A 60,948-nucleotide genomic window follows, 5' to 3' on the forward strand; every position below is an offset into this window, starting at 1 on the left:
GAGTGTGACACACTTACGAAGATTTCTGCTGCACTGCTCAACATTTCAAAGTCTGGAAATGAATGAGAGAACAGAAAAGCCTCCTTTGTTTCCAATCTGTTGCCCCCTCCTCCTCCTCCTCCTCTATCTGCCCTTCTCTCTTTCACACACACACACACACACTCCCTCTCTCCTATAGTGTAAATGTATCCCATCCCGCATGCAGGCTGCTGCAAGACAAACAGCCTGGTCCTTGGAGACCCGGACAGGCAGCAGCTGCTCCTGCTGCACCCCGGTCTCACAAATGCAGAAACCCGCCGCACAGCCCGCTCCAAAGTTTAAACACATTCACTTATTCCGCGCATTCATTCATTCATTCATTCATTCATTCTTCTCCCCGCTACTTCCACAGACCGCATCTTCCGCGAGAGGAAACCAGCTGCAGGGCAGGAATAATGAGAATGATAATTAAAGAGAAAAAAAAAATAAAACAATGGGCTGCGCGCACATACACATGTACGCACACTCTTGAATGCAAACACACACACACACATATAGAATGAATTTCGGTGACTTACGCAGTTTCTTCCTCCACTTCTGCAATATCGTCGATGATGAGCAGGACGGCCAGCAGCGTTACGAAGCCGAACAGCAGCGCGCGGAGCTCGAGCGGCATGGCTGCAGCCTGGACCGCGGCTCTTCCCGCTCCAGCCTCCCGCTTCCCGTTCACCGGAAAACAGGAACGGGCTCAGTCATCTCTGCCTTTGTTCTCCTCTCCTCTCCTCTCCTCGCCGGAGCCGGAGCCTCTCCTCTCCTCTCCCGGTGCTTCCCGACGGGCCGCCGCCGCCGCTGCTCCTCTATTCCCCAGTCAAACTTTGAGAGCGCGTGCCCCTCCGGAGCCCGTGGACCACATGCAGCCTTAAAGGCGCAGGGAGGGAGGGGGGGGCACCTCTCCTCCTCCTCCTCCTCCTCCTTCACCTCCTCCTCTTCCTCCTCTCCAGGTGTTTCTGGCTCTGCGGCGCAGGGAAGCTGTACAGGTGGACGGCGGGTCTGCGGGCACGCGCACAGGAAGCAGCTTTTAAACTCAGCCACTTACTGAAACACCCACTTATTATGAAACGTGCTCGCTGCTGCTGGGTGAAAGAGGAACACCTGGCCTGTTCCAGGACAACAACCGTGTTTATAACACAGCAGGAGTGTTTTAGTCCCGGACCGTGCTTCGCCAGGCCTTGACCCTTTGACCTCTCCGGCATGGATGACCCTACCAGGGGATAAACCACCTGCCAGCTTAGCTCTCAGGGTCTAAGACACACATAAGCCCACCAATCACCGAGAGGCTGTCCTTCGGTGAGACACATCCACAGGTCGGCTGGTTAGTCTCACTGTGTGGAGTTTGCATGTTCTCTCAGAGCATGTGAGGGTTTCCAAATATCAATAACTTTATTCTACTCAGTTAGTTTTGGCTGCTTTGACATGAAGAGTTCAGTGTTTCCATGCAGTGTGTGTCAGTCATGTCGGCCTTTATTTCCACTGCTGCTGCTTAAATCAGCTCTAAACTGTGGTTCTTCTCCTCCTAACAAAGTCACTGTTGCTCCTTCTATTTAAATGGAGGTGAAAACATGGCGGTGCTACATGAATACTGATTCAAAGGAGCCACTGAAGGTTTAAGGAGAGATTTGATGTCATTTAAGTTTTGTGGATCTATTTCAGTAAGAGAGCAGGTCTGTTATCTCCCATCTCTGGGAGAGAAAGTCTTTGATGCAAGTAATACAATTCTTTTACTTTACTTTTCTTTTTTTTTTTTTTTGATGAAAGCACTTCTCCAAACCGATAAATGCTGGACTGTGGTATCATTTTCAAAATGACTTTGAATGTTTCATTTCTCACTTCTTCTGCTTCGCTCTGAGAGTCTCACTCTCTCTCTTTTTTTTTCCTTTAAAGTGTAAAATTGTGATGGTGCTGCACTCAGGGAAAGAAATGCAGCCTATATATCTTTGTATCTCAGTAACTACCAGCTATGCTGTGTCTACAGTTTCTTTTGAATCCATTTATTTTTTTTCCCTTTCAAAGCTTCTGATTATCCCTCGGAAAAGATAGCAGAGCATTTCTGATCTTCGCTGCCATTTCTTCGGCTTATTACTTGGCGTTACAGCAAATACACATTTCACTTCCTCTGCCAGTTCCCTCTAATTAACCAGTCATTAGGCCTCTAATAAACACGTGTGAGCGTTTTAATTATTTATAAGTTGCAAATGTTTGTATATGCCCATTTAATCTTAACAGCGAGGCGCTGGAAGGCAGTAATCGCGGGGTGTGAATGTAGTTTAGCCACATTTGATGGTTGTCGGCGCCGTCGTCGTAATTAAAAATACATCTCATAAATGTGTTTTCACATCATGTCATAGTTAAATTAGGCAGATCACAACCCGTCATCATTGAAAAAAAAAAAAAAAAACCCCAAAAGATGTTGTTGCACGGCGCAGACAGGGGTTCTTAGCGAGTGTTTGCTAAAAGCAAATTAAAGATGGAACAGTCAAAGCAAATCCCTCCGTCACTTTTCAGACTTGTTGCATTGATTAACACCTGATTTGTGTCTCATCCATGTTAGCTAAATGTCTGATTTGCATAAATGAAGAAGTGCAGCTGGAGCCTTTGAGAGTTCGCCTAATGACAAGGCCTCATCGTGACGTTTCTGAAGCTACACGCGTACAGTGGAAAAGCGTCGTCCGAGCTTTGAAATCGAAATGTCAGGAGCGGGAGACCCGGTCGCGGATGTATAGAATATATCAGCAGTATGGGAAAGGCGTAAGTCAAAGAGGATTTACGGCTCTGTTTATTTCTCCTCCTGGAGCTGTGGTGCAACCGTTGGCGAAGCAGCCATTAGACTAATTGACACATGCTGATTGAAAAGAGAAAACCCGCGGCTGCTGGATTTCTTTTCCTGACTTTGTGCACGAAAACAAGCGGAAGCACCGAGGCAGACTCAGCTGATGCTTCGCCTGTTTTCATGCACGCTGAAGAGTGCCATTGAGCTATTATTAGACTTTACAACCACCTGACAACCTGCGCCGTGACACAAACAAACGGGGCGCGTTCGCACCGGCGTTCGCTCATAGAAATGACAGTAATTACGATTCGCTGTTTGCAGAAGCAGCTGCTGCCGTCGGCGCTTCGGCGCCAGACCCAAACAATCCGGCTCGAAACAAAGTTGAGATGTATTATTCACATAAAACCCCGTATTTATTTCAGTCGGGTTAGATAATGTGATTGAAAATAGCTGTTCAGTGGGTTCTAAAAAATGGCTTCAGGCCTGTGTTTCCCATCATGCCTTTGGGTAGGGTTCTCCTGGAGAGGAGACCACATCTCAAACTCACTTTCTGCGTCATTCTGTCCATGAACCGACTTCAAAATTCAGCAGAAAGCTGCAGACATGTTTTCCACGGCGCATATCGGACACACATTTAAAGAAAGAACGAAATCTAAACGCAGTTGTAACTCAAAGTCTTTGAATGTATCTGATGTCCACGGCGTTTCTCATCTATATTCATGGCTGTGCTTCATGTGTTTCATTCAAATTCAGCTTTGAATCAAAAAGTTCTTTTTGTTTAATTTTTTTTCATGCTGGCATCTTTTTTTCATATCTCTTCGCTTCTGCGTTGCTGAAGCAGATCACTTTGGCTTTCATTAACTGTTAAAAGCTTCAACATCAAAATAAAGATTTAGATTTTTATCCTTTCTTCCGCAGCGTTTACACTGACGCGGCGATGTCCATCCAGAGCTGATGAAAGCTCAGCAGCTTCTGAAAATACAATTTCATTAATCAAGCTACTTATTCAACATCTACCATCATGTTTTCATAGTCTCGAGCTCTCAGAGGTTTCTGATGCGTAACGGAAGAGAGAGAGGAAAAAAAAGAACACGTAGAAAGGAAAAAGACGTTCTTTAGAAATCGAAGCGATGGAAATCCTTCAGCATGTATTTGGCCTGTTTGCTTCTCAGGTCGACACAAAGCAGCTCAGTGAGCAGCCGAGCGGCGACTATATTGAGCCTGGAATGTGAGCGGAGCCTCCAGAAGACAGCTGAGCCCTGACCTGCCGTCTCTCTGCTGCTCTGGCTGTCGCCCAAATGAAACGCTGCTCCTGATAACTGGTAGTTTTGCGAGTATTTAGATAAAATGTGTCAGTTAAAATGTACACAGACATTTTTTTTTTCCCCATAAACATGTTACTATGTTGTTATATTTGAAGTGATAGAAGTTTATTCTGTCATTTCTGTTGTTTTGGTCATGTGACTAGTTTTGAGAGGAATATGCTGTAATTATACTGCATAAATACATCCTGAAGCGTTAAAATGGAACTATTATACTCAAAACAGATTTGATCCCACCTGACACTGGCACATTTTTTTTTTTTAATTATGTTTTAGTATGCAGCGTTGGTCATTTTTCACACAGCAGGGGAAGCTTCATGTCAGGGATGGGCAACTCTGATTATGATGAGGGGCTGAGAAATGTCCTCCTCACCACCAGAGGGGCGAACCGGTTCAAATGTGTTTGAAATAAGATTAAAAATGAAGCGTGGCGTCAGTCATGTGCGGCTTTTTGTGAATAAATTGGGCAAACTTCACACAACAAAAACACTGATTATAACAGATCTCCTACAAAAACTCAGCAAATAACCAGAGGAAAGTTGTTTTTTTTTTTCCTGAAAAATAATTTATTTCCAGAGTAAAATAAATGATATGTTGCCATACAAAAAGTGTAAGAAAAGGGACAATGTCAAAACTGGAACTGCAGAGAGAGAGAGAGAGAGATCACTAACAGGTCACATGTGCCAAGTTAAAGAGTCCAAACACACATCCAGGAATAAACCCTGCACACACACACACACACACACACACACACACACACACACATACACATACACATACATACACACACAGCTTCCTGAAGCTTTCCTCTAACCTGTTAGTCAGATATTGCAGGTCTGAAGACACGGATTCTTTTTGTATTTTCCTGCTCAGTAACTACTTTTAATTGTCCCAAATCTTTAGTGACCTCAGACACGCCAACGTCCCCAATAATTAGATTATAAAGACTTTAAATTTTCCTCTTCGAAAACAAACTAATAAAACAATCTCGGCCTAAAACAAATATATTACTCCTATTCTCCTGAATGTTGCAACACATACAGATATTACTTTTTAATTTTCCTCCTCGCTTCTCCACTAAGTGCAAAAGCCAAAAGAAAACAGAATTAACATTCCTACTGAATTAATCCCTTATTAAGACATATTAGGCTGAATAAAACTCTGCAGACGTCGACGAGACGAACGTGGGAATAAGAACACACACACACTACCAGTAACCGGAGACGGATCAGGTCTGAATTGCACGGTTGCGCCTTGAAGAGACGGGACTCGGCCGTCTCGTGTGCGGAGCATCGATAACAGTGTCTACGATCCAGCGAGAGAACAAGAAACTGCACAGTTAGAACGTCTAATAGGCCACTAAAACAACCCAGTCGGGCCGTTTCTGTTCTCTGAAATAAAAAAAAACCAAAAATAAACCGCATTGACCCTTGAACTACTAGTCTGTAAACACTTGGCAACTCTCAAAAACAAAGAACTGGAGAATTAATCAAACTTTTTTTTGTATTTTTTTTAGTTGTAACCATACAAACCTTTGTGTTTTTTTTTCTTGAGAGTGACAGACAGATCACACAGTGCTGACTGAGAAAAAAAACCAAACTAAACTGTCATTTTTTTTTCTTCACTGGAAACCGTGACAGATTCTAAAACAATATGGCAACTCTAGTACGTAGTAGCGCGGCGTCCGCTCGCTAATGAAGAACTAGGACTGAGCCGGCCCGGCCCGGACCGGAACCGCAGCCGTCCTCTACCACCAAGTCAACACGGGAATTCACTGGCAACACTTGACAACACCTCGCTGATAACGTAAACGACTACAGTGGACCCTTTTCGAAAGTTTACCGAGGATGTGGAGCGCGGCGGAGAGCTCCCGAGACCTGGGGGGTCCGTTAAATAGATCGCCTTGACCAAAAAAAACAAAAAAAAAACAAACTTCTTTCAAACAAAAGAAGATTAAAACCATAAAATATTCCTCTGAGAGAATATAAACCTCTTCGATGTCCTTTATTTCTATAAAACGGACTCCATGTTTTCACAGAACTCGTGGTCCTCCAGGTTGTATATAAACTTTGTCCTGTCCGCCAGTTTGGGCCCGTCGGTCAGCGACGGGTAGAACTCGGTGGGCGTCATGTTGCCCTCGTGGCTCTTGATGTACTTCTTGTAGTTCCTGCGCAGGCAATACCAGGTGGTGGTGTAGAGGAGGAAGGCCACGCCCTTGAGGATGATGGCCAGGCTCACGTAGAGGTGCCTGTACGCCACGTTGTCGTACAGCAGGCAGGCGCCCTTGTCGCCGCAGTCCGAGCTCCAGAAGAGGCAGGTGGAGTCGATCCCGGCGCCGAAGATCAGAGGAGGGGGAATGAATCCTGGGAAATGAGACACGGGTTTTTTGTTCAGTTCGTAGAATGTTTCACTCAACAAAAATAAACAGTGAATTACTGCTTGCTGGTGATGGAGCTGAATTAGGACGGAGGTGGGTGACGGCTGCGCCGCTGAGTGCTTTCAAACAATAATCCTCCATATTAACGACTTTCAATCCACTCTGGGCCTCCGTCTGGTTTTCTACACGCTGAACTGAGATAAATTAAGTTAATCTAAGTGAATTGTAAAAGGCTGGACAAACGTCCCCTGACACGGAAGAACTGATATTTGTAGATTAAGTAAACTGCTCAGAAATAACTAAGTGAGTTCAGACACTGAAACTCGATGAGCTTATTGGAATATACAATTGGAGTATAATATGAGAGGACGTCCAAGGGTAAATGTTGGATGGACGAGTCCACTTTTCACATCCTTTGAGTTTAGAAATTAACACAATATCCCACAAAGCACGAGAGCTGCGATTCCCATTGTTGTATTTGAGTTGATTGACATCATTTCAGTTATTTCTGTCCCACTGATTGTTGAATGGAACATTTGTTTTTAGAGAAAAATAATTTTGTAATGGAACTGAATTTTCAATCCATACAGAGGGAGCGTTTAAGTAACCGGAGGCCAGTTTGCTCAGTCTATCTTCCTGTTTTCATTTCTTGATTGATTCCATCTCAGCTGAGCATTTGATTCAGCACTGGATATAGAAATAGGACAATATCTTCTTTGCGTATTTTCATGTTTGTGGGAGGCACACAAGTGAATTTAAAAAAGGCAAATCCTCTTAAATGCAAACAGCAGTTAAAGCAACAAGCTTTTTATGAATTGAAAAGGGGCCAAACGTACAAACATTTGTATTAAAGTGCAGATGGTAGAAATAAATATGCTAAATACTTAATTTTGTCTGTGAAATAAATCAATAAAAAGCCGCAACAAAGTGTTTATTTACTATGCAAAACAACAGAATACACTCAACTGACCTAAAAGGAAAGAATCTGAATGAAAACAAAACTCGACTCCTCTCTCGGAGGCACACAAGAGAACAGATGCTGATTAATGTAACATCAATCTTCAGTTTCCTTCATTTATGTCCCGGTCTGCCAGATAACTGGATTTCGGCTTCCATAACGTCATTAGCTCAGCCACCTCCTGAATGTGTGCCGTGGTGTGTGAGAGCAGCTGATCTCCTTCATTTGTTCTCCATGTTAAAAATGAACAAACCGTCCGAGGTGGACGGAGCCGTGTGAGAGACGGAGAAAGACCGTTGGTTTTCTAAAGTGAGCCGTGACAGATGTGAGTGAGGCGTCTAAAAGGAGCATGTCGTCTGGTTACGGCTCTTACCGATGAGTCGGAGCAAAAGGAACAAAACTCCCAGTGCGTACGATTTCAGCTCGGGGCTCACGGTCCTTCAACCACACAGGGAGAGAAAAGCTTTTGTTAGACTTTTTTGAAAAAGAGTTTCGACTCGTCGCAAAACAGCGCGCAGACGAAGACGAGCAGAAACACCTGATGAGGATGATGACGGACGGCGTCTGGGCCATGGCTCCCACCAGGCTGCAGGCACAGATCACACACAGGAAGATGAGGAAGGCCTCCTGGCAGCCCGGCATGGGACACTTCCCGGGGACGGCAGCGGCCACCTCGCTCTCAGAGGGGATGCAGGAGCAGCCCGTCAGGTTCTGCCAGCACAAACAAGCACGCGTTGAAAACGTGACGAGTCCCAGACCGACTGAGTGAGTGATCCGGACCTGAAACTGGACCTCAAAGTGACGGTGAGTGCGGCAGTGAGACAGCACGGCGGCGATATTTCAGCTGACAGCCATCCTCTCTACATGTGATTTGAATATAAAAGACATTAATCTGCAGCCAGCATCTGATCTGGAAACGAGCGCAGAGCCGTTGGACTGCCTGCTGATGACAGAGCGGTGAAATACAGCCACTTCTTTTTGAATCTTTCAGCCACACGCGCTGTAAAATACCGACTTCACGTTGTCAAACCGCTTCGATAGTCGCCCATCTAATACAGATGAGGTTTTCAAAGAGGAGGAGGATGAACCCTCCGCTGAGGACATGAAACACTCTGCTGCCCCCTGATGAAACGCCACGCTCCATCTGCCACCCCCCCGCTCCCCAAAGTCAGATGATTCTCCTCAATTAAGTCAATCTAAGCCTCGAGGAGATCTTATTATACTGTACACAGGGACCTGCTCTGAGAGATGAAAACAGCTTTTTGGTTATTTTTAACCTTAGCCTTGCATTATCTGTCCTGAATAATCATCAAACATATTTATTTTTAGAGATATATTTGGATGAAATTCCCTTCCTGTGGAAAAAATAATACTTTTTTTGCAAGAAATAGTCAAATTTTCTTCATTTTTATGCACCATGTCCTGCAGAAGGTGCACTGAAGTGAAGACTCGGTAATGAGTCCGGATCGCTGGTCTGTAAGCATTCAGCTGTGCAATATCTTTATACTGTACACTACGGCCCGGTTAAGCAGGAAACGCTTGCAGTTTACCCACTTTGAAGGAGGCTGCCTATGTCTGGACCAATAGTGCGCAGACTGCTCATTAGCAACCCGGCAATTCTCTGCAGGATTAAGAAGATAACGCTCACTCTCAGAGAAGGCTGGATCTCTGGTGGATCTCATCCTGCAGAACTTTTCGCTGATTAATTCACTCGTTTAACGCCAGTTGCTGCAGCTGAACGAGTCGAGGTCGAGTCAGGGCAGCAGACCAGGCTCTTCTTCTAACCCCCCCCATAGAAACATATTTTGTCAAGGACTTTTTGTAAATGTGTATGTCCTCGATTGACTGAATGTCAAAATAAACAAGATCATATAATTTGGTTCAAAACTAAAGTTAATACTATGGTAGAAATCATCATGTGTGACATTTATGGTTCATGATCAATGGCTGAGAGTGCTCTAATCAGGAGAGCTGATGAAGGCTGCCTCTCAAGCTCTGCCTTGTGCAGTTGCTGGTAGAAAATAATAAATAAAAACAGCAGGGGTAAAGTCTCACCAATATCCTGGATTGCAAAGCCTGAGGCCAATAATGCAGCTGAAATTTCATTTTGGATGTTATTTTGGAGTTTGCTTTTCTTCATGACCCGTCGTGGATTTAACTTCCACAATAAATAAAAATCCCACTTCCCATTTCTTCGACTTATTCCAGATTTTCTCTCTTCTCTGTGCAGACACAAAGAAATATTGCACTCTGTCTTGAGTGAACCCGAAGGGACCTCAGTATCTGATCACAGCGGCTCAACAGACCGATCAGGAAGTCCTGAGCTGCTGGCGGTCCTGGTTAAGACAAGGCTGAAGCCTGAAGGGTCAATGACTCTCACCCGGAAAGCAGAACCCCGAGAGAGCTGGAGAGCTCTTCTAGCGATAAACTAAGTGTGTGAGGGAACGATTTCACACATCCTTCCTTCCTGCAGACCATCGGAGCTCACAGTTCGCCTCAGGACGCCTCATTTTAACTCTCACCTCTGTCACAATACACACTAAACAGCATCCTGTCTCGACATTCACTGATTTATTCTATTTCTCTGTCGCTGCATGCCCCACGTGTTGAAAACCCACTGCAGTGGACAGACATCCAGTGTCCATTACACTGACTGGAACAGTAATACGGTCAGCGATCACTATCTGAGAGTGTAACTTGAGGACCTGGGTGACGGTCGACGTGGTCTGAGCGACTCCTGTGCGGGAGCAGCCGGCGAAGCACGCAGACAGGTAGGTGACGCCGTCGGAGCCGCACACGGGGCTGATGGAGGAGGTGAAGCAGTTGCAGTGACTGATGCACTGAGCCTCCGGTTTCATGCCTGGCCGCAGAGTCCTGCACACACACACACACACACACACACACACACACACACACACACACACACACACACACACACACACACACACACACACACACACACACACACACACACACACACACACACACACACACACACACACACACACACACACACACACACACACACACACACACACACAAACACACAGAGAAATCTCAGCATCTTTTCCACTCTGAGCACCTACTACATCTGTCAGGAGGCACAGGCAGAGATCGAAGAAGACCTCTCAGCCCTTCATCACAGATCGCACGGCTCTCTGGTTCACTTTTAGCATCTCCATGGAAACTGCTAACCTGCTCTGGAGAAACTTGAGTCCAGGGTACCAAACTGAAAGGAAGTCCAAAGTATTTCTACAGGCACTCTGGACACACACAATACTGTGTCCACGCTGGAGTAAGGAGGGATGAAAGAGACAATCCTGGGTAATGAACCCGAGTCTTCTTATTTTGTGCGGAGCAAAGTGCAGAATCTGAACTTCACAATGTTTTTTTTCTTTTTTTACTTCTTTTCTTCTCCTCGCTGAAGTGGCCACATAAAGAAACAACCTTGGTTAAATGTGGCTGGAAAGTGCATTATGAGTGGTGGAAGTGAAAGCTATTGAACTGGATCTTTCAAAACCTTTTCACTGACACAACAGAACATGGGCTGAAGTGCAGAAGCGGCGTGACGGGGGACGAGCATGTCTTTTTAATTCATACTCGGCCTCTAACTATTCACTTGCCTTTAATCAAATAGAAAAGGTACACATACTGTTTGGAGGACCTTTAAAAGATTTTTAAGAATTTCAATCGATGCAGTATGTGTGTGCAACATTTCAGTCTCACTCTCTAGATTTAAGCAAACACTGTTAAGGCTCAGCTGTAATGTAATGCTGGCTACTGCTGTGGGCGTGAAACTGCTGGGGAAAAAGTGTTTGTTAAACTGTGATTTATTTGGTCTGATAACATTTAGAAGATAGAAAATGATCCATTAAGTTAACATAAGAGCAGTGTGTTCACTCTGCCCTTACAGTATAACCTGAACCTGAACACATTCATCAGGGCAGCACAGGTACATCCAGCCCATTTATCACCTCCACGCCGAAAAACAAAGACATAAATTGAGCGTTGACAGCCTTATTTAGCATAGTGCAAAGTTGTTCAGCCAGAACAGAAGTGTAATAGAATTCATGAACTGGTGAGAGTCCATCCATCCACTTTATCTCCATCAGGGCCGCGCAGAGCGAAACTAATATCCACCCAAACAAGCATGTTTTTATTTACTGTGGGATGAAGCTTGAGTATAATGATTAAAAAACAAAAACACAAACTATTCAAGCACAAAGAGAACAAGGACTCCCGAACCTGTGGCTTCTCCTCAACTGGCTTATTATAAAACTAGTTTATTGAAGCAAAATCTATGAATTAAAACTGTTCATTAATCAAATTCATCTTTTTTCATTAACTAAAATATAAATATCATCTGTATTTTGCCCTTCAAGCAGTAAGTTACACTGTAACCTCTAAACATTTCATGCTATTTTATTTTCTGTGCTAATGCTTTTATAAATACAAAACAGAAAGTTGCCTCGACAACAACCTCCAGCAGGTGATTGTGATTCAGTTTAAATCATGAAAGCATTTTTTTTTTATCTCCACTTAGTTCCAGCTGATCAGCGACAAACTTGTTTTTCCTCCTCTGATCCTCGTCCGCAGGACTGTGTTGAGATCCGGCGGAGTCATTCGCATTCAATCTCCGCAGCCTTCAGGAGCACGAGGCCACATTCTGAATATAAAAATCTTTTTATAGACTCGATGAGATGACACAAAGTTGTTTGAATAAAATGCGAGCCCACTGTGGCCCATTGAACAGCAGTGATAAGAATTTTTATTTACACATCCAGACTCCCTGCAGATCACCTCTCATAAAGTCCTCTAACCTTGGCAGCAGTGTTTTATCTCGCTGCTATAACGTTAACTGCTTGTAATCATTCATTAGATTAACCGAGCATCTCATTCACCACCCAGAGCATAAAAACGCACGGAGACGACCACAATGTGAACACAAATGATCTTTACTCCATTGTTCATCTGGAGTTGAAGCGCAGCTCGTTTAATGTAACATTAAACCCTGATGTGTGATTGTTTGTTTGGATGCAACACAATAAAGAGACGCAATGAAAAAGGATTCTCTGTCACAGTGGAAAAACATAAACAGTGAGTCGTTAAGCAGACTCGGGATGACTGACAGAGCAAGAAAAGACGGGTTTCATATAAATTCACAGGCGTAAAGCTGGATGATCACACTGATGATAACTTGAATCAGCAGAGTTAAAATCTCATGACTGGAAACGTCATGAAATGGAAAACATGTCTGTGTGGCCCATGTGTCCATTCCTACTCAGAGAGTTAACAAGTCCTAATTTGTTTTGGGATATTCTTGTATTTATTTTTATTCCATTGTAGTAATGCCTATTTGGCTGATATCTTTTTCTTCTTCTTCTTTTTTTTTTTTTTTGCATTTGCATTTGCAGTGTTGACAGACTCCTCTCCTGCTCCAACCAGGAATCGGATTAAAGACTTGGCCTAATATTTAATTTAAACAAATCGCACTTGACTTACCGTCCTCTGGAAGTTCTCCAGGCTATTAAACACTGCAGCTACAAAACATTTCAGTCTTGTATTTCTTTCTGCTGTGCAGCAGACAATCTTTTAAAAGGACTCTTGTCTTCCATTTCAAGGGGCTCATGTGTCACTTTCATTAAAGAGCGATTTGTCACCTGAAACACGTATCACACGTGAACATGTCACCTGATTGCTGCCTGTTACTGCGATCGATGAAGAGATGTGAGATTTCTTCTTACTCGTTTGCGTATTTGACGGTGACTCCTGCGACGGGACCCGTGTCGCAGCCGAGGAACAGGAAGGAGACGTAGCAGGCGGTGGAGATCAGGTTGACCAGCATGGCCATGCGGATGGCGCCCAGGGCCGAGAGGTTGAGCTTCTTCACCAGCAGGCCGCCCATGAAGATCCCCAGACAGGCGCACGGAATGGCTGTCATACCTGAAACACACACGGGAACAGAGCAGGTCAGCAACGCCGAGACTGGGCGGAAACGTGCGACTTGTGCGCGTGCACGTGGCTGAGCACGGACCGAGCAGCTGGTTCGCTGAGGTGGTGGTGAGATTGAACTGCTGCTCCAGGTATTTCCCCAGGAAGGCTGCGAATCCAGCCACCACGGCGATCTCCATGCAGGCGGCCAGGATGATGCAGGTGAAGACCGGGTTCGACAGGAGGTGCTTGGTCACCTTCGGAATCACTGAGGAAACAGAAGAGAACAGAGCATTCACACCGATTCTCCACGGAACCGGAGCAGAACGGTAGCTTGATTGTTCTTGATTACATGTATTTCACAACCAAATAACGAGGCGTTTACTTCCTCCTTCTTCCAGGGGTCACTGCAGAAGGTCATGACTTTCTACATGGACTTGAATAGTTTCCACACTGATGCCCTTCCTGCCACAACCCGGGGTGCAAAACCAGGGTCGACAACACTTTCTGTCAGGATTTTCCCCAGATCCGCCACCGGGGGGTTCTGTTTAGCGTTCAAGTAATAACTAAATGATTAGAAATAACTTGTGACCTTCAAAAGACTGAGTGGGGCATATTGAAGCAAATTCCACCAACTAAAAACTTTTAAAAAAATGCACTGCGTGCTGCATTTGCTGCAAATGTTTCAAATGCTGAACTTAAAAAACACTTCAGGTAAAAATAAAATATTGACCTTTCAAATCTCTGCATCACATAAAAGAAAATAAAAAAAAAGCCATCAAACACAGAACTGAGGGTGTTGATGCTGGGGTAAAGGTTGGTTGTGGTTGGAAAAGTGAAGGCCGAGAGGTTAAAGAAGCAGACTCGGGATCTAAGGTTCATAAGTTCAAAATCCCACAGCTGACAATGAGCGTGACCCTTGACCCCCAGTGGCTCCCTGGGCGCCGCTCTGTGGCAGCCCACCGCTCCTAGAAGTGAGATTGATTGCTTCAGTAAATTTCAGAAACGTCCTTTTTTTTTTAAACTGCTAATTAAGTGAAGAAGTTGAACTGGCAGTTATCTGTGCCTGTGTTTAGCAAAAAATACGACTTTCTTTTCCACCTCTAGTTTTGGTTTTAATGAGTTGAATTTTTAATTTCACATAAAGGCTTTGGGACATAACGTTCTGAGAAAATTATTTTGTAGAATGTTTAGTAAAATGGGCATTAAAATTTAGTAAATCTCAAGGGATTGTAGAGAAAAGTCTGAGGCTGAGGTTGTGTCTTGTATTAGTTACCGTTTGGGAATTTTACTGCTTATTGTAACAACACATCATCGGTTGGGTGAAACTATCCTGTCTTGTGACGGTCTGAACCCAGTTCACGTTCCTTCATCAGTGGAAGAGTCGAGACTGAAAGATCAAAAAGTGACGCCATGAAATGTGTTATCTTTTCTGACACCTCCTGATTTGATACTAACTCTTAATGCTTTATGAAATCAATTTAAAATTTTTTTAAAACTGTTCCTTTAATTATTTTCTCCAATGAATGCAATCCATCAAACACAGAACATAAATCACCATGATCTGAAATGGTTTCTGCTGAGAGTGAACACAGTGCTCCTCGGCTCACCTCTCAGCTGCTGACAGCAGGTGGCGCTGTTGGCAGGCTCGTGGCTGGGAACGGCTCCGTTGCAGGCCTTCGGTGTCTCATACTCTGGGCTCAGAGGGGAAGGGAGCATAACCTGCTCGCTCTCCGCTCCTTCCTCCCTCTCCCTCGGCAGCGACTGAGGGAAGCCGAACATCAGGAGAGCCGAGGAGAAGAGCAAGGCACCGCAGAGCAGGAAGCCTGCCCACCAGGCGCCGATCCACCGCGGGTCGTCCGGAGTGATGCCCAGCTTGTCTGAGAGGAGGCACGGGCGGCAGGGGTCATTAAAGCACATCTACTGTGAGAAACACAGAAATAACATCACAGCAGGGACTCTGGACTCACTGGTGTCAATGAACATCGCATCCACATAGAACTTGGTGCAGAGGGAGCCGAGGATGAAGCCGCAGGCCGGTCCGAACACCAGGGTGGAGAAGAGGATGCCTGCACAGACACGAAAATCAACCAGAACGTTAAATTATATTCATCTGATACAATCTGAAGTTTGTAGAAAAAAAAAAAAAGTCTTTGAAAAAAAGACTTTTCAAACTGTAATAGTTTATATTACCACAAAACATCAAAATGTGTTTCGTCTGTTGGGGTCTGAGTTTGGAACTCGCCCTCAACTCTCGAGTGTCAAAGAACTGAAAGAAGCTTGTCACAACTTCCTGAAGTTCAAAGCGACATCTTCAAGTGCCGCAAATCTTCCCATTTTCGAGCCCATTTGGAATTCGAAGGCGTGCTCTCTGCCTCCACTCCAGCTCCACTTCTGAGTGGCCTTTTCCAGGAGGTGCAGTGTGAAGCATGACAGCAAATGGGAAAACATTTCTGCTGTCACCAAAGATCAAATCAGCCACTTAAAACCACGAGGCGAGTGCTACTCTCTCACACACACACACACACACACACGTGTGCACACACTACGCTATGTCCTCGTGGCCGGGTCCTCTGAAACTTGCTTGGTGAAATGCTTATACCACAAAACAAACAGCCGCATTGTGAGGAAGACACCTGACCGACAGTGAGCGGTTGTTTTTGTCCCGGCCGGCAGCCGGAGATAAAACGTGGAGCCTGATCCAAATATCCTCATTAGAGCGCCGTCAGCAGGGTGAGAGTCTGCCGCTGCGACTCAAGACCGCGGGGAGATAATGAAGACTCAAAGCCCAATTTGGGAGACAAATTTCCCCCTGACTCTGTGTCCCGTGATCTGTGGTATTATTAGACTTCTTGGACTGCATCCAGCGCAGAGACAAACCAGATCTAAGTTTACCGACGAGGGCCCGCGCCGCCGGTTTCAAATTACCCTCCCCGAAATTAAATGAAATCATCTCTGCTAACTGGGCTTCCCAACTCTGGTGCATTAGAAAATGCCCCCCCCCCCTTTCCTGGCTGCGGGCCGCGCTCAGCATCCCCGCTTATCAGCATGGCATCTCCAGTAAGATGCTGTTCGGATGCCAGGAGCAGCCACTTAACCGACGAGCATGGAAACTGTGACTAAAGCTCTGTGTGTCTGCCTCTGCCAGCGCTCGGAGCGAACGCGCGCCCCGCTTCCTGCCTTGACCACCCACATAGGGAGGGAGTCGACGCGTTTAACGTGGATGCAGAGTTTACTCTCCCGACATGAAGAAAATGGCTCACAGATTTGATGGGCGGAGTTCGGGACGTTCACTGTAATGCGACCGGGCACATTTTCAGCCGAGGAAAGGAACGAAGCAAAAAGGATTAAATGGGCTTTTCTTGTCAGTGCGGCGACGGTTTCGTTTTTTGAAGAGTACAAATGAAACGCTTTTGCGGTTGACAGTGAGACCGGCACGGAAATGCAGCCGTGTCCACGAGGCGCCAGAGTGTGACGAGTTTTCACCTCTTCCTTCTGCTTTCATCAAAGGGTTTGTAGCGAGAAAACAAGGCAGACCACAGGCTGAGCAGCCTCATTTCCTCTACCGGAGGTGGCAAAAACACTCACATTCAGAGACTTGTGAGAAAAGGGACTCTGGTAGAAGTGGAAAGCAACTCCTTTACTTCAGAAAAACTAAAAAAGAGCCTGAATCTGAAATGTAAGGCAAAACTAAGTGAACTGAAAACACATTTATTTAAGGCTTCCTTCAAAGTTTCTGAAGTTTCAGTATTGTTATTTTAAAACATAAGAAACAGCAACTGAGGTCCTTTTCAATCGGGTTTCAATCAAAACGACTCCAATCAGTGTATTACTTGCATATTTCAAGGTATGAATGATCAAATCAAGGCATAGTTATTAACAAAAAGGCCTACAGTACACCCTTTTCATTTGATAAATACTGAAAAAGTCACAATTTGGAAACGAAGGAAATTTTGAGAATGTTGACAAAAAGCCCAGTCCAGTTTTACTAATAGTAAACATTCATCAGAAAAAAATGCTTCAGTCAAAAAAAACTTGAAAAATCTACTCAAGTACACGACAGCACTTTTTGTACTCCTTTACTTTCCACATCTGTTCTTCACTCAATGCAAATTCGCTGCTTCAAAAACGTGAGGACAGAGTTTCGTCTCCTCCAGCAGGCTGAGGATTCACACAGCCACAAATATATACAGACACAGGAAGGAGATGCTGCAGCACATCAGGGAGTGTTTACTGGAAACCAAAGACAGTGTGCAGTTTAACAGTGCTTTAAAAAAAAAAAGAAGGGCCACAGTCTCCACTAAATTTACCCTGCGGTGTTACAAACGAGGCCTGTGCACCGTTCCTGGTGTTTCCTTAGAAACTGAGTGTTGTCTTCTCATGGCAACGACACCACGACTGCTTTCACCACAGGAAGGCTCAAAGAGGAAATTCAGTTAGTGAAATCACCTTCCAGGGGACGACGCTGCTGCTCGCCCGCGACAGCCGAGAGGATAAATGTTTCCACCGAGAGCTGCGCCTACCCCGGAGGTAGCCCGGAGAAACACTGCCTGCTCGATGATAACGCCGAGCCGAGCCACAGCACGGGCATTGCGTGGGGAGAAGATCGGCAATCTACGAGGGAGCACGCCTCCTTATCAATCTGCTGCTTCTGAACACGACACGGGGCAACACATGTTTGAAGTTGGCGATAATCTTCACATGAAAGATTAATCCAAACATATCCGATATCTGTTTTTCCCCCCATTATTATCAGCAGGACCAGCGTTTAGTGCGTGGAGTCTCTCACAGTGGGATTAAGCTAGTGTGAAGATTCACCGGATTTAATGGTGAAGAAAGTTTCAGTGTAATTTTTGTGCCTTTGCTGCTCCACCAGCTGGAGCCCACTCAATGTGACATGTTCCAATTAAAACCTCAACATCTTCTGAATCACCTACATACAGGGGAAAAGTTTAAATGACGAGATGCAAGTCGCAGGAAGCAGTTTGTTTTTCCTTTGGAAACATGGTTACCCCCTCTCCTGTCAGTACGTGTGTGTGGCTATCCTGTAATGAGGAGAGCTTAGCTGCATCTGAAAGCCCAGAAAATACACAAAGTATAACATCAACATACTAACATACTGTAAAAGCTTTACAAACTAAGAGAAGGGCAAAAAGTTTTACGCTGCACTGATGACGATGACTTCATATTCAAACAATTCCACAAGTAACTTTTTCAGAGGTTAGATTTGAATGCAACTGAATCAGATATTTCCACATGCACGTGCACATAAACACACAATACATGGAAGTGAGAACACACAAAAATAGAGAAGTTATTATAAGTTGGAGAAACATTTTGGCACTTGAACTTTAAAATGTGTTATTTGAAGTGTATATAAAACAAATAGCCATGATGTTATTTAAAGAAACTATATTGCTTGTCTGATAAATCCACTTAGAGGTAAATTGAAGCAAATGTTTGCTGTTGAAGATGCAAAAACTATAATTTCTATTCCAACAATTACATGAGCATTTTTTTAAACAGCAGTACTTGTGGTTAAGTACGGCATCACGAATATGTCCAACGAATATTAAAATTGTTTTATTAATTTTCAGCACTCCTCTGGACACACAACACTATCTGGTATCTGCTATCCATCTTTACATAGGAAATACAAGACGCCATTTATTTGTGTTTTTAAGTTTAAAATCAATACATTTGGCTCAAATATCTTCACACACAGCTGCCTTTTCACTGTGCAGTAAACTTCATGATATACGAGATCCTGTGAAAAAACATAATGGTCCGAATCTGTGAGACGTCAGTCAATGGATCATGAAGCTCATGCCATGTTTCAGTAAAAACACGAGCATCCAAAACACTTTTTGAAAACCGCTTCCCCTGGCAGCCAGAACCACATTACTGTCATCTTCATTGTTTTGGTTTGTGACTGTAAGTGTGAGTTTTATTGGAAAAGGAGCTTGGTATCATTGGCTCGATTCCAGATGCTCGGTGCAGCTGTCACCCTTCCTGCAACTGCGATCTTTCTCCACAGAGTACAATCTCAGACGATTAAAGACGTCACTTCTCATCATTGCCCACTAACTTCTCAAACCGCTACAAATTACACGGCGTGATCGGGACCGAAGCGAAGACGTGAAACACCTTCTTCAGAGTCGATACTGTCTGGATGAGATGACAGACTCCTTCACACATGAACACAGATTATTAACCTGCTCCAAACTTCCCTTCCTCATTATCCTCTGTGTTGCAGCTATTCTCTTCCGACTGTGACTGCAGAGGGGTAAGAGATAAAAAGACAACAGCGTCTGTACAAGCTGTAATGGGACACATTTCATGTTTTTTGCAACAGGGTTAGGCAGAAAAAACAAAACAAAACAAAGCAAAGCACATTAAATCTCCATGAAGGACAATACACGGCCACAGCCGTGCGTAATCTTTGTAATACACTACTTTTCCAAATTGCCTCTAAATCCCTTTTCCCTTTGAGCAGTCCCGTTACAAGATAAGTACAAAACAAACTAATTTGTTCACGCTGTACTTCACTAAAGCCTTTTAGTACCCTGTGAATTATACTCTCAGGGGAGTATGTCAGATGTAATTCAATAACAAAGCTCAAGTCTGGTGGTGTGTCTTTTTTTTTTTTGTCTCGCTCTAATTTATTTAGCGACAAACAGAAAAGGCTGGGAAAGCCACTGCCTGTGAGGTTTATTCTTTCCCAGATATTAATGAACCCACAGATGATATGTGGGATTGTTATTTAGAACAAACATTGGATACAAAAGCATCCATGCACAGACCGTTGGGTAATTCACCGGTATCTCCTTGACGTCACGCGCTTCCGGGTGATGCAGACGTTTATACAACTGGCTCCGTGCGACAGACTTGCATAAAGAGCCGAAACTCTGCAAGATTAAGCCATGGCGGAAATGTTGCTACCTGCGACAGGGTGGGTGCTTCATAAAAAAGCACTCCTGAGATTAACGTCGCTCCAGGTGAAATCGAGAAAGAGACCGATTTAATGCTGTTTGTCATCCATGGTCTAAAGAGACTCTGCCATCTTTTTTCTTTAATGCTTTTTAGGTTTTCGTGTCAAACGTGGCCTGTGGGCTACAAACAATCCACGAGAAGGTTCAATCCAGCCTGCAGGATGACCTTGAAAAGTTAAAAAATGAAGACATTACCTGCAACTTTTCATTGAAAATAACTGCTGTGTGTAATTTGTCCACTGGGAGTCGCAGTGTTTGAGAACGGCCTGCACTGACCAGGGAAGACAGAGTCAGGGCTGAACAGCAGATAGAAACAATGCGTGTAAACTAGACAGTGAAAGGTAGCAATGTTATTGTGACTGAAATCTTGTTGGCATCCAAGTAATAAAAGCAGAATTTGTGAAAACATCCGCATTGCAGAGATTTTACGTCTGGGACGCGACATGCTTTTTATCATATTGGCCTGAAGATCAGCACTGTGGTTGAGAAGCTTTTCGAAAATTTCAGTTTGCTTGTATGAGATTTCGCTGAAACTTTGCAGTTTACTACACAATAATCTCACCACTGCGGCACAACTGAGATGGAATTAGGCTGCATGGGGCACGTGAAGACAGCGTAGTCCGAGGTTAAGCAGAAACGCTCGCGGTAATGGAAATGTCAGATGTATTACAGCTGTGCCGTCCGGAGTTCATTTCCTGCCCTCACTGTACAAAAGGAATTCCTCCTCCTCCATTTAATCCCGCTCAAGTTGGCTCTGTAATCCCCTGAGCTAAATAAGAGCAGAGGGACGCTGCCGTGTGGGAGGCCAAACAACAGCTTGTGCCACTTTCACGAGGAGGGGCCGGTCTGAAACCGAGAGTGAGCTAAATGATCGCTGAACACGAAGCGGGGGAGCAGCTCGTCTTCTCTGGAGCTCGAACGTCGCACCATGTCAGAGGATCAATGAAGAGCTGGGAGGAAAAAAACAAAACAACAACAACAAAAGGAACGGCCGCATTATGTGGACATGCAATTTCAAGGTTACATTTGAAGTGGCTATAAAGTTGAAAGGCTGGAAGATTTACAGATCTTTCAAACAAAGCCCTCCTCTTCCTCCGCTGTCGTACATCAGCTCGTGAAATGCTCTATATGGACGTGTGAAGACGTCCACTGAGACTGAGGAGCCTCAGGAGCTCTACCTACAGGCCTGCGGTGCCGGCCCGTCTCCTGAACGTCCACTGATGCAAACTGGCACCGCTCACACCCGCAGACTCAGACAGTTACCTCAACCCCAGAGAAGTCCCGCACCACACCCAGCAACCAGCTTCATCTGCCGCACAACAGCGTAATAACAGTACGCGCGTGTTTACAGCAGCAGAAAACCGTCTGGAACCTGCCACGAAGCAGAGCTCAGGAAGAAAAGACACTTTCACACTTCATCCAGTGTCAAAGGTCATTTATTTTTCTTTATAACAACGTTGAAAATAGTCTATGCCTTTTTGAAACACCAACTCATGAGAAGCAATAATGATGTTTTGTGCTACAACTTGGTGGTAACTGAGGAGCTGGTAGATGAGTCATGTGAGGCATTTACACTTATTTGAAGTAGGTTTTAGGAAAGCTTAATATTGTGTCGCCATTTAAAGAGTAATCCTGTAGCCCTGGGAACTGGGAATTCCCAGTTGTTGTCAGACCTGCAGCAGTGAGAGTTGGAAAAGAGTGACCTCGAGGTGGGAATTCCAACAAGAGCTGGAAAAATGTCTGTAAACAACGAGACACAATCCCAGAAGCAATGTTTGAAAATTGTTCTTTCAGCCCTCAAGTTTCATCTTTTTTATTCATGTGATTTTTTTTTAATAACTTGAATTACTTGAATTGACATTAGTCGTCCATCACTATTTCCTTGTGGTCAACTGTGGGACTGCAACTTTTACATTTTTAAAATGCAGCCTTTAGAATTATACACAAGATGACCAGTTTGATTGATTGTGTGTCTTTCTGAAGTTTAAGATGTCACCCTTGGAACATGGCATCAGCTGAAGGCGTGTTGGTGAAGCTTGCATTTTTATCCTACTAAAATAAAACAGCGGCGCAATTCTAGTGCTGTTTTTGAATGAAGATGACTGACTGTAAGCTAGACAGTGGAAGCAAGCGACGTCCTGGAAAAAGTCGGAAACATTACACAATCACACTGATTTCCTAGTTTGTGCTGAAGTGCAAAACTGGTAGACTTGTGTAAGAGCCGCTTCAAAGAAACCTTCATTTTATATCTTCCATGCAGGTTTATGGTAAAGGGAAATCTTTCAAACCAATAAAGATCCAGGATTTACAAGTTTCAGGTGCAATCAGAGTGATTGGTCTTTGGTGATGATTAATTGTCGTTGAGGGAGAGGTGACAGGTGAGGTCAGTACCAGTGAGCTAGTAGTGCTGAATCCATGACAAACATCTCATTTCAGGCAAAAGTGGCCAGCGTAGCAGAAATGTAATGTTTTGGTCTGTGGCGCACATTGTCTTCTAAACTTTACAAACCACCGCACCAACTGTCAGAAAGACCTGCACAAAGATTCGCTCAAGCAGTTTCATAAAGAAGATAATAATTTTGCAGGCTTAACATGTAAAAAGGCCACTCAGGCACCTCATTGTCATAATCTTTCTGGCTCGCTTTTCACAGCCTCTTAAATCTGCTTCCCGCTCAGACCGCCTCCGACAGTCACATTGCACCAGCGGGATCCTGATCCTGACTGAATTCGCATGAATTCAGGTAAAGTCGAAAGACCTAAAGACTCAGCAAAACACAGAAAATCGTATCTGCTTGTCCTTTAAAGTTTTGTCTACTCCAGTACTTCTCTTTTGCCGTCACATCAGATCTCAATCTCACAGTTATTTGTCTTGAAGCGCTCCGAGGAGAACAGATTAAATCCTTATCTTACGTTTCTCAAACAATATGTCCGGAGCGGCACTTCCACGTCTGTCTCTGAACGATACCGAGAACACTCTCCTCCTGCACGCCGTTGCTCAGCAGCTGTGGCATTTGGTCAACACCTCACAAGTAAACCTTTGTGAATAAATGGCTCTAAGTGAGAGGGAAAACGGCTGAGGCGCCATAAACATTTACTGCCGCACGACAGCCAAAAGCCAGCGATGATCGCAGAGCGACACCACTTTATGTTGTCGTGTAAATTTTCTTTTTTTTCTTCTTCTTCCTGCAGACAGGATCAGTGCAAACAGGTAAAAGTCCAGCCAAAGTTGCTTTTAAGGTGAAGTCTATTTTGATGAGGCACAAAGAAGATTAATGGCCACCAAATCTTCAGTGAACCATAAGTAAGTACTAACAGCATTAGGCAGCAGCTTTCTCCACAGGAAGTGAGGCCTCAACCCACCTAAGTGGCTTTTAGTATCAACGTCAACATCAGTTGTCAAGGAAAACATTATTCACACTGAAGACAGGAAGCCTCAAACTGAGTGCTTTGAAAATACCTTCAGAAGATATGACTGCTGTTCTCAGAAAGGTAAATAAAAAGGGTTGCTTGTTAAAGCTCAATTGCAAGGTCAGAATTTGCTATATTGTTGGTAAAGCACCCCATAAATACATTAATTTAAAAAAATGCTTCATTTTATTGACAAATAAATTAAAAAAAAGGCTTTTCTCAATAATTTCAAACAAGTTTCAGCTTAGATTTTGACTGAAGTTGCCATAAAAAGAGCAACATTTCTATTAATTAACTTTTCCATATGAGCGTATATGTTATGATTGTAGAAGTAACTGGTACAGCAATGAGCTTTTCAATGATACTCTCATTTTCTGAGGCATTTCTGTAGGCTCATCATAATAAATTTACCAAAAGTGAAAGGTGGCGTTTCCTCAGCTCCTCGGTAAATCAACTAAAATCAAAGCAGTGTATCATGCAAGTGATTATTTCTATGTTTATGGAGAATTTCTCTGAGAAGTTCAAATCAAGAACTCAAAATATTAAAGACTGCAGAAGTTGGCCGATCTCAGCCATTCTGAATGAATTCTCTACTGACTTCACAACTTCCTAATTTTTTTCTGACAGTCTTGAACCACAAAGTTGGTTGGTGTGTTGGTGTGCCGTCGCCTATAGTAATCCTGTTGACTCTACATAGTGATGACCCAGATAACAGGCCAAAGCTTAAAGTAGGCTCTCAACTCACATTCAAATACCATTACGTCAGGATGATCCTACTTTGACTTCCGCTTACGTCAAACCCCGTGCGCGACCTGAAGCCCGCCCAGCGCACACGTCCAGCCGCAACCTGATATCAGAACAGCCACATCCTCCTCCTGACATCTCTCCAGAACTGGAGCAGACGATCGCTTAGCCGGTTTCACTGAAGCCATATGGTTGCTATAGGCAGGCCGCAGCCCGAGGATACGTTTAATACTATTAGCATTTTGACCCAGAGGATGAGCGGAGGGGTTACTGCAGAGCGCCGTCCAGGCCCTGCGCCCGGCTGACACGTCGGCTTTCCAGCAGGTCTTCTTCCCTCGACGCCTTGTCCCGTTAAGCCGAACTCTGGCTCAACCTAAGCACAAAGAGGTCGCTGGCTGAAACAGGAGGTCACTGTCGGGCCTCGCTGAAGCCTGCAGTACCTTCTATCAGCATCCTGCTCCTCCCAGTACAAGTGCAGCACACAGCTGAGCGCGAGAACTTTCAGTGCAGCTGGCAGCTACAATTACCATTAAGTAGGGTCCTCATTCCAAAATACACATTTTTTTCCCACTACAGCACGCAGCCTCCTCATCCCGTCAGGTTTAGTTAAATCCAATAATGACAACATTAAAAATGGGCTTCATGGTTATGTTCAAAATTATGACCTCAACTATTTTGACCTATGTTGCAATCACAGTTAATCATGGATATTTGTATATTTATTGTATATTATATGTAGTACAAATTGAAATAAACATGTGAAATAAAGGCTAAACATATAACCCGTCTCCTCACCTGAAGGTTGGATGTTGTGTTAAGAAAGTGTTTTTGATTGATTGATTGATTGATTTTATTTGTTTCATTCTTTTTTAAAAGAAAGAAATGAAAAGGAACAGAAAGAAGTGAGACTTATGATGTCTGCCCCTATTAACATAAAATAAATGACAATTTGTCAAGATTTAACATATCACAAAAAAAAAAAAAAAAAAAATGCAAGATTCAAGACAACAATTTCACTAAATCAAAATACAAATATGACCATTTCACAAATAATTGCAGATCAAATACAACCATTTCCCAAGTGTAAATACAAAAAAAAAACAAAAAAAAAACCTTAATGAGATATGTTCAAAAGAAACAATCATTCTAAGTTTGACCATTCTTTAAAACAGAGTCGTACCCTCCCAATAACTGTGCTTTTAAACATTTCTTGAAGATGTGAATGGACTGAGACCTCTTAATTTCACTGTCAAGTTTATTCCATAAATTGATTCCTTTTGTTGTGATGCATCTTTCTTTCAATTTGGTTCTTGATTCTGGTCGTTTGAAAACTTCAGTGCCTCTTAATCTATATTGACTGTCTCGCTTTGCAAATCTATTCTGTAAATTAAATGGTAATTTTTTCCGGTGAGCTTTATACATTGTTTTAAGAAGGTTGAGTTCTACCAATTCTTTCATTTTTAAGGATTTCAATTTTATAAATATTGGGTTAGTGTGGTCTCTGTAACCACTTCCATTCACCACACGAATCGCTCGTTTCTGTAAGAGGAAGAGTGGTTCAATGTAGGTCTTACAAGCATTTCCCCAGACTTCAACGCAGTAGGTCAGATATGGTATAATCAATGAATTGTACAACAGAAACAAAGAATTATTGTGAAGTGACTCTTTCAATTTGTACAGAACAGCAATGGTTTGAGAAATCTTAGTTTTAACGTACTCTATATGGGATTTCCATGTTAGTTGTTCATCCAGCAATACACCTAAAAACTTAATTTCATTTGTTCTCTCAATCTCTATACCTTCCACTGTCAGTGTTGTGTCAACGTCTGTCCTTCTGTAACTGAAAATCATATATTTGGTCTTACTGATGTTCAAAGATAGTTTGTTAGCGTTGAACCATTTTATAACATTCTGAAACTCTTTTTCTACAATTTCTAATACTTCATTTATATTGTCTCCAGCATAATACAAAGTAGTATCATCCGCAAACAAGATGCATTTCAATAAGCTGGAAGCAGTGTCAATGTCATTGATATAAAGAAGAAAGAGCACTGGTCCAAGGACGGATCCTTGAGGAACCCCACAAGTTACGTTTCCATTTTTAGATTTTATATCGTTGATTTGAACAAATTGTTTTCTGTCTTTTAAATAGCTTTTGACCCATTCGTGAGCAACACCTCTTATACCGTACTTATATAATTTATACAGCAATATGTCATGATCTAGAGTATCAAATGCTTTTTGAAGATCTACGAAGACACTTACTAAGAAACGTTTCTTGTCCATTGCATTTGTGATTTCTTCTGCCAGTTCCATAATTGCTGTGGCGGTTGAGTGATTAGTCCGAAATCCATATTGATTGTTACTTAAAATGTTGTGTTTAACAATAAATTTATTTAATCTGATCACAAATAATTTTTCTAAAATTTTTGAGAGCTGAGGAAGTAACGATATAGGTCTGTAATTGGAGACATCATTTTTATTTCCTTTTTTGAAAAGTGGAATTACTTTGGCTATTTTCATACTCTCTGGAAATGTTCCTGTGGTAAATGACAAGTTACAGATGTATTTAAAGGGTTCAATCACGACATCTATTATTTGTTTTATCAGTGACATGTTCATGTCTGTATAGTCATTGGAGTTTTTATTTGGAAATTTACGAACAATACTGAATATTTCATTTGCTTGTACAGGCTCAAGAAAGATGCTACGTTCATTATTTTGTATTATTCCACTATTTATGTTTTCGTCTGGGATATTTTGAGATAGATTTTTCCCTATATTCACAAAGTAATTATTAAATTCCTCTACAATGTCCTGTTTTTCAAAAATGTCTATTTTGTTTTTGGTTATATGGTTTGGAATTATGGGTTTAACCTTGCCTTTGTGCAAGACTGTGTTAATTACACTCCATGTGTTTTTTGTACTATTTTTGCTTTTCTCTATTAATTTTGTGTAGTAATCCTTTTTCTGTTGTCTTAGAATTGATATCAGTTTATTTTTATATTTTTTATACCGAACCTCGGCTTCTTTTGTTCTTAGTTTGAGAAACATTCTGTAGAGATAATTTTTTTTCTTACAGGCGTTTTTCAGACCACTTGTCATCCATGGGTTATTAATAGTATTTTTCTCGACACAAGCAACTTTGGTTATTTTGCAATTTTTGTTGTATAAATTAATAAGTATCTCCATGAAAGTGTTGTAGGCATTATTTAAATCTCCTGTATAAACTTGATCCCAATTTTGTTTCTTTAAATCCTCTCTGAATGCCTCAATGGCTTTATTGGATTTGTCTCGTATAAAAATTGAAGTTTTTTCTCGCTCAGGGGTAATGCACAATTTTTTAAAAATAGTAAATACAGGTAGGTGATCACTCACATCGGTCATAAGAATGCCACTAATTATGTCTCCATGTAAAGTTGTGTATATGTTATCAATGATGGTTGCGCTATGGGTAGTAATTCTAGTTGGCTTTGTTATCATCGGACATAGTCCTGCCATTTGCATATAATTTTTAAAGTCATTTGACGCTGCATTGTTACCCAGATCAATGTTGAAGTCACCACAGACTATGATTGTTTTATTTTTAACATCTGCAAACAATTCAAGAATTTTGTCTGTGAACAGCTCTAAGTGTTCTTAATCTTATTACTGATGCTGCTCATATTGTATTTCTGGGATCAACGACACTTGAACATGACAACAGGATTTCACAACTTTTAACAGAGAAACTGTACCAACTGACAAAACCAACTGAAACAAAATGAATCCAAGACGTCCAATCTATGTGAGTTTTGTGAGTTTTACACTTTCCACATGCAGATTTTATTCATTATGAATAACAACCTATAATGCATTATAATGAATTATAAGTTTTAATGTAGAGGTATATCAGTGAATGCCATATTAACTTAATGCACAATTATTTAATGAACACACGTTTACCATTTAGATGGTTTGAAGAAAAATAAGGACAACAATATCAAGCCAAACAGTTCCTTTTCCTGATTTTTTTGTTTTTTTTGTTTTTTGGAGCTGCATGAAAACCCTAGTGAAAAGATATTTTCAAGCACACACACTTCGTATATAGCAATTCTTCATACAAATGGATTGAATTTAATGTAACAGATAATAAAATGAAAGAAAAACTAGTTCAATCCATCAACTAATCTTATAATGTATGCTGTCATATTGAAAATAAATTTTATATTTCAAAGCTGTTGATGAGAAAGAACTTAGACCGTTTAACTGACATGCAGCAAATTATTTAAAGAAATTAGAACTATTGGAAACAGTTATGTTATTAAACTATGGGAACAATCATATGACAGCTATTACACACCGTTCTGATTCATCCAGATCGACTCATTTGGTCTTTCGTGTCGGAAAAAAAAAAAAAAAAAAAAAAAAAAACTAAAATGAAAAGATGATCTGTGCCCAACAGATCTCTGTCCTACTTTATAATTCAGAGGCTGCTGTGAGAGCCGAGCTGCCACATCCCCTCGGATGACAATACAGAGAAAAATCACTTAAGTAAAACACTCTGCAGTGGGATGGCAAAAGAAAAAAGAAAAAAAAAAAAGGTTTTATCGAGAGAGATGCAAGACAGAGTGGCAAGAGTGAAGGCCCTGTCGTGGAAATAAAGGCTTTTTTAATCTAAAAAAAAAAAAAAATCCACATCTGGCCTTCCTACATTATATAAGACAGGAGTGAAGCCATCATATTAAACTTTGGGTGAGGAGCAGATTCTGTTTCAGTGTGTTTATATCCTCAGTGTGTGTGTGTGTGTGTGTGTGTGTGTGTGTGTGTGTGTGCGTGTGCGTGTGTGCTGACAGATAAATACTGGATCCTGATAACAAATGCTGAGAAAAGGTTGAGTCATTATATGATCCTGAGGGATGTTTAAACTGCAGATGTCTGTTTGAGAAGCGAATATGATAATGTTGTGTAAATCATCACATGAAACACAAACAGGCTACAAACCTGTCTCAACACAAATGTTTTCATGCGTTACACTTTATTTCAAGAAAAACGCAAATGAATATTCTTTTTCTCCAGACTGCTGCTGCACAGAAACCCTCGGGCAGTATCTGTGTAATTTTCATGTGTTTTGGACTCAGAAATGAGATCAGATTCCCAAGATTTATCATGCAACCCGAGAAACAGTTTTCATGTAATCAATAAAAGTACTCGGTCTCTTGCAACCAGCTTGCTTATACAAACCAGAGACTTCACAGTCTGCTGTAATCCCAATAAAAGAGCTGAGAAATTCATATCACATGGATTTTTAAATATGTGTTTACTATTATTACAGAGAATAAATGGCATTAATATTTAAACACATGAGAATGCAAGATTACAAGCTCAAAGTCAACACTTCTGGGAAGTCCCAGAAGTGCTTAGAAAACATGGAAATTGAAACATTCAAAACTGAGTTAAGTATCCACTGATGTGGTGGCGCGGTCTCAAACAAAGCTGCCGAACTCCGACAAACAGGCCGTGTGGGGAGATGGACAGTTGAGAAGGAACCTTCAAACTGAATGAACTCAACTAGAAAACTTCTGGCAGGAAAAATGACCCAAACTTAGTAAATTCCACACTGAGGCAAACAGCCCACTGTAAACAAATGGTTGTCTCAGCAAGGCCAGAAATGTGGCTTGTTTTTAAGAGGGAAGCAACAGTATTTCATTGTAGACTGGTCTGAACACCAGTTTCTTGAAAACCAAGATTTGAATTCAAAATTAGCGTTCTGGTGGAGGAAATACTACAAATTAGTCAATCAGATAAGAAAAATCCAAAAACCTGCCCAGGATGTGTTCATATGTCCCCAAGCAGGAATGAAGTCCTGCTCAGCTCTGTATTGTTGTGTAGTTGCCAAGTGCAAATTTCATTATGTAATACGGTCACACACACACAGACACACACACATTAATCACATATCACCACAGCATCTGCTTTGCAACAGTAAAACCAGTTCTAATTATACTCTGGCAATCACCTTACACCTAATATTTTAAGTACCTTACACTTACTCCATGGCTTATAGGACAAGTTTAATGAGTATTTTACACTCAGATAAAGAATTTCTTTTTGTTATTCCTTCTCTTCTTTCCTCGATCAAACAAGCTGAGAGGTTCCTTGGTGTGTATTTATGTCCAGTATGTCCATAATCAGTTTCTTTTCTACCTTGTAGGTCAATAGCATTAAGCTACTTTAACTTGACATGCAGTAACTTAATCTTTGAGTCCAATTAACCTTGTGTCATCACACGATTCCAGGAAGCAGTAAAAGCCCTCATTAACCTAAATGGTAGCAGTATTAGATGGATCTGACTGGACCGAGGTCCACTTACATTTGTTTCATTTAAGTCCACACTCCTAATTAATGATGCGTGTGTGTGCGAACCAAAAAGCCCCGCGTAATGCTAATTACCCGTGTTTTTTAGCTCGGAGCCGCCGTGAGTCACTCTTGTTTTGCCTGCTCTGTGAAAAGGCCTGCAATTTCCAAATGTAACAGCAATGCAAAGTCTGCCTGCTGCTGCAATAATAATGATGTCCTGTCTGTGCCATAAGATTACATAAACAGGCTGGGCATGTTTTCAAACAGGGTAGTGGTGTGATGCTCAAAGGACGCGGCCCAGACTGCCGGCTCTGTGAGCAGTGGGTCAGCAGAGGAGGACAGACACAAAGAGACAGAGGGAAGAGGGTGGCGGAGAGACGCCGCGTGGGAGGTAAAGTAACAGAGCAGAGCGGGACCGAACCGCACAGCGGCCCGTTTGTAATCGGCCTCAGATGCTGGAGGAGAGAGGAAGCCGCACAACAGGCTCGATTGTTGTGAGGCAGTGTGGCAGTAGGATGAAGGCAAAAGGGCAATAGATCGGTGCGTATCTGCTCTCTCTGGAGGGCCACAGCTGCCCTATTGAGGCTGAGGAGCGCACGGCAATTTGGGGCTCTTCCACAGCAGCTGGTAGCAGCTTCTTCAGCAGGTGCTTTGGCCTAATTACCAGGATGGAGATGCCAACAGCCTGTTTTCCTCTTTCTCCAGGAGAAGCAGGCGCATCGCACACGGCCGACTGTACAATATCACGTCTGCCACTTACTAAAATGGAGCACTAATTGTGCAACATCTGGAGGAAGAGGAGAAGTCATGAAGACGGTGTTAAGAGGGAGGTGTTTGAGCTGAAAACAGACAGAGAGGAGCGGGCGACAGCTCGAATCGGAATACAAAGTCACAAGTATTACACATTAAAACGTGGTTTAAAAGATTTCCAGTGGGTAAAAATGTCTCCTCTCAGGGTCACCTGAGGCATCGAACACGTGCGTCCTCTTTCACTTCTATTTAAAGACAATTTGGCACAATGGATCAATTCAATTTGATTGAATCAAATTGTTATTTATAATTACTACCTACCTATTGATCAGACTCCATTTAATTAGGCATTGTTATCCTTCACTCTCAGCCATCACTGATATGGGGATTAAGTGCTGAACATGCTTCTGAGTAATCCTAGGAGCCCAAAGAGCTACCACTTACACACCACTCAATCAATGAGGCTCGGGATTTGTGGTGAAGCCACGAGGGCACGGTGAATCTCTATTTCCTAAGCAGAGACCTTGCCCAAGGTCAGGACTTTCCAGACACTTTTTAAAATGAGCAGCTGAGTGTGTGGTAAGTCCTCTGACCACCGGAGGAGTCTCCTCCCATTTATGCCATTTTTAAACTGTGTGATCTTTGAAGATCAGGCCAGCACAGCTGTATCCTACACAGCAGGAGCACAGGAGTGACTGAGCATCTCAATCCCATAGTAAAAAAAAAAAAAAAAAAAAAAAAAAGCAGCATAACAAGCAGCCGTTTCTGTGGCAACAGCTTCGCTGATAGTAGTGTGTTTATGATGTGTCTCCTCCCACCTCTTATCCCTACGCTCCTCCCTCAATGGATGACAAAAAATCCTCTTTTTAATCAGCAGTGGCAGAGCCTGACCCAGATTGCCTCAAGAAGACCGCCTGCCGGCATGGCGAGGCTCGCAAAGGCTACGAGAACCCAGAACAGAGAGGGAGAGATACCGCGGGCATGTTGAGGCCAAAACACCGGCTGTGATTAAAAGAAGGATGCTACACCTTTCAGGCTATCGCGTCCCTGTCTCCCCTGCTGCAGATGGCAAGCTTAGTGCAAAAAAAAAAAAAAAAATCCAAGCTGTTGGCAATAACCACAAGCTTGAGCAGACGGCTCAGTCTGCTCTGGTGACACAGCCTGAGTTCTTCATATCTGTCACTCAGACATGATCCATAATCACACAGTACATTTGACCTAGTTACTGTTCTAACACCCTCTTTCCCATCAAAACTGAGGACCACAAATTTACCAGACCAGAAGTTGGACTTCAATAAACTACGGTCGCTGAGTGAGGATCAAACTCTTCAGAAATGAAGCAGCCTGATTAGAAACGCTCCTAACTTTCTCACAATCAACAGGCAGCTGTGTGGGCAGCCATGTGCATGAGGATTATCTGAATCATCGGTTAAGAGGCAGCGGATTCACTGCTGTGTTACATTTTTTTTCAACTATCAGACAAGTATGGGGCAATTTTCCTCTCCTGATTAGAGTCTGGGAGAACAGCTGCTTCCTGATACAGGAGACGCCACAGCAATTCCTGACTTAACCTGCTCTGCAGACTTGGCTTTACACCAGACACCCTTCATTCCCTAAACAGGACTCAGATCTGCCTCCCCACAATCAAACAAATGAACCTTTTTATTGTAGTGTCCTAAAAGGAGATAATACTCTTTATTTCACTCTATTCTAAACGGTCTCCTCACTTCCCACACATTTACTGAGTCTTGTTTCAACAGTGTTGATGTTACATAATGATAAACACAGCTCGAACCAATCTCAGACTTTCCACGAAATGGTTAACTGTCTCATTCAAGTTGTATTTCACTTTATGTGAGAGCTGACAAACGAGTGCCTTAAATGAGAGTCTTAAAGGGTTTGCTTTACGAGACAATTGTTTAAACTTTATATGGACGGAATTGTAATTGGCGAGTATTTATGAAGGCCATAACTTCTCTTTATTGCAGCAAAAAAAACATGAACCATGCAGGAACAAATTGTTTCCAATGAAAAGTCAAACTGACATTTTTGTGTTGATTTTTCACAAAGAAAAGAAGTAAAAGGTTTAAACATGCTTTAAAATGCAGTGAAACTGAAATTTTCGATCAATCAACACCCGACAACTGATCCATTGCTTTCTCTCACTCATTTTAATCAGACTAAATTATATAAAAATATGACAAACCACTCTAAATGTATTTTCTTTTCATTTTTAGGTGAAAGGCTTTGCCCCGAGTTTCAGTTAAAAGCCAAGTGAGAGTTCACAAGAAATGGCCACATCATCTCGGTTAAAACCACAAGCCTTGAATCGTCTCCGCGACGCAGAGACGACAAACTTTATCATGTTTCAACGTAGAGAGAGTCACTTTCAGTGAATTCCAACAACTGTGATGCGTATGCTTGTGTAAAAGGTATGACGTATACATGATATGCATAGAAGATTAGAAGTTTTTGATGATTACACGTGGAAAATATAGCATAGAATGATGCACAGATGTTTATTGATGACTACTGAGTGAAACAGTTCTCCTCCAGGAACAGTTCTCTTTCACTAAAGCCTGTTGTCATTTCCCAGCTGAAGCCTCTGAAAAATCTCGAACGATAAAAAAAATGGACAAATTTGCACAGTATGTTTTGCCGCATCGCCGCTCTGGGGGCCTGAGAGATGACCTTATTAGAGCGGAGGAAGCAGAACAGACTCCCATCATGTGACTCCTTCTGCTGCTGGGCAAAGTTGCTAATCAATCACACTGACTTGCAGTGTGAAGTGTGGAGCCTCCCTCTGCTCTGCACGGCGACAGCTTTTCTCCTCTCTGACTCTTCTGCGCGGTGCCATGCTCAGAGTATTTGGGGATAATTGCTGATTAGCAGAGAGACAGCATGTTGTCGACCAGTTGGATACAAGATAATCTGGTGTCCGCTGCCCTCTCGACCCTCTAGGACCAGACTGAGAGTAACTAAGTAGGAGGTGAGCGCTTCATCCGGGCCTATGGCTCCATGCAGACGTCTCGCTGTCATTTGGCAGACTTTTGCGTCCGGTGACACGGCGCACGCGGCTCATTACGGTGATACGGATAAACGGCCCTTGTTTGATGAGCGTTTTCTGCGACGACATTTATCATCTTGAGATGAACCAAACGGGTGTTGCTAGGCAAACTCAGCATGCAGCTTATTGCGGGGACGGAAAAACCCATTTAGAATCTAATCCTTCAAGATGACATTAACATGCGCTGAGTTTAAGTAGCTTATATAAACGCCCTGCTGCAGCAACTGTTTGGAGTCGGAGCATTTTAGCAGGAATGTTGACAAGTCTCTCGAGGATCCCTCCGAGACCTTTGTCACTGCAACTCCTGCGATCGGTTTTCCTCGCCAAGTCTGAAGTTAAATCTATTCCTCCAGAGCTGAAATGAATATAGAATAATGAAATTTGTCATCAGAGAATGCTACATATGTAGGTTTCACTCCAGTGAAAGAGCCTGCAAAAGCATGAAAACATAAAAACTGTCATTGGGAGAAAAGTCTCGAGGCTTTAAAGACTATTTTTATGCTGAGCCACGTGTCCATCTTTTTTTTATGTTGTGGCTGAAGATGCTGTGAAACAGTTAGCCACATCTTCGAGTTCTGCAGTTTGGATCAAAGAGAGAGGGAGGAGAGTTAAAAGCACATGTCTCCTGCAGGCACTCACACCAGTGTGTGTCCACCAATAAAAAAGCAGAGGCATTTCACACAGTGCATGCTCAGGCTGCTGTCTGTCACCGCTGAACGACGCTGTAAAGTCCAGCTGAAATCTTGACGACACACTTCTGTCTGCAGGCAAAACCTACGCTGAGTTAAAGATGTATTTATTAAAATGCGGACAGACATGCTCCGACAGAATTTAAGCCTTGGAGCAGTCGAACTTGTAGATGTCGTTCATTAAAAAGATTAGCCGGTAACGTGTGTCAGAGAAAGAACAAAAGAACAAAGAAAGCAATTTATGGTATCGAACAGGAAAAACCGGGACCGTTTTTTTTTTTTTTTTTTTTTAATGCTAACTTGCCAGCAAAACGACATGTTTGAATCTTGATATGTGAAAAGCGCCTACACGAGTATGACATGTCTTTGTTGACAAAGGAAAAGACTCTTTTAAACATTTTAAGGACAGCTAAATTCTTTTTTTAAGATACTGTCAAGATTGTCACAGTGCTAATTGGACAGACAGTATTTGCTAACTCGGGGCAACGACAACATGTACAGAGTTCAGCCTGTAATAGGATGTGGGTCTTTTATTCCCCTCTCTGCTGATATATTTTTATCTTTAGTGGGGGTAAACTCAACCCCCCCCCCATCATGAATAAAGCTACTTCACCATATATGTTCTCATGGCAGAAGGAGCTTGTTGGGTCATAGTTTTAAAATACATCTTAGTTCATTTGAAGGGGAAAAACATCCACATTTCACCCACACTCAGGTAAATCTGGTGTGAGTGAGTTGTCACTATGAGCCCTCCCTCATGTCACTGTGGACATACAACATCTCTCCATTAACATTTGCAAAAACCATCAGAACATCAAATATCAAATATGTCAGAACAAGAAATCATCAAATTACCTCAATCACCTAACATTGTTTCCATCGTATTTTAAATTATTCTGTCATTTCAGAGCATTGTCAATACAAGACTTTGTTACAGATTCAAATTTGAAAAGTGACTGAAAAATCAAAACCAAACAGAAGAAATTCAACAGCTCTATGAATGATACATTAATTACATTTTGTTTTAATGTCTTCAAAGAAATTCTCTGCTAATATTTGCATGCTTCCACACCACACTGAAATAGTACATGTGGGAATTAATATATGTTTAAATCTTGAAAGTCGATGTGAGGAATACTATGGAACGCTACAAAAATAGATTTAACTCTTCTATTAACTCTGTGCACTTTGTGCATCCATTATGCAAAAAGTTCACGTGTAGAAATCTGAGGGATTTCACAGAAGGAGCCCTGACCTGATGTGATTAATTGATGCCATACTTTCACTCTTCCCATACATGCACTGTCCTGCTGGCACCACATACTTTACATTACAGTTTAATGAAGGAATCCTTGGCTGTTTAAAAGCTTCTCAAACCTAGAAAGGCAGCTGGGTGAAGTCCGCAGCGTGTGCTGCTTGCTCAAACCTCAGCTCTAAGCCGTTCAGTGTGTGTCCTGGACGGTGTATTTATGCAGTCGGGGGTCCAGTGGGAAGAGCCAGAATTAGCAGTGGATAGTGAAAGGTCATAGAGCAGTGGGAATGCAGATCCTGTTGACGCAATCTGTCCAATCATATTTATTTCCTTTGGCCCGCGGTAAGTGCCTACGTCTGGAATTGGGAAGCGGTCCAATAAAACTTCATCCCAAACAGGGTGATGTCTGGCTGTGTTTTTAAAGTTTGATGACGGTGGCAAAGGCACTCGATCTGGTTTCTTGAGAATGCTGAACAGCTTCCTTTTAAGACGAGCATGTCGCACTTATGCGGAGGAATCTAAACAGTGACAGTGAACACGTCTCGTCCGAAAAGAAGAGACAAAAAGCCCTGTGAGGACTCACGGCAGTGTGTTTTGGAGTTGTTCAAACAGTAGTGAGACACTGTCTGCAGCAGCACGCACAATAAAGTCGAGCAGCCGGAGCCTTTGGAGGAGTTGTTTTTCACAGGCCCGTGTGGTATGCATGTGCGTCCCGGCCCACTCAGACCCACCTCATGGCTGGCTGGTTGGCATTCCTGCTTCACTCTGTAATTATGGCTCTTCTCCAGGCCTCTCGGCTATGCACTCTGAGCGCCACTGCACTGTTGCAGGGCGGGACCTGCCTCCTTCAAAGGCGCACACTTTTTCACCTGTGCATTTTACTGAGACTCTAATTTTAACGATCTCTCATCGCTGGGTGAAAAAAAAAAAAAAATGCTCTGATAACAGCAGCAGCAGGCGTCGGGTTGTGTTGAGGTACAAAACAGCCTCAGGTACATTCATAGGCACACATCTTTAATCGGGGTTAACTGCTGCATATTTGACCCGGTAAGGACCTTAAAACCATAACATACTGCACAAAACAAACATAAACAAAACTTCTGCTTCAAACACTCAGGCACAGCATGTCGCAAAGGGTTGTTATTTGGCCATGTGACAATGAGACCGCACCATAAGCAGAGGAAGTTTTACTGCAGGTGCTAATACGACAAGTCTGTCTGGAGCTGGGTTCAATTTCAGCTCGTAGGCTTGAAAGGTGTTTCCTCTCAGATTTCTGGCAGATCCTCCTATAAACCTTTCTGAAATAACTTAAAAAAACATGGCGGGAATCGGCAGCGGTTGCAGTGGTTATCACGCTGTGCTTCAAGGTGAGAGTATCCCCGGTTCAAGTCCAGTTAGACCTCCCAGCGTGTAGTTTGCATGTTCTCCCTGGTCATATATGGATTTTACTGGGTAATAGACTTTCATGTATTTGATGCCTGTAGGTGTAAATCTGAGAGTGTGTGAGTGTCTGCTTCTTTGTTTTGCCTCGTGGTTTACAGGTAACCTCTCCAGGGTGTTTCCTGATGATAAACTAATTCACTGTGACTCTGATCTGGTTTAAGCAATATTGAAGATCGATGGATGGATTAATTCTATTGCACTGTGCAAAAATTTTAACCAGGTGTGGGAAGTATGCTGTAACTTAAAACAGCAACGCACAGCACTTTGCACTTTAAAAAAAGACCGCCCTGTGATGGTGCTGTGGCCTCTTCATATATGTCAAAAGAAATGAAAAATGTGCAACAAGAGAAAGAAACCAGAGCTTAAATAAAAAAGCCTGTTCAGAAATAGAAGACGTGGCCAAATGTTTGCTGATTTCCGGGTAAATGTTACAAAACAATACTTTGCTTCAGTGCTACAACAATGTTGATGCTGACGTAAGATGATGAATAATCCAAATACAAGCAGTATATGAAAGGAAATCTCTGAGAAATTTAGACAATCTCTGCCATTCATGCAAGCTGGGGGCACATGACATGCCTGCAGCAGAAGGATTAGGACGATCAGCTGAGCACGACTCAATACCACATTGTTCCTCGCTGCTCACCGCTTGTTTTCCTCCAACTCTCCTTGCAGCTTATCGGAGGACGACAGAGCCAAATCTCCCTGGCCCCTTATGGCAGCCAAACTTCAGTCATTCGCAGTCCACTTCCCAACGCAAACCACTAACAAGCCACGGCACAACGCTGCAGAACTGTCAAAGCCTTTTTCATGGCACTGTGTCAGGATCTTTATTGCTTCCAACAATGCTCAAGGTGCTTTTAGTAAAAAGAAAACAGCTCATGTACGGGACAAATAAACACAATGACTGGCAATTAAGAAAAATCTGCTTTGGGCCTGAGATTACAGAGCACACTGACGCCTTTGTTCGCAGGTCACATCTGTGCTTGAGTGACAAAAGGCAACCACACAGCACGCTGCTGTGTGGATGCATCAGGAAGGGTGTGTGCCAGCCTGAACTCATCCTACATTCAGCCTCTCATTGTCTCTGCTCTGCACTGATAACAAACATCGCACACTGTGCAGACACATCTCATCCACTCCATCAAAGCTCCATGCGGCAGTCTGGACAACAAACTAAAGGCCCAGTGAAAACAAGGAAAGCTTCAATCGCACAGGTTTGATGCTGTGGTTCACAAGTTTACAAGCTTCTCACAGTAACTTGGGATTTTTCAGATATTGGGAAACTTTGGAAATGAGCCTGGGATGGAAATGGGCTAGTATAGAATCCCTGACGTTTAAGATCAGTGGTGCTATTCTTACCCTCAACAGAACCGACTGGTAGCTCCGGCAGCTTAACTTTTGGCATCTATACTTCAACTTTCACTCATTTTATGAAATCTAGAAAATGTTTAATCTAACAAGGAGCTGTGAAAGTGAATCATTATGAAGGCCCTTAGGACTTCTGCACTACGACAGTCTAAACACAGAGCAGATTAATCATCTGTAACATCCACAGCAAAACACACAGCGATAATATTCAGCTGCCATATTTTTGAAAGCTTAAGTTATATTAGGAAAAAGGGGAGGAAGCACAATTTGACCACAATGAAAATCTAAATAAGTTCAGTTGGTTCATTAAACTGCCATGCTGTAGCAGTGAGGTTAAATTATCACGATGACTAAACAACATATTCTAAGCAAAAAATGTTGTCACATGTGCAGGTAAGTGAATAATCCTAAATTCAGATAGGTCCACAAATAGCGCTTCCCCCTGTATACTGAAATAGCAAACTAGAAATATCACAGCAAAGGCACATCCCCACACAGCCCGCTTGCGTATCCAGATTTCTGCACTGAAAGCACTTTGGATGCACCTTGAAAACCCCAAAGAGCCACATCAGCAGCATCACGCCTTTGAAAGGGGACTGAGCAAAGCAGACGCATTTCAGCCGCAGCTTGGCCACTTCGCCTCTTTAACTTCAGTAATGGAGATTAAAAAGCTCAGAGATGTGCTCACCTAGCACTCACGCCAACGAGCCTCGAGCAAAGGGACGTGCTGCACAACAGAGGCGGACGCACGCACGCCGTGTTGACTCAAACTATGCAAACACCTGACAGTGATGAACAAACACCTCTGGTTGACTTTACACTGGACCAGGTTGAGGTGCTGCTGTCGCAGTACATTCATTTCAGCTGGAATAATCCTTTTTATCACACATTGTTTTTCCATCTTTTTTAAAGTCGAAATAATCCAACCAAAATTCCATTTCAAATTACCGAAAAAAGCTAAGTTGAAAGGCCGAATTAACTCTGTGCCAGGATTTAAATATTAATCTTTTTTGAACATCATCTCTACCAGGAAGGTGCAAACTTCGGTAAAAGATTGATCACTTCTGCGAAATCTCTTCACTGAAACTCATGCAGGAAATTATCATTGCAAATTTGAAATGAACATGGTTAGAATTTGCAAGTTGTGCAAATTTACATGTATATCCCACAACAACGGTAGTCCTACAGACAACTTGACTCACCTATATAGAGCGACGAGTCCTTCTTCTTCACGTGATCATCGATGTAGGAAACCCCCAGAGGCTGCACCGGCGTGGCTCCGATCCCCAGCAGGACCTGGGCCCCGATCAGCAGCAGGTACATCATGTTGGTGTTGGTTCTGTTGGCGCACACGGCGTCCTCGGCCTCCTGGGCCTGCGCGCTGCTGCTGTTGGAGCAAATGTCCCGGCCCACGTCAGTCCTCCACATTTCCCCAATCTCGTACTGTTTGGTCAGAAACTCGGGCAAAGCGGACAGGAAAGCGCCGAGTGCCATGACGATGCCCCCGCAGCCGATCAGCCGGGGCCGATGAGCCTTGGCCCCGAAATAGCTGACGAACAAGATCAGCGCCAGGTTGCCGATCTCAAAGCTGCTGGCTATCACTCCGACGTCGGCGCTCTGCAGGTTGAACCGCCGCTCCAGAGTGGTCAGCACGCTCACCTGAAAACAACAATCATGAAAAGGATTCAGAGGGAAGCGATGATGCTGTGACGGCTTTGAATTTTTCCATAAAAAATTACACCTTTTCTTCACCTACACCAAAATGACTGGCAGCAGCTTTCTCTATTCGCAGCATCCTTATCCTTTCATCAAATCACCCAAAGAACAGAATTTTTCTCATTTGGTTACAAAAAAATGTGAAGTATAATTGTTAATAATAAAACTGACTGGTGTTTTGCACAAAATGTGTCTCTTTAGCACTCAGTGCAGCATTGTGGCGGACCACGAGTAGGTGACTCCACCCAAGAGACACTTTTCCACTACAAACCACCAAACAGATAGTTTCATTACAGCAACCCATGATTGACACCAAAGCCCCACTGTATGAACTAAAAAAAAAAAAAAAATATATATATATATATATATATATATATATATATATATATATATATATATATATATATATATATATATATATATAAATAAACTGACACTAGTAGACATAATTTACACACATCTGTCCCATTGAGAGAAGGAAAAACAAACAAACAAAAAAAACGGACAGGGCATGATAACAGTATGAATACATTAATACCAGGTGGACCTGTAAAGGTATGTGATATAGATCTCATTATCAAACAACGCATTCAGATATAGTTTGTACTCTATTACTTCGGTATAAACAAGGTCGGTGCTGGAATAGATCACATGTATTTTCCTCATCAGTTCCGCTGTTTAAACGACTGTCTTTCCGCTGGAGGGCCCTGAACGATGATCTGCTCAGATGTTCCACGCTGCGGCTCCTCCCTGCCAACAGGCCTCTGTTTCTGTTTAGCGGGGCACAATGACATTTCCTTCAGCAGCTTGCAGTCAATGCGACTCATCACGAGCGCCTCGCTTACACCAGCTGTCATGCACACGAGGGACGGTGCCAACGAGTAACTTCCAGCTGAAGCAAACGCGGTGAAAGGTTGTCTGGCAGGCACGGTTTGTCAGATTCAGCGGTCAGTGATTAAAACTGTTCATATAACTTTATTATCAGGATATGCAAAGAAAGAGAATTAGACTTGTGAGACAGCTGAATGCCATAAAAATCTAAAATCAACTTCATTATATTAGCAATAGCCTATTAAAGGCGAATGGATGTGATAAAGTGCAGTGAGGACGCGTTTGCTTCTGATTTGTGGGAACAGTCCCTTCCTGCGATGTGAACCAGTGTCACAGTAATAATGCTATTTATACATTTGGCACAAAGTGTCCTTGGGAGGGCACCACATTTTTCCATTTCCCTACTGGCTTGTTTAAAAACCTTTGATTGAGCTCTGAAAAAAGGGCAAAGACCCTTAAACATAAACATACTTCTTTTTTTTGGTTCGTCTTTTCATAACAACATCCAGTTTGTGGTTTTGCTTCTTTCCATTGAGCACTCAATTATGTACAATTTTAAATGCACAGTTGGTTCAGGCTTATGAGTTGTTCGAGTACAACGAATTACCACTGTGATGCCGAGAGGCACAGTGCTTCAGGGTGAAATGTGGAAGCGACTCCTCTTTTCCCTGAACGCATACAAGAATCTCACCCCCAACGTGACCTAAAGAGCATCACTTTGTTACAGGACTGCAACACTGACAGCTTTGTCTGGAAAATTCTCATTAAAAACCTACTTAATTTAATTAACAGCAACATATAAGATATACATGAACTTTTACGAGTTGTTTTTTTAACCATCTATAAACACTTTTTCCTACTTAGGGGTCACAGGAAGATGAAGCATATTCAATTGGGCAAAGGAGGAGTGACCCCAAACTAATGTTTTTAGGCTATGGAATTATTGGGATAATGGAATGTCCAGAAAAAAAAAACATGTATGCTCAGGGAGAATATGTAAACTATACAAACAGAAAAACAGGTATTGATTCAAAAAAAAAAAAATCTATGCAAAACAAATTCAGTGCTGAATGACCAATATTCATTGAATATTCATGATGTTCTTAATGTTTTCCCACATCTTGTCACACTCAGAATCTGTCAGTTCACACATAACATCAAAAAAAATACACTACATTTCACTTCACGGAAGGACGAACACAACTTGTCTTGACAAAATTTTTACTGTCTGAAGGCCACCGGAAAAGCTTCAGTGAAATCACTCACTCTCTTGAGTGTCTGTTGAAGGAACGAACACCGTTTTGTTTTAAGGCTCAAACCTCATTGGGTGATTTTTGACAGTAATGGAGAACACTGTTTAACACTGAATCCCAAGATCAATGTGATTAGTTACGTTTTGATCTAGCGACTGTGAAGGCAACGGCATATGATCCACATCATTTTGCCGCCTCTTCAAACCCTTCATTGACCACTTAAACTCAACTGATGCTCAACTCATAGAAACCGTCTTAGAGACCAGTCTCATCGAGGTGGTTTCACAACAGCTTTTTACTGATGTGCAGTGACTCAATAACTCAGTGACTATAGTGACTGTGCAATCTATATGCCAAACACAGCATGACAAAAAAAAAAAATGCAGAATCACTTCACAGGAAGGACCAAACCCTCAGGACTGCACATACATACATCAATCATTGTGAAAGAGAGCTATATCACTTTTTTTCTCTTTCACTGTTAAAGTCAGCGATGCTCACTCATCTTTGTAATGAGAGAGTTGCAGACAGCAGCACTGCTATAATCTGCCTCTGTGAAACTGCCAATAAACTCTCTCTGCAGACAATCATGAACTGACATTCATTTTCACCTTCATTTCTATTTTCTTTGTTTTATTTCCTATATACAGGCTTAAAACTCTAAATTCGGCCAATAGACCCAAACCTTTGTCTCAGACACTTAGGGAATAAAGTTCAACATTGTTATTGTTGTTGCTCATTTTAAACTGCTCCAATTTAGCCGTCTTTGTCACTGAAGATCCTGCTGTTCTTACTCACCTTTGGTCAAGCTGAAACAAACTGTAAGATGACGGTGATGCCATCCAGACCTTGGTGTGCTTCAAACAAGAAAACTGAGCCTGGTCTTGGTACGTCAGTGAATATAGTCCGATACAGGTCGATTAAACAAAGCTTGTAATGAATGTATGCTCGATTTTTTTTGAAAGTTAAGTGCAAAATGAAGGAATTCCAGCTGCTGTCTTCACACTGATACATGTTGGAATGTCCCTGTCAACAAAAACATTATATATTCGTTTTGTCATACAAGTTTAAAAGAAGTTATTTTGACTTTTGGGAGTCTGAAGTGACAGCAGGTCACTCCTGCAGCTGTTCTGACCACAACTGCAGTCATTCCTTCACAATGGATCAAAGCGCGAGGAGGATGATTGTTCCTGTCGGAGTCCTTCAGTGAAGTCCAGTGAATGGAAAACTTCAGACTGAGTCAGGACATTTCTGCCCTTTAGGTGGCTCTTTCTCACAAATGCGAGCGCATTGGATGGGTTGCAGTCATGCCCGGCTGGCTCCGCCCGCCATACGATCATGGACATTGTGTCATTATGCTTTTAGAGACAACACCAACCTGTTGACACTGCAGCTTTAGCCTCACACAGATATTATCACTGCGATTGAGTGCAGGAGCACAGGGAGGAGAGTCATCATTATCCAATCCAATCAGATCCCATCCTGTTATTGAGGGAGGTAAGTGACCGTGTGTGACTGACAGCTTGTGCAGCAGAAACCCTTGGGATGATTTATGTTCCCGTGCACAGGATCAACATGTTTGTGCTCTCCCTTTCTGGCTTTGCCATAAAGCTTTCCAGGCGGATTTAAACCAGCTCAAATTATATAGGAAAAACTGAGTAGAATGCATACCGGCCGTCAGCCACAGCCACGTTTTACCCTAAATCACAACCCAGGGCTCTGGAAATATTTAATCTGTTGCACGGCAACAAAACAAACCTTGTCATGCAGCTTGTCATACTCCCCGACGCAGGAGCGAGCCTTGTATGAGCACAAGGAATCCACACACAGACAGAATTCAGGGGTCCAGGCACTGTGCGTATGGACATAGATAACACAGCATGAGGCTGTATTATCAGCAGGCGGAAAGAAAAAAGCTGCTCACTGCTGACATTCACTTCAGGACATTAAGGTTTAGTACTAATGTGAAAGAGCTGGAATTGTGCTATTTGTGAAGGCACAGCAGTTGTTTATACGTAAAGTATCAGCTATTTAGAATAATTTCCTCTCAGTTTTATGAGGTGTGTCTCACTGATGGTTGACTGAAGATACCTAAATGTACCTTAACTGCACCGAATGAGATCTCACTGCTTCTAATCATAAGCACACTAAAAATTAAGCTATGCACGTCACTGATAAAGACAAGTGGGACTGAAACAAAAGTTTTCAATATGTGTTTTTTGTTCTCTCCGTAGCACCCACGTATTAATTACCCTAAAGACTGACTGACGCCCATACAAAATTACGCATTTGTTCCATGTGTGGTTAACAGAAGATGACAAGACTGTGTTTGCTGAACAGATCTGGCCATTCCCTCCTGACTCAGTGTGACCTCAGTTTGACAGGTTTGCAAAGCTAAAACGACCGCAGCCAGGTTCAGGTGTCACACTTTGCAGCTCAAGATCTGAAGGGTCAGACTTAAAAAAAACAAAAAAACAGGTGCTGCTATAACTAAAAGAATCTCAAACCTCCCTGGTGCATGTGGATAAGTTATATAAAATACAAATATTAGGATTTCATATTTCTCATGTACCATTCAGTCTCTGAGTCAACTATATTGATGAACCCAATACAAAAATTGAACATCTCCTTTATTAAAATTAGCATCACATGATCTAATTCGGATTTCAGTGTATAGCCTAAACTTTGTAACATTTTCATTTTCAAACTACTGAATGTATGTGTGTGTTCCTGTCTCACTGGGTTTGACCTTTAATGGACTGGTGATCTGCCCAAGGATTACCCTGCCTTTGCTTATAGTCAGCTGGGATCAACTCCAATCTCTAGCAACCCTGAACTGGTTATAAACCAGTACAGAAAATAGATCTATAGATACAATTCAGTTATCAGAGTTAGTGTTTTCATGCCGGCTGTAAAATTTCTGGCCCAACATTGACAATGAAAACAGAGTTTCAGCTCATCCTTCCACTGTGGCATTGTCACCGAAGCTCAGTGAATGCCTGAAAATAGAAAAGAAGCAGGAAGACATCAGGTCCACTGACAGACACCTGAGCCTCCGCCGTATGTATCCGTGCAGGTTAAAAGTCGAGCCGCTAAATCAGGGCACGCAGCACTTTGCTAAGTGTCTTGTACAGTAAGCTGCTCACAGAAAGCAACGAGGCCATGATAGTCCACTTTTGTCACTTCGCTGCCAGCAAACACTCTTAAGTGCCATCATCCAATCAGAGATGCCACAGTCGCTCAAGCAGGTCGACAGCAGTTCATCAGATTGTCACTGCGCCAGGACCTAATGTCCTCCTGTAAATTCATTCTGCTGCTCTGACAGACAAAGGCAGGACGAAAAAGCTACCATATGTTTGTTCGTGTCTTGCATGTTCCTCTCACTTCCAGGTGTGTAGCTTCAACTGCTGTTTGAACAGATGTCCAAAACCGAAAGGATGCCATACATCAAAACTGCCACTTTCAGTTGAAAAGCAACCGAAAGTTCCTCTTCCTTGTTTTTTTAAAAACTGACTTTGAGTGGTGCCAGCGTGCCGTGCCGCTGCTCCGCGCTGCAGGATGCTTGATGCTCAGCAGGTCCAGTAACTGGGAAGATAAGATGTTCCACTCCAAATATGGCTAAGGCATTTAGCAAAGGATTTAGTCTATTAATTGGGAATGAGCTGAGGAATCAGCAAGAATCTGGGAGAATAAACATTGCTAATGTCGAAACTAAATGTTCACAGTGGTTGCCTGAGGCTGAAACGCTCCTCAGGGATGCTTTGAGGAATATTTCAGGGCACTTCAGGGAGCTTTGTTGCAACAACTAAAAAAAAGTCTATATTAAGAGTTGCTGTGAGCACTCAATTTTTTTCTGTTTTGCTATTCTTCATCGCAACAGTATTAGGAACGCATATATTTATCAATCAAAATAAGTGATTAGAAAGGTATTTGCCATACTGCACTAATCTGCTGTAAATGTGAGTCAAAGCGAAAGTGAAAATATGTAAAACTAAACCATCAGGAAACAAAGAGACAGAGAACCGACGTGACCTTAAACTAAACAACATTTTGTGTTGTAATTATCAATTGCTGCTGCAAGATATTAACATTATAAATACAACTGCTAATCAGACATGCTTTAAAGACAGGTAATGTGAGGAAGTTTCACTCCTTCTCTGCGTTATATACAAACATATGGAAAGACATTTTCATGTAGACAGGGATTTTCAAAGTGTGGGAGGTTTGAATGAGACAGTCAACCCCCAGCTCTCACACTGAACATGCTTTGTCTCACACCATGAAGTGTTTTTTTGATCGACTGTCTGGCTCCTTTATCTTTTTCAAATCACAAGAACATATATATTGTTATTGTAACATTTCTTGGGATGTGGTATCATTACAGAGTGCAATTGGAATTGCCATACCTGCCACATTTATGATTTTGTAGTCTTGGGAGCATTGGGTTTGTGTCTTAACTGACATTTAGACTTGAATTTGGAAGATAACATCCTTCTACATATGTAGAAATTAAATACTGTTCTGGCTTTGAATACATTCATTGGACACTGCTATATTGGGGTTTGAGTCTGATGTAAAAAGCAATATTTTTATAGTTAAAAAAAAACCACACAAATTTACTACTGATGGGATCAATCTGAAAAGCACCATCCACACTAATTGGACTATTTTAAGTTAGATATCTCGAATTTTTTAGACATAGCATGCAACTTACCAAAATGTTCCACTAATGAGACTTAATGGGAGGGAGGTTTTGACCTTGAATGACATCTTGGTGTGAAACAGTTTTTATTATAACCCTCCTGAAGATGATAAGATCAAAATACATTCGATGCTAAAAAAAGAGAGCCTTGGTAACTCCTGCACGGCCGGATTGAGTTGTGCCACATCACAGATGAATTAGTTACACCAGGTAAACACATGGAGATGTTCTCATTGCAGTGGCAAACAGGGGACAGCAGCATGAAAAGTGTCCTGCGGGCTGGAAGGTCTGTGTGTGTGTGTCCTGTCTCTGCCTGTTCGGCTCTGAGCAGAAAGAACAGCAGAAACCCCGAGAGGACTCACCAGGTACGCTCCGACGGTGCCCTGCGCCAGCATGAGGGCGCATTCCGATATCAAGAATATCTTGATATTCGAGAAGCAGGAGGACTTTTTGCGGGGACCGTCTCCTTGCAGCATGTCCCCGCCGCTCCGGTTCGAGTCCCGGTGCTTCTTCACCTGCATGGCTGCCCCCCCTGTCTCTCCCACTGCACGGCCAGGCGAAGCGGAGCGGAGCGGAGCTCACAGGAGGACGAGCCGCGGGGAGAGAGGCGAAAAAGAAGAAGAAGGAGACACCGTGGCAGGTACAGTGTTTCGCTTTCTGAACCTCCTCCCCGAAGGCTACATCCGCCGCGCTGCTTTTCTCCGGAGTCAACGAATTGAAGCTTCTCTACATCCAAACTCCGCGGGGCTCAGTCCGTCGGACGGCTGCGCCTACACATCGCCTCCCGGCCGGGGCGCCGGGACCAGCGAACTCCCTGAAGGTGTCGGCGAAGGCACGAGAGGAGGACGCGCGCTTCTGTCAACTAGCATGTTTCCGCCGCGGAGAGCTGGGCGAGCGCGGCGGCAGGTGAGGGTGGCGCTTGAAGGGCTCCTCCGCTCCTTCCTCCGCTTCTCCTGTGAAACTCTCGCCGCTCCGGACCGTCACGGTCCTCAACGGCTCAGCGCGTGCTGCGTGTCCCCGCGCTCCCTCCTCCCGCTCCCCCCGCCTCCTCTGTGAGCACGTGCACGGCCCTAGAGGCGCTGCAGCATCACAACTTTCCTCAACTTCAAACAACACTACTCAGTGTGTGTGTGTGTGTGTGTGTGTGTGTGTGTGTGTGTGTGTGTGTGTGTGTGTTTGTTTGCAAAAACAAAAAGAACACAAGCTCAACTTGAACAGAAATGATGCCTTCCAAGTTCTACTTCATGAAATTCATCCCTATAACCTTCAAACTTGTGGCCCAGCAGCAAAGTGGCAAAGACAACTCTATATAAAGGAGAAGTGCCCTCATATGTCCGATAATGGCATCCCAGACCCACAGAAAGAAAATAAATAGATTCTACCAATCAATCATACAGCTGATATCAGCAGTGTAGCAGTAAATGTATGAATGTCTTCTGCAGTTCACTCGAGGTCTTCTGGACTCAGTGTAATGGCCTCTTTGAAGGCTGAGGACCACTGCTTTGATCACCAAATGTATGGAGAGAGTTTCTGTGAAGAGCGGAAACTTTAATTATTAAATAGATAATAATGAGAGAGAAAGCAAACAATAATGATATTATAAACAGAAATTCAATTATTACGTAATCTTTAGTATGTCCTGCTCCAACTGATGGAGGCTTCATGTAGACAGAAAGAAAGGATGGCAGCAAGACGCTCTGTTAGTGCAGCAGCTGTACCTGACTGCAGAGAGATGAACTCAAACATCTTTCTTCCTACACTGTTTTTGCCTCAATATATCACAGCACAAGTGGGGACTGAGTGGTAATATCCATGGTCTCATCTGTCTGGACTGATTAAAAAGAAAAATCACTGCTGTGGCTTCAGTATGAATCTTTTCTATTGCAACAGACAATATACAGTCCAGTAGTTCTTTCTGTACAGTCTATTAAGTTCCCTTTAATAGTGACATTGTCACTGGCATTACTAACCACATATCCATCCAACTTCAGGTGTAACTTCATCCTGCATGTGGTGGGCCAGTGCCCTGCCCTGGGTGTACTCTGCACTTACCAATAGCTACCTGACTGTAGCACCCAGTGGTATATATAGGTATAGGACATGCATGGACGAGTTCTTAGATCAGTCATTTTGAAATTGTGGGCACCTGAAAGGATGAAGCCATCAGAACCGAGGAAGCTACATGTCAGCAGAGATACATTTTATTTTTAATTCGTGCAAGAAAACACAGCTGAACACCTAGAGTAGGGTTGACGGTTGAGGTCCATTAGGCTAGATACTCTTTGGTGAATGTTTGCAGAGTCAGATTTGATTCAGAATAAAGTGACTTCATACTTCAGTTTTGAAAAGAGAGAACACTTGAGACTCGATGGACCAAAATGGTACTCAAAGTTCAGTCAAAGATCCCTTGCAATTTTAATATAGTCCAAATCAGTTACATAACAAAATGACATCTCTCTACAACAAAAAACACTAAACCGGATAGGCTTCTCAGAGGTTACTCAACATGCTTTTTTATAGCTAAAAATATCTTCTTTTTTTTTTTTTTTTTTGGACAATCAGTGGCAGGAAGATAACTTGAAACTCTCTTGAATCAAATATTGTTAGGAAAAAAAATGCCTTTTCTGCATCAAAACTAACAACACAATAACCTTACAAATCAATCAATCAATCAATAAATAAATGAATAGCTCCTATGTTTGAAAAAAATCCAGGTCTAACAAAAGGTCTCCTGCTGCTTTTTTTATGCAAAATGTTTTTGTCTAAAAAACTAAAAATATCTGTATTTGTCTCTTGTCTTCTTTCATGATTCTTGCTGTCAACACGAGTTCTCACTGACACAGGTGTGCCTCTTCTGCAAACGGCGCCCTCCACCCCCCATTCGCCTCATGTTTTGGCGTTTTGTGGGCAGATTAGACGCAATGCTACTCCGACGTCTGCTCCCTGTTTGTGAGCGTAATATCTGCCCACGAGGCAGCCTCCTAGGGATTATGTCACCCACAACAAAGTACAGTAGTAATTCTGTGCAAAGCCTCAGTCAGCTTAATTACATGTTTAGTAAGTTCTTGAAAAACAGTCAGAAGTAGATATATTCATGAAGTTACAAAACAGACACTTGGATGGACTGGACAGCATAGAGGGTGTTTGGTCACTCTGATGGAGAAGGGATTGATCTTTAAAAAAACCAACCAACCACTGAAGGTTAAAAAGTAAACCCACATTAACATTTTTGACAGCAAAACTTTAACAGAAAAGGTGTGGATTCATGCATCAGCAAAGAATAAGAAGCAGTCGCAGCGAGGAATTGGGTTAAAACTTGACTTCAAGCGTGAGAAGCCTGATTTGAATCTCAGCCGCTGCAGGAAATGCAACTTGCTTAGCAACTATCAAAGCCCGCAGTGCCAGTTGTGACGGCTCGCTGTGTTGGAAACAGACACAACTAACACTGTTACTATTACTACTGTATCAGTTGGCGACTGAATCAAAACATGCATTCAGTCATGCGACGCGATTTGACCTAATTCCTCATGCGGCTGCAACATGGCCGTGTCAGTCAAGCCAGCCATGACCCATAAAATATTTCTTTAATGCCCGGTAACTGTTCGTGCGTCCATCTTCTCTACCTGCTTTATCCACAGAATTACGAGAGTTGATCCCTCCCCCAGCCGTCGCAGTGCATATTATCATACTCACGGCCAGAACACTGAAATGAGTGGAATGAGCTAATTAACTCAGAAATGACTTTTCTTTTGCGGTGTTTTTCCAAAGCACAGACTCAGTATTACACTGACAGTGAATAAACATTCAAGCCAAGGTCATTGGCTTATTCTCCTCATTCTGTAGCCTACATATGGCTTTTGATGTCTGGTTAAGAGCTCAGACTATTCCGCCATTTCAAAGCTGCCGCATAGTATTACCCACTTCCAGAAGCCAGGTGAAATGTTTTGGAAGAGAAAGACATGTAAAACATGTAGAACAGCAGGTCGCCAGAATGACAAACTGTTTTGTAATTAGTTTTTGCAGTCGGTGCTCACGCCGTACGAGCTGGCATCAAACAGCTGAGATGTGAGCCGTCTTTAAATCACCTGTGCAGGTGAGGCCTTTGGCGATGGGAGCAGATTTCAGGGCAACATGATGTCAACCAACAATGTGCTTAGTTGCAAATCCTGTTTGTAAGCCTTGTTTTAACATTGCTGACTAATATGTCTGTAATATGTTGTTGTTTTCACAATGTCAGAGAAATAATCTCAATCACGCCGATGATCACCGAGCTGTTTTTAACATCGACGAGCTCTGCAAGTCAAATGCTGAAAAGGTGGTGTTACAAATGACATGTCTGTTCCAGTGCAAATAACCTGCAAAGGTTGTATTGCAGCTGTGCAGATTACCTGATCATTTTTGCCCCTGAAACTTTCCTGTGCCTCGCACTCATCCTGCACATTTACATCTCTCATAACATTGCTTATTTAGCCTTCAACATCTCAGTGTTTACTTGCGCTGGCACGTCGCCGCCTCTCAGTAGGAAGTGAACACTGTAATGCAGTTTTTTTATGATTGAGGCATCGGAAACTAAAGCTGTCAGCTTGACTGTCTACGGTTGGCTTTTCCCAGCAGGCTGAGCGTAGGAAGCTGCGTGCAGAAGCGTGGGACGGATCGCTGCGTGGGAGTGCGCTGGTGAGGGGAACGTCTGCGATTCATGATCGTTTGGCTTTGGGCTCCTGCCAGCGGCTCGGTCTGAGAATGAGGAGGCCGGCTTGAATCACAGTCCACTTTTCAATCTCGCTCCCATCGTTTATGGTTCTCGTTGTGCTTCTGCTTCTCTTCTGCTCTGAGGAAGTGAGACAGAGTCCATTTCAGGTACTCTGGGTGTACTGTGGGATCTACATCGGCGGAGTCACACACTGTGACCTCTTCATATGTCCCCGGTGTGAATCTGGGTTGAACTTGGCTGGCTTTCTCTGGATGGATGGCTGCACTGTAAAAGACTGCACCGTCAGAATTTTATATATAATAAATTTATAATATTTTACTTTTTTCATTCAGTTTTCACTGCTACAATATTATAAGTTAAACATTATGCTGCTGTTAATAGTTGATATCTGACTGATATGTGATACAGTGAAGTGAAAAAACACCCAAAAAAAATCAAAAATAGATACTCAAACTATTTTTGTTTATCATGGTTCAAAACATTAAAATACATCATACATCATACCAGTAATCTAAAAATAAACCAAATGCATGTCATTGAGACCACATGCTTTGTATATGCACAGCTTTGATATGTTCAATTAGAAAAAGACCCATTTCGCAGTTCAGCCATCACCGGCTCATCTCTTTGACCTTTTGCATTACCCTGTGCTGCTACTTCGTCCAAATCTGTGGATACATCCGACTTAAATTCTTCTTAAGTCTTGCAGTTTTCAAACACTCGTTTATCATCCTGCTGAGTCCTCTACTCTTCATCGTCACATTGTGTGGTTACATTGCAGCATGACCACTGCGCTATACCTCATCCCATCATTAGAGAACAAATGAAAACAGGAAAATCCAATAATGAATGTTGGAAACACAGAGCACACTTCACTATTCATCCCATATAATTGTTAAAGGATTGAGAGCTTGATAAACTCCATTTTTACAAATGGAAAATACAATTAAAGCCTTACAATACAATGTACAGCAATGACATTATGATATGAGATTATTGTGGACATTTTAATTCTTATGAAGATGAAGCACAGTGGCGTATTGTAAAATTTTAGATTTTCTTTATATATTTTATTTGCAGTATTAAAACTTTTACAGTTTGAGTGATATATGGTCAGACAATGATCTGTATGGACCATGATTGTTTATTTACATGAGCGGGTTTGTTTTTTTGGGGGGTACATATTTAAAAACCAATACAACTTAATAAAAAAAAAAAAAAGTGTATTTGCCTTTCACGATTAAAGTCAAAGTGAGTGGAATGATGAAAAAAGGGCATTAAAGGGGCAAAAGTGTCAATGTTGTCTTTAAATAACATTTTGGCTGAAATCTGTTTCAAGAAACATTAAGAAAATGAAATCAATGTTAGAATGAACAGAAGTCAAGAACATCTTCTTGTTTAAGTATCACTCTGTTTGAGTCATGCTACATTAAAAATAAATTAGAGATAATGACATAAAGGCAGCTGGATATTTTTCTCCCAGTGAAAAGAAACATGGAGCAGCAGCGTGGAATCCACCCTGCAGGCTGTATTTTACTGCGAGGAGGAAGGTTTCTAAGTCCTGTCATTACTGTAAGGCATTAGCTTAGAAAGGCTTAAAAAAGCAGCAGAAACCCCCAAATGGTGCTTTTTTCGGTTTATTTATTTATTTGTTTTTCAAAATCTAGTCTATAATAATAGTTAAAACACAATTTATGTATGTTTTTTTTGGATGATGGAACAAGCTCAGACAGGCCATGGGAATGCAGTTATTTATAGGAGTTTTCCCCAATTAGACTGGTTTGGACAAAGACTGACGGAGAGAAAATATTCGGCTTGAGTCGGTGTCACGAAATGCAATAACTGTTACACGATAGGAAGAAAGGATTCTGTCACACTTGCATTTTTGTCTTCAGATGTTGGTTTAGGGGTTAGTTATTGTAATATTATTATTACCATTACTGTAATTTTTTTAATGGTGTAATTCATACTAGAATTGTTTGGCCTTTTCCATGACTTGCTGTCAAAATCCCTTTTATTCATGCTGGAAAATGGATGAAAAGTGTGAAATTTTATTGAAGTTATGCCGTCACTTGCTGTTTAAGTGTATCGCTTCAGTCATTTCCAGCTCATTTTTGTACTTCAGAAGAAAAAAAAAAAAATCCAAGTTATTAATGCAGCTCTCAATCCAGAGAACACAAATCTAAAATGTGTGAGATGCATCTTCTGTAAACGCAGCACAAGTTAATCTTGATGACAGCTGTTTGCTGCTGCCCAGGCGCTGGCGCCAGTCTCTGGTGCTCTGTTGTGGAAAACGGGCTGTCTGGAGAGGCCTTCTGCTCCAGCTTTTATGACATTATTGCACAAATTGCAAACTCGTTTCCTCCTGCAGAAGACGCCTGCTTTGCATGGCGGACTGTGGTTATTTTTATTGGCGGATGACGGGGTTTTGATGGTGATTTGGTTACATTTTAACTGCAGATGCGTGTGCGTGACAGCATGCGGAGAGGCAGTGGATAAGTGTCCATGTGAGTGCACCGATGTTTACGTAAAGTAAACGTGCGGGGACATGAGTCAGGTAGTAACAGGCCGAGGGTGGAGACGGCTCGGACTGGTGCCAGGAATGTATGAATGGACAAGGCTGCGGAGTATTGTTCTGCTCTCCGAAACAGCCGCTATTTATAGGATTTGGAAAAGGGTGGACTGTGGAAAAGAAGCCCAACCCATCAGCCGTGAGACAGTGGGAAAGTTGAAGGAGTCTAAGGAATGACTGGTTGTACAATAACAATATTGTACGGTGATTTTCCTGTTTATCTTTGAGGGGGGAAACATTCCCGCACTGCCTATTTTTTCACAAGGGAAGGATTAAACTTTAATAAATACTATATAAACATAAGATCTTTACTTTTTTGTTCCATATTCATTTCATCACCGTCAGAATGATGTCCATCCCTTCTTGTTTGTGCCCTGGGATGATGATCAATCACTGGCTTATTACTTAGAATACGATTTTTTTTCAGAACATGAATTTTCATGAAAATAAATTCATGAGCATATAATGTAGATTAAAAAGGATTTCCTTGCTGTGAAGGGTTTTTCCTTCATGTTTTCTTTTTTGTCTTAGTAGTTCCATGAAAACGTTACCTCCAATGTCTGCTCGGTTAATGACTCACTGATCCTCACGTCTCAAGCAGCCTCTATTTAATAAACACAAACTGTTCCTTGAATGCATCCAGTACAGGATGGCCTGCGATGGAACTCTGATCTGATCTTTTTTTTTTTTTCACCCCTTTGTCCTTTGTGGAGAGTATTTTTCATACAGGTCCTGTGTGGAAAGAGCCAAAAAGCATTACTTTCACAAAGCAAACCCTGTCTCTGATTTTTCATGGTTCACTGCCCGCTTCGGTCCCACACAGGGTTTCACCTCCGGTTAAAATCCCAGGACGGTCTCCCCCGTGCCTGTCTGTTACCCCGCAACTGTCAAAATCGGTTTCTGTCTTTGCGGTAACACTGAAACTTCAAACAAAATCCAGACATGCCCTGCACTCCCGAGCACCTGCGGAGGTCCAGCTTTATTATACAAACCTGATCTGAGAGGGCTGAAAAGCACCGATAGGGAAACTATCACTGAGCGCTCTTCGTGTTATCTGTCCTCTGGTTTCTGAAAATCCCCAGCTCCTCCCTCATTCCACTGTGGGTTTTATTTGAACAGCTCCCGGGGCGTATGGGCAGCGCGCACGGGGGACTTTTTTGCTTACGTTATGAACTTATCAGCAAATTAATTGTGAATCGAGAGTGACTGGGTAAAACACAGCAGTCCATTGACGCTGCAGCGGCTTCATGAAGACGGTATCTGGAGTTTGATAGATGTTTTTCTGTCATGCGAATCGTATTATGTTTTATATTCATTGATAATACACAGCAGTGAACTGTTTCTGTCAGAATGACTGATGCTTTCTTGGTCTGTGCTCTGGAAAATGACTGGGAGAGAGGGAAAAAAAAGCACATTTAAGCAGCGTGCTTCATTTCAGACAATAAATTACATGTAGCTTTTAAATTTGATTTGGAATCAAAATATCTTGGCAGGAAACAGCTGCAGGCCTCGATTTGTCCAAAGTGCAGTGAAAAACAATTCTGAAACTTCAGCACTTGTAAAGCTGGTATGTTGATTTGTTCAGAAGAGTTAAAAGCTTAGCTTATATTAAAAAAAAAAGCACAATCAATTAGATGTTGCCAAGGAAGTGTTTTTTGGTTTTATGCTTGTTTATTTTTTGATTAAGAAAATTGTATCTGTTTCTGACAGGTTCTCCTGCTTCTAAACTCCTGCCAGTAGATCACTTTGATTCAGCCAAGCACGTATGTTGTAGATTTTCTTTCCTACTTCTATGTATTTCTATAACAGAAACCGGTTCTGCATGGTTTTCACAGCATGTTCCCGAAGAGAAGCAGCTTCTCTTTTTTATTCTGGACTCACAGCTGTCTCTTTCAGACCGATGCCCTGTCAGCCTGGCCTCGGGCGCTGCATCATCCAGCCAATCAGAGCGGCTCAGCTGAGCTGGAATTTTACCTGCGGGGAGCTGCCTCCGCAGAGGACAGCGCTCAGGAAAACACGCACACCGCTGGGAGAGCAGTTCTTAGTGGAAACCCTGCTCCTTCAGATGGATTTCCTGCTTTCCTGAACCTGTTTGGCGTGGTGAGCAGGGGCTCCGGCCGAAAGTCGTGTTTTATCTTTCACAAAGCGAAAGAACTATAAGTTAAATTCACAATATTTCTGCTTGTCCTGGTATTATCAGTTTTCAAGATCAAGGTTAAAGTTGTCTTTATTGGCTAGTTGGATGGTGAAGCCTTCCTTCAGCCTGCTGCTCCTGGCCCGGAGACTCTGCCGTCTCCTCCCTGATGAACCAGCAGGTTGAAGGAGGTGTGTGACGGGCGGGTGCGATCACCCGCAATGCAGAAGGGTGTGTGGGTGAGGCGGGTGGATGTCATCAAGGTGACGGGTGAGCCGCAACAGCGATCTTCTCAGATGACCTCGTATGTCATGAAAAGCTTGCTTCTTGTTCTTGTTTATTCATTTATTTATTTATTTTTTACTGTATTCCTGACAGCTGCAGTAAAGCAGCTCCTCTGGAGGAAGCCATGTTGCCATATTAATACTTCTGAAACCGTACAGCAGGAAATTTCACAACAAGTCAGGAGCTTCTGAGAGGTTGCAGAAGCTGATTTGACGTCACTCAAGTTCACTAATCTACATGAAAAACAGCCTTTCTACTGATGAAACGAGCAAACTTCATTGTAATTAACTCTGAAAATAGCCGCACTTCATGCAGCATTGCTTAGCAACAAATAGCATTACCAAATATGCAGTAGTAACATCTACTGATAATTGAGTTTACCTGCATTGTTTAATCTCTGTGTTGAATTATTTGAGTCTCGATAATTTTTGTCATTTATCTACTGATTTTTTGTGAGACGATGGATCAGCTGAGTTCCCAACGCAACATCAGTCCTCATTGTTTTGCGTTACGGTCGAGAGTGTAAGCCCAACAACTGCAGGTCTAATCTCCCGGCTTCCAGCTAAAGTGAGCAAAAGTGAAGCAACTCTCACTTTGTGTCCTCAGACATCAGTGCAGATCTTCGGGGCACATAAATACTGCATGGATGTGAGGACAGTCAAATGGCATTCAATGGGGAGTTAGCGAAATGTCACGAGGCACTTTTTGTGATTGTGTCTCTTCTAAATATAGCCCGCTGCTGTCTGTTCTACATTTTAAACCGTTTCATGCTGCTTCGCCGCTCTCTATTTTTACCCTGTTATCAATAGAGAGGGCGTCGTGCGGATTGAAAATAGAGTAATATCGTCGGCGCCGCTGGGGAGAGGGTGTCAGACACGGCACATATAGAGCGACGCGTTCCACTTCTGTCCCCGCCGTAAATAAAACCAACAGAGACGCGCGCATACCTTGTTACACGGACTTGAAGAGCTCAACGTCAATTCGGTTGACCTTTGTAAATGCGACGCCAAGGAATGCACTGAATTACAGAGGAAACGCGATCCGCCCAGCTGTCGTATTGTTAAAACGTACGGCTGCATTTAGGTCGATGAGGATGTTTCAGACAGCGGGTCGAACCTGCTTCATGCCACAGAAAATCTGCCACGTCGCACCAATTCATTGACATGCAAAGCGGCTGAAACCAGCCGGGCCAGTTGGATGGAATACACACACACACACACACACACACACACACACACACACACACACACACACACACACACACACACACACACACACACACACACACACAAAGAGTCAGCAGAGGCAAATCACTGAACCAGCTGAGCATGGGAAAAAAAAAATCCTAAAGTTTTAAGTTACAGTGGGTCTGGGATGGAAACAATGGTAGGACAGAACAGATCGCCCAGGGGAACCTTTGACAGGACGTTTCTGGCAGACTTGGACCGTTGACGTTTTTTTTGTTTTTTTTCACCCTCACATCGGCCACCATTTGCCTGTCAGAACAATATATGCAAACACGGAGAAGTAGCTCCCGAAGCGAGACGCCACAGTCAAAACGCTATGAAGTCATGGACATGAATGACCTGGAGGGACGGCGCTCACGCTGCTGATTCTTATGAATCTGGTTTCAGAGCTTATTAATGTTGTGAATCATAAATATATATATTTAAAAAAATTACACTGTGAAAACACTGTGTGCTCTCGTATTATCTCTAATAATCCCATGTTCGCCACACTAACTGAGTCTCGGGGGTGAGGGCTTACAGAGATTATCACAGGAATTTTTTGTACACAGTGTAGCTTAAGTTAAGAAGTTTCAGGAAAACAATTCAGGCAATCATAAACAGAAATCACATGCCGGACTTTTACGGTCTGGAGACTGTTACTAAATACAGAAGACATGTTTGTTTATGGCCTGAATCAAGTTTCCAAGTTTCCAGGTATTTTGATTCTGATGTAGCTTTCTTTGTTTTCCCAGATCAAGCTTTTGAAACTAATTTGTGTGACTGTAGATGCATGTGCATTTTTCTGTGTTTGTGCTTTGATGGACAGGTGTGTTAATTGGATGTAAGTCATGAAGATCAGAAACACACATTTGAAAATACTAGAATATTCTATAAAACTGGATGCTTTTTCTTAATTTTCTTGACCGGAGGCCATAATTATCCAGGTCAAACTATTAAAGAGCATCAACAGAGCGGGGAGAGAATATGAGGAAATTTGAGAAGACATCATGCACGAGAGAGAGTATTAGATAAACAGTCAGTTTTAATATACAGATAACAACAGGGAACATGATAGTTCCTGCGTACTCAAATGATAACTGGCCTGAAAAGAACATCGGAGTTCTCCATCTCTCTTTTAACACTGCATTAAAACTGAGCTTCATTCAAAAACGCAAACCCACGATCCCACAAATTAAAGCGGGAAAACTGCGGGAGTAAAAACTCTGCATTTCATAACGCGATTTTTCTGAAAATCTGAATCAACAGAAAGCCTCTAATCTATTTAATTACAGCCTTCTCGCTGTAGCTCAATTTGAACGGGAGCTACAGGGGAACAGACTCATAAATCAGATGTCGCCGTTCTGAACTCAAAGGGGAAGTCAAAGCAGAGCTTTGTTTAGGAAGGGCGAGGTCGTCCGCACCGTGAGGTTTGACGTGCAAAACCAGAACTCTGCAGCACCGACAGCACTGCGTAGTAAACACCGACGCCCTTCTCCAGGCTTCGTCTCATCACTCAGCAGATTCCGTTGCTCATTTTGCCGGAAAGATATTTTAGTCACTGACATTTTGATTGTCCGCGTTTGGCTTGTGGAGGGCTGATAATTCACGTTGAAAAGCTGACTAATTGGGCACCACATCCAAAAGACTCTCTGTCACTGGAGGCCATCCAGAGTTAAGATGATTTCATGGGACTAAAGAGATAATTCACTTGCAGATTTTTTTTTTTTTGCCCAGCACAGCACAAGATATGCATGTGAGTTTTCTGGGCTTAATCATTGCCATTCTTGATTTCAGAGCAAATTTTACCACTTGTTCAGATAAAGTCCGGTTCTAATACTTGATAATATCCTCTGCAAAACCCACCACGTCTTGTCGAGTATGGGAAATACCGCAGCTTTGTATATAATGCAAATCATGACGGACGGTATGGAGGGAAAGTTAAAGACATGAGGTTGAGGTTTTTTTTTTTTCATATGTGTAGGAGAAATGATTGCTGGATATGGGAAAAAAGAGGCTGAGAACAGACAATCTGAGCAAGAGGAGGAAGAAAGTTTGTGAAGAGATTC

General features: G+C 42.6%; 2 protein-coding genes across 3 annotated transcripts in view; both read right to left on the minus strand.

Moving 5' to 3' along the window:
- The window catches only part of st8sia2 (ST8 alpha-N-acetyl-neuraminide alpha-2,8-sialyltransferase 2), a 13,281-nt gene extending 12,591 nt beyond the window's left edge, over positions 1-690 (minus strand). The window contains exon 1 of the mRNA XM_030096561.1: positions 558-690. Coding sequence (XP_029952421.1) covers positions 558-655 — 98 coding nt within the window. The 5' untranslated portion in view covers positions 656-690. The remainder of the gene's footprint in view (positions 1-557) is intronic.
- A 4,542-nt stretch (positions 691-5,232) lies between these two features.
- On the minus strand, positions 5,233-48,948 carry slco3a1a (solute carrier organic anion transporter family member 3A1a). 2 transcript variants are annotated; one of them, XM_030096113.1, is made up of 10 exons: positions 48,314-48,948; positions 40,652-41,108; positions 15,365-15,463; positions 15,005-15,274; positions 13,498-13,662; positions 13,208-13,406; positions 10,169-10,337; positions 8,002-8,174; positions 7,837-7,901; positions 5,233-6,491 (listed from the first exon to the last, which is right to left on the minus strand). In XM_030096113.1, the coding sequence occupies exons 1-10, from the start codon at positions 48,470-48,472 to the stop codon at positions 6,139-6,141; spliced, it is 2,109 nt and encodes a 702-aa protein (XP_029951973.1). In that variant the 5' UTR covers positions 48,473-48,948; the 3' UTR covers positions 5,233-6,138. The 2 variants fall into 2 exon arrangements, with proteins under 2 accessions (XP_029951973.1, XP_029951972.1); XM_030096112.1 differs by having other exon boundaries at positions 15,005-15,269; positions 15,354-15,463.
- Between the last annotated feature and the right edge of the window lie 12,000 nt (positions 48,949-60,948).

The sequence above is a fragment of the Salarias fasciatus genome, chromosome 7, assembly GCF_902148845.1.
Source record: "Salarias fasciatus chromosome 7, fSalaFa1.1, whole genome shotgun sequence".
Taxonomy (NCBI): Eukaryota; Metazoa; Chordata; class Actinopteri; order Blenniiformes; family Blenniidae; genus Salarias; species Salarias fasciatus.

Coding starts and splice junctions, on each gene's coding strand:
- slco3a1a (XM_030096112.1), bottom strand. CDS start 48,472: ATGCAGGTGAAGAAGCACCGGGACTCGAACCGGAGCGGCGGGGACATG. Junction 15,464..40,651: donor GGACTCGTCGCTCTATATAG/GTGAGTCAAGTT, acceptor GTGTCTGTGCAG/GCATCCTCTTCTCCACCCTG. Junction 13,663..15,004: donor CTGCTGTCAGCAGCTGAGAG/GTGAGCCGAGGA, acceptor CTGTTTCCTCAG/TGATTCCGAAGGTGACCAAG.